The sequence below is a fragment of the Henckelia pumila genome, chromosome 1 (genome assembly GCF_033568475.1).
Source record: "Henckelia pumila isolate YLH828 chromosome 1, ASM3356847v2, whole genome shotgun sequence".
Taxonomy (NCBI): Eukaryota; Viridiplantae; Streptophyta; class Magnoliopsida; order Lamiales; family Gesneriaceae; genus Henckelia; species Henckelia pumila.
Window position 1 is genome coordinate 108,049,573 of NC_133120.1, and position 72,089 is coordinate 108,121,661.

The 72,089-nt window shown below is 35.5% G+C and overlaps 4 protein-coding genes and 2 long non-coding RNA genes across 6 annotated transcripts; 4 read left to right on the forward strand and 2 right to left on the reverse strand.

Moving 5' to 3' along the window:
* Positions 1 to 14,603: 14,603 nt before the first annotated feature.
* Positions 14,604 to 15,470, reverse strand: LOC140871919 (F-box protein At3g44326-like). The gene has a single exon (XM_073274664.1). The coding sequence runs from the start codon at positions 15,468 to 15,470 to the stop codon at positions 14,604 to 14,606; it is 867 nt and encodes a 288-aa protein (XP_073130765.1).
* A 9,847-nt stretch (positions 15,471 to 25,317) lies between these two features.
* LOC140880498 (uncharacterized) lies at positions 25,318 to 27,485 on the reverse strand. Its single transcript, XR_012149672.1, has 2 exons — positions 27,277 to 27,485; positions 25,318 to 25,582 (listed from the first exon to the last, which is right to left on the reverse strand). It is a non-coding gene; the product is annotated as an uncharacterized lncRNA (long non-coding RNA).
* Positions 27,486 to 36,162: 8,677 nt separating this feature from the next.
* Positions 36,163 to 42,905, forward strand: LOC140871927 (uncharacterized). The gene is made up of 5 exons (XM_073274673.1): positions 36,163 to 37,354; positions 38,218 to 38,979; positions 39,105 to 40,111; positions 42,365 to 42,472; positions 42,552 to 42,905. The coding sequence occupies exons 1-5, from the start codon at positions 36,163 to 36,165 to the stop codon at positions 42,903 to 42,905; spliced, it is 3,423 nt and encodes a 1,140-aa protein (XP_073130774.1).
* A 7,255-nt stretch (positions 42,906 to 50,160) lies between these two features.
* On the forward strand, positions 50,161 to 51,276 carry LOC140871937 (uncharacterized). Its single transcript, XM_073274681.1, has one exon. The coding sequence runs from the start codon at positions 50,161 to 50,163 to the stop codon at positions 51,274 to 51,276; it is 1,116 nt and encodes a 371-aa protein (XP_073130782.1).
* Positions 51,277 to 53,174: 1,898 nt separating this feature from the next.
* LOC140871944 (uncharacterized) lies at positions 53,175 to 57,216 on the forward strand. The gene is made up of 2 exons (XM_073274686.1): positions 53,175 to 53,525; positions 56,368 to 57,216. Exons 1-2 carry the CDS (start codon positions 53,175 to 53,177, stop codon positions 57,214 to 57,216), a joined length of 1,200 nt encoding a protein of 399 aa, XP_073130787.1.
* Positions 57,217 to 60,367: 3,151 nt separating this feature from the next.
* LOC140875061 (uncharacterized) lies at positions 60,368 to 64,098 on the forward strand. The gene is made up of 3 exons (XR_012148309.1): positions 60,368 to 61,632; positions 61,841 to 61,903; positions 62,442 to 64,098. It is a non-coding gene; the product is annotated as an uncharacterized lncRNA (long non-coding RNA).
* Positions 64,099 to 72,089: the final 7,991 nt, after the last annotated feature.

Sequence of the window (72,089 nt, forward strand, 5' to 3'; positions counted from 1 at the left end):
CGAGATTTATTTTATGTTTATCAGATTTTTAAAGTTTAATTAAGAGTTAAGTTGTATTTTAATTATTTTAAAACCTTTTTTATTTTAATTATTTAACCTATTTTCTAATTAACCAAAAATTAAACCTAATCTACCAAACCAACCTAGCCGACACTTTCTTCCTCCCATATCAGCCGTCTTTCACCCCCATCACCTTCTTCCTGATCGATCCAACCTTCAAGGAGACTCCATAGCCACTTTTTTCGAAGGTTCCAAGCAAGCCAAGGCACCCCGTCGTCGTCCCGTCGTCCCGAAGTCCGTCGTACACGTTTCTAGCTCTACAAATCGGTGAAAGGCATGTTTCTTCCCACTTTTTAAACCTATATCAGTGTATGTATGCGTGTGAGTGTGTATCATCAGAGTTTATATTTTTTTTGACAGCAAGTTTCGATTTTTCTTCCTCTCATGTTTTCGTTTTTGACATGTATGGTTCATGCTCACGTCTTTGGCTAACCATGGCTTGGACGGCTGCTGGCTAGGTCCTACGGGGTCCCTAGGAGGTCTAGGTGAGTCGGCCATGGTTGGGTTGGGGCTAGAAACCAAGGCCGAAAGGTTTTTCAGAAAAGGGACTGTGGTGCTGCGCAGACTAGGGTTATGGGAGAAGGGGTTCGGCTTGGGCTTTTCAGGGTGCATGGGGTCGGGGGCTGGGTATGGTTCGGATCGGCAGGACCCTGGGGAGGTCCTGCCGGCGGGGCTCCGGCCACGGTGGCCGGAGCTGGGCTGCAGCAGGCCGGGAAGGCCTGCTGCTCACGCAGCCGGGCGGCCGAGAAGAAGAGGTAAGGTAATGATCGGGTTCTAGGGTTTTGATTGGATCCGGGTCGGGTCTAAAATAATATGGGTTAAGTTAAGTGGGTCCGGGTCCGGGTTATTTTATTTTGGGCTCGGGTATTTTTATTTTTAAGTCTTTAAGTTAATTAGGAATTAAATGGACTAATTAAATTCCCAAAAATTTAATTAGTACCATTTAATTTATTTTGGTGTCCATTAAATTATTTTGGGTTAAATTAATTATTTTTGGGCTTTTTATAATTTTTATTTAAATTTTAAGTTGGCCAGAAATTTTTATGGGCTTGGGAGCCCATGAAAGTTATTGGGCCTGTTAATGGGCTGTTGGGCCCATTGGGCCAGGGACAGTGTTATTGGGCCTAAGCTAGTCTTAATGGGCTTTGATATGTTAATGGACCAAGTTTTAAGTTAATGGGCTTGAGTGTAGGGCCAGCAGTCCAGAACCAACCATGAGAACTTTGCATGTGTCCTGATTATATATTTAATTATTTTTATGCATTTAAGTTATTTTAATATTTATATGTAGTAAGAAAAATTAAATTAAATATATATGAAGGACACACAATTTATTTAAGTACATGCATTCATGAAATCAATTTTTATGCTATGGTTTAATTTTCTATGGTTGAGCAAATAAAATATTTTAGGTGGAAATTGAAGTAGTGTGGCCATTTATGTATGAGCAGTTTCTGCCATTTATGTATGGGCAGTTTTCTGCCATTTATGTATGGGTGGTTCGCCACCAGCCTCGTACGATGATTTCCTAGACTGATCAGTCGCACTATGGGTCACACTTACGGATAGGACCATTCGATGTTAAGAAAATTAAATGCTCAACAACTTATGTATGTATGCTATTATGTATGTTTATTCATGTAATTTATGTTATTAATTTTTAAGCATGATCATTCATGTATATGTATGTATTAGTAGTAAATTGATTTAAATTATTTTTAACCCTTGTTAGTATGCATGTTGGGCCTCTAGGCTCACTACACTGATATGGTGCAGGTGAGTACGTAGAGGAGCAGGTTACTCCTACCGGTGGTGAGGACGTATGAGCGGCGCTGCAGTAGCCCCGTGACCGTGACAGCTTCTGAGTCAATGTCATGTGATACATTTTTATTATTTTAATTGGGTTGAGGTGTTTGAAATATTTTATAAAATATTTTAGTGCATGCACGCTTTTTATTTATTTTATTTATGCAGTACATTTCCAATTCTAGAGTTGACTCAGATGTTTAATTATTTTTAAGAATGCATTTTATTTAAGTATTCAAATTGTTTATTTATTTAGTCATGAGTTTATTTTTAGTATTTTTATTTGGTGCATATATGTATGGGCATATATGTACTTATATTTATTTAGTAGTATAAAAAAAAAAAAAAAATTTCCGCATATTTATTTATTAGAGAGTTAGGGTCGTTTCAGTTGGTATCATAGCACGGTCCTTGGAGGGGTCACTACTGCTATGCGAGCTCAGAAATCCACGCTACCAGTCTGTAAGTTTTAATGTTTATAGTATGATTTAAATTTCTAGAATTTAAGTTAGCCTTAATTTAAAACACTTAGTTATGCAAGGCGATTTACGTAAATAAATATGTGGTGGTGCAGAATGCCTCCCAGACAGGTGAACCGACGTGGGAGACCTCCACATCCACCTCCACCTCCACCGCCACCTCAGCAGCACCCCATGACAGCACTGGAGCAGGCCAGTGCCACGATGATGGCGGGTATTACTGCCTTGCTGGAGCAGCAAGCAGCCCGTCCCAGACTGTCCCACGAGGAGGACGTCGCAGAGAGGTTCCAGAAGAAGGGGCCTAAGGAGTTCTTGGGGACCACCGATCCGTTGGTGGCGGAGGGATGGATTCGCTCTTTGGAGTCCATCTTCGACTATATGGGGATCACAGACGCCGACAGGGTGAGCTGTGCTACTTACATGATGCGAGGCGATGCAGCCCTATGGTGGGAGGGTGCAGTTCGAGGAGTCCATCTACCTACCCTGACGTGGGCTGAGTTCAGGCGTATCTTCTACGCCAAATATTTCACTGAGGATGTGCGCAGTCGCATGATCCGAGAGTTCATGAGTCTCCATCAGGGGGACAGATCTGTGGTTGAGTATGTGAGCCAGTATGAGAGGGGCTGTCTTTTTGTGCCCATGATTGCTGATAGTCCGCAGGAGAAGCTGCGACAGTTTGTTGAGGGCCTGAGGGCTGAGATTAGACATGACGTACGTATGGCAGACGTCTTTACCTATGAGTCTGCAGTCAGCAGGGCCTTGCGTTCCGAGGAGGGACGGAGGGAGATACAGAGAGAGCAGCAGGGTAAGAGGCAGTTTGTGCAGACGGGGTATCAGCGACCATCTTCGCAGCCACCTGCGAAGAAGCAGTCTACAGGGCCATCTAAGGGCCCGATTCAGCAGAGGCCTCAGGGAAAGCCACAGCAGCAGACTAGGGGCGGGGCCCCTACTCCAGGGAGATATCCAGTGTGTCCGAAGTGCCAGAAGATGCATTCCGGGCAGTGCCTATTGGGAGCAGGAGTCTGCTATCGTTGCAAGGAGCCAGGGCATCAGATTGCCAACTGCCCGCAGAGGCAGAATGTCAGTGGGCGAGTTTATGTGATGCAGGCTGAGGAGGCAGACCCAGATACCTCCTTGATCACCGGTATACCTAACCCCTAGAATTTTTTTTTCAATACTTTGCTTTTATTTAATTGCAATCATATCTGAATGCCTGTTTCATGAGTTTAATTATCAGCATGCTAGACTAGGAATTTTGTTTCTTTGTGATTAGAATTAAGGATTTTAGTGTTTTAACCTTGGGAGCATAGTGGTGAGAATTGTTGGGAATCTTCTGCGTGCAGGGAGAATTCTAGTTGGAAGCAACTCCACGTTTGCGTTGCTAGATTCAGGAGCCACGCATTCGTTTATCTCCCGGGATTTTATCAGACGGATAGGCATTACACCAGAGGTTGTAGACAGTGGTTACGATGTTACCATGCCATCCGGATAGATTATCACTACCACTAGTGTCATCAGAGATCTGGAATTGGAGTTGCAGGGACACACCATTCGAGCAGATCTAGTGGTTCTTCCATTGACTGGGTTTGACTTGATTTTGGGTATGGACTGGCTATCAGTTAATGGAGCATCGATTGATTTCCGGCGTAGGACAGTGACAGTGAAGCCAGCAGGAGGGGAGATGTTTACTTTCTTTGCATCTCAGTCTAGCAGTATTCCTCAGATGATATCATTTGTTCGTGCGAGGAAACTGTTGCGCAATGGATGTCAGGGTTTTCTTGCTAGTGTGGTCACTACCTCAGATGTTTCTATCAGATCTTTATCAGATATAGAGGTGGTACGTGACTATCCAGATGTTTTTCCTGACGATGTTGCAGGGGTTCCACCAGTGAGAGAGGTGGAGTTCAGTATTGAGTTGTTGCCGGATACTGTGCCTATCTCTAAGGCACCGTATCGACTTGCTCCTACAGAGATGAGAGAGTTGAAGGAGCAGATTCAGGAGCTGTTGGAGAAGGGCTTTGTTCGCCCTAGCTTTTCTCCATGGGGAGCTCCAGTGTTGTTTGTGAAGAAGAAGGACGGCAACATGAGATTGTGCATTGACTACCGAGAGCTCAACAGAGTCACAGTGAAGAATAAGTATCCACTACCGAGGATAGAGGATTTATTCGATCAGTTGCAGGGAGCTTCGGTATTCTCCAAGATCGATCTGCGATCTGGTTACCATCAGCTGAGGGTCAGAGATTCAGACGTGTCTAAGACTGCCTTTAGGACACGATATGGACACTATGAGTTCTTGGTGATGCCCTTTGGGTTAACCAATGCTCCAGCAGTGTTTATGGACCTTATGCATCGTGTCTTCTAGCCGTATCTAGATCAGTTTGTCATTGTATTTATTGATGACATATTGATCTACTCGAGGAGCATTGAGGAGCATACACAGCATTTGCATACAGCCTTGCAGACTTTGAGGGAGCATCGATTGTTTGCAAATTTCAGTAAGTGTGAGTTCTGGTTGGAGCAGGTGGCGTTTCTAGGCCACATTATTTCTAGAGACGGGATTGCAGTGGATCAGTCCAAGGTGCAGGCAGTGAGGGATTGGGGGATTCCAAAGAATGCTTCGGAGATTCGTAGCTTCTTGGGTTTAGCAGGATACTATAGGAAGTTCATCAAGAGTTTTTCCTCTATTGCAGTACCCTTGACTTCCTTGACCAAGAAGAACGCGAAGTATAGTTGGAGTCCAGATTGTCAGAGGAGTTTTGATCAGCTGAAGGATGCACTTACTTCAGCACCGGTGTTAGCTATGACAGTGCCACATGAGGAGTTAGTGGTGTACACCGACGCGTCCAAGCTTGGTTTGGGCGCAGTACTTATGCAGAGTGGCAGAGTTATCGCATACGCGTCGCGACAATTGAAGATTCATGAGCAGAACTATCCGACGCATGATTTGGAGCTTGCAGCAGTGGTTTTTGCGTTGAAAATCTGGAGGCACTATCTTTACGGCGAGAAGTGCAAGATTTTCACCGACCACAAGAGCCTCAAATACTTCTTCACCCAGAAGGAGTTGAACATGAGGCAGCGCAGATGGCTTGAGCTTGTGAAGGACTATGATTGCGACATTAGCTACCATCCGGGTAAGGCTAATGTAGTGGCAGACGCTTTGAGTCGAAAGTCGTCAGTGGTATCATGTTTGACTGTACAGTTACCACTACAGACCGAGATTCAGAGATTTGGGTTGGAGTGCTATCCGAGCGGCCATGCACCGAGCTTGTCAGTGTTGACGGTGCAGCCAGTTTTGAGAGATCGGATTAGAGAGGGACAGTCCACTGATGAGGAGCTACAGCGATGGAGACAGAGAGATGAGGCCAGAGGTAGTCTCTTGTATACAGTGGAGGATGGCATCGTTCAGTACCGTGGGAGGATGTGGGTACCGAACGTGGATCAGTTGAGAGCCGAGATTTTAGCAGAGGCTCATGCATCTCCGTACTCCATTCACCCCGGAAGTACGAAGATGTACCAAGACTTACAGTTATTGTATTGGTGGCCCGGGATGAAGAGTGACATCGGGAGAGTGGTGTCAGAGTGCTTGACTTGTCAGCAAGTCAAAGCAGAGCATCAGCGTCCAGCAGGACTTCTTAGACCTCTCCCCATTCCGGAATGGAAGTGGGAGAATATTACGATGGACTTTGTAGTTGGCTTATCGAGGAGTACCAGAGGGTGTACAGCGATTTGGGTGATTGTGGATAGACTCACCAAGTCAGCTCATTTCTTGCCGGTAAGGACTACTTACACTTTGACACAGTATGCAGAGCTTTACATCAGAGAGATTGTTAGACTGCATGGCATACCAGTGTCTATCGTGTCAGACAGAGATCCGAGGTTCACCTCAGCGTTTTGGAAGAGTCTGCACACAGCTTTGGGGACTAGACTTTTGTTCAGTACAGCTTTTCATCCCCAGACAGATGGTCAGTCCGAGAGAGTGATCCAGGTTCTTGAGGATCTTTTGAGAGCTTGTGTCATCGATTTTCGAGGATCTTGGGAGACTAGACTGCCATTAGTGGAGTTTACCTATAACAACAGCTTTCAGTCGTCTATAGGTATGGCTCCATATGCAGCACTTTATGGGAGGAGATGCAGATCTCCGGTGCATTGGGATGAGGTTGGAGAGAGGATTTTGTTGGGTCCGGAGATTGTGCAGCAGACAGCTGACATTGTGACGCAGATTCGAGACAGGATGAGGACAGCACAGAGTCGGCAGAAAAGTTATGCAGATGCCAGACGACGCGATTTGGAGTTCGCGGTAGGTGATCACGTATTCTTGAAGGTGTCACCTATGAAGGGAGTAGCGCGTTTTGGGCGGAGAGGCAAGCTTAATCCGAGATACATAGGGCCATTCGAGATCTTGGAGCGAGTTGGCACGTTGGCCTATCGTTTAGCTCTACCTCCAGGGCTAGCGACAGTGCACAACGTTTTCCATGTATCCATGCTTCGGAGATATGTCTCCAATCCGTCGCATGTATTGGATTTCGAGCCCTTACAGTTGCCACCAGATCTGGTGTATGAGGAGAGACCAGTGCGGATCTTGGCTAGAGAGGAGCGGAGGCTTAGGACGCGGGTCATACCGATGGTCAGAGTCCAGTGGCTGAATCACTCGGAGGAGGAAGCTACTTGGGAGACCGAGGAGGATATGAGGACTCGCTACCCGGAGATGTTCGGGTAAGTACTTTAATTTCGAGGACGAAATTTAATTTAAGGGGGGGAGAATTGTAACACCCGGTATTTTTAATTTCGTAAATCAGCCTGCATAATTAGGATTTTTAATTATTTAAATTTATGATTTATGGGTTAAATAATTATGTGAAGTATTTATGCATGATTTAAGTTATTTTTAAGCATTTAACCCATAATTAGTAATTTTTATGATTTTTAGTATTTTTATTATTTAATCGCGTAGACGGGACCGTGGACGGACGAGATGACAACTTTCTAGCCAAATTATCTTATGAGCCTTTTTGGAGCCTTAAAATATTATTTTGAGTTTTATTATCTCAAAATTTTAAGTATTTAATTTTATTTAATTTTAGGGGTCATTTTTATCCAAAATTAGTCAAAATATTGACTTTTTAGTATTTTTAAAATTCCCCTAAATTAGTATTTCGAGATTTATTTTATGGTTATCAGATTTTTAAAGTTTAATTAAGAGTTAAGTTGTATTTTAATTATTTTAAAACCTTTTTTATTTTAATTATTTAACCTATTTTCTAATTAACCAAAAATTAAACCTAATCTACCAAACCAACCTAGCCGACACTTTCTTCCTCCCATATCAGCCGTCTTTCACCCCCATCACCTTCTTCCTGATCGATCCAACCTTCAAGGAGACTCCATAGCCACTTTTTTCGAAGGTTCCAAGCAAGCCAAGGCACCCCGTCGTCGTCCCGAAGTCCGTCGTACACGTTTCTAGCTCTACAAATCGGTGAAAGGCATGTTTCTTTCCACTTTTTAAACCTATATCAGTGTATGTATGCGTGTGAGTGTTTAACATCGGAGTTTATATTTTTTTTGACAGCAAGTTTCGATTTTTCTTCCTCTCATGTTTTCGTTTTTGACATGTATGGTTCATGCTCACGTCTTTGGCTAACCATGGCTTGGACGGCTGCTGGCTAGGTCCTACGGGGTCCCTAGGAGGTCTAGGTGAGTCGGCCATGGTTGGGTTGGGGCTAGAAACCAAGGCCGAAAGGTTTTTCAGAAAAGGGACTGTGGGGCTGCGCAGACTAGGGTTATGGGAGAAGGGGTTCGGCTTGGGCTTTTCAGGGTGCATGGGGTCGGGGGCTGGGTATGGTTCGGACCGGAAGGACCCTGGGGAGGTCCTGCCGGCGGGGCTCCGGCCACGGTGGCCGGAGCTGGGCTGCAGCAGGCCGGGAAGGCCTGCTGCTCACGCAGCCGGGCGGCCGAGAAGAAGAGGTAAGGTAATGATCGGGTTCTAGGGTTTTGATTGGATCCGGGTCGGGTCTTGGGTCCGGGTCGGGTCTAAAATAATATGTGTTAAGTTAAGTGGGTCCGGGTCCGGGTTATTTTATTTTGGGCTCGGGTATTTTTATTTTTAAGTCTTTAAGTTAATTAGGAATTAAATGGACTAATTAAATTCCCAAAAATTTAATTAGTACCATTTAATTTATTTTGGTGTCCATTAAATTATTTTGGGTTAAATTAATTATTTTTGGGCTTTTTATAATTTTTATTTAAATTTTAAGTTGGCCAGAAATTTTTATGGGCTTGGGAGCCCATGAAAGTTATTGGGCCTGTTAATGGGCTGTTGGGCCCATTGGGCCAGGGACAGTGTTATTGGGCCTAAGCTAGTCTTAATGGGCTTTGATATGTTAATGGGCCAAGTTTTAAGTTAATGGGCTTGAGTGTAGGGCCAGCAGTCCAGAACCAACCATGAGAAATTTGCATGTGTCCTGATTATATATTTAATTATTTTTATGCATTTAAGTTATTTTAATATTTATATGTAGTAAGAAAAATTAAATTAAATATATATGAAGGACACACAATTTATTTAAGTACATGCATTCATGAAATCAATTTTTATGCTATGGTTTAATTTTCTATGGTTGAGCAAATAAAATATTTTAGGTGGAAATTGAAGTAGTGTGACCATTTATGTATGGGCAGTTTCTGCCATTTATGTATGGGCAGTTTTCTGCCATTTATGTATGGGTGGTTCGCCACCAGCCTCGTACGATGGTTTCCTAGACTGATCAGTCGCACTATGGGTCACACTTACGGATAGGACCATTCGATGTTAAGAAAATTAAATGCTCAACAACTTATGTATGTATGCTATTATGTATGTTTATTCATGTAATTTATGTTATTAATTTTTAAGCATGCTCATTCATGTATATGTATGTATTAGTAGTAAATTGATTTAAATTATTTTAAACCCTTGTTAGTATGCATGTTGGGCCTCTAGGCTCACTACACTGATATGGTGCAGGTGAGTACGTAGAGGAGCAGGTTACTCCTACCGGTGGTGAGGACGTATGAGCGGCGCTGCAGTAGCCCCGTGACCGTGGCAGCTTCTGAGTCAATGTCATGTGATACATTTTTATTATTTTAATTGGGTTGAGGTGTTTGAAATATTTTATAAAATATTTTAGTGCATGCACGCTTTTTATTTATTTTATTTATGCAGTACATTTTCAATTCTAGAGTTGACTCAGATGTTTAATTATTTTTAAGAATGTATTTTATTTAAGTATTCAAATTGTTTATTTATTTAGTCATGAGTTTATTTTTAGTATTTTTATTTGGTGCATATATGTATGGGCATATATGTACTTATATTTATTTAGTAGTATAAAAAAAAAAAAAAAAAATTTCCGCATATTTATTTATTAGAGAGTTAGGGTCGTTTCAGGATCCTCCGGGTCGGCGGTTTTCCAGAGGGAAAACCGGGACCGGACCACCTAGTGGCTGGTCCGGTCCCGGATCCGGGTTGGACCCGTTGACCCGGTTAACCGGCCCGTTGACCACGGGACGGTTCCGGTCCGGATCCGGGTCCAACCCGGCCCTTGGCCAGGTCTAAATCAACCGATATCTGCACCATCTGAACTTGAATAGATTCCTTATATCTTTTCTTATTTTTTGCTTTGAAATTTTTTAATTTTTCAAGAGTGAAAAAAAAAAGAAATAAAAACTTATTTTAAAAAAACACAAGAAAGATAAAATAATTAAAAAAAGGACAACTGAGACATATGTCAATTAATGGGCATGTGGAGCTCCTCATCAGGAGTAGCATAGAACTAGGGGTGGAATAGGATCGGGACTCGTCCCGTAAACCCCCTACCCAACTCCTGTCCCGAAAAGAATCGTAAAACTTTTTTTTCTCCAAATCCCGTAACCGAAATATTTCGGGACCCGACTATTCGGGATCCCGTCGGGTAGGGAGAGAAAATCCTGTATTTTTTTTCATGTTCAAGATTACGTTCAAAAAATTAAAAAAAATGTGATAATTTTATTAAATAAACTATTTAAAAACTTATATTTATAAATAAAAATAAATATTCAACTTAAAAAATATAATATTAAAATATTTCGAATAATGTTTTAAAGTTTTGTTAAGAGAAAAATTTATCGGATATTTATTAATAAAATGTTTGGATACAATTACTAAATAAATTTTGTTAAATAGATTGTGATATTAATCTCTTGAGTTTTGTTTTACATATTTGTTCTAATTAGATAATTATAAATATGAATTAATTAAATTATTAATTTAATTTTTTTAAATTACAAAAATAAAATGACATTTCCTGATTTTACAATTTGATCGTTCCAACAATAAAAATTATGCGAATTAAGTTCACAATTAAGTGTTATATGAGTTGAAACCTAATAATATTTAGCTTATTATATTAATAAATTTATTAATAAAATATATTATTATATTATTTCGGAACGGGTCGGGAATCCCGTCGGGATTAGGTTTTATTCCCTATCCCGCTCCCGATATTAAGGGATGGGAAAAATCCCGAAAGTTCGGGTCGGGATTTTTTCGGGACGGGAACGAGATAGGATTCGGGAAGGGTCGGGATTTCGGAAATTTTTGCAACCCCTACATAGAACCACCCTGAAATGAAAGAGGAAACAATAAAAATGTAAGATCATCTTTTTTTCTATTGTATGACAGGACGTGATTTGAATTGAGAGGGCTACCACTCTGACATATATATATATATATATATATATATATATATATTTATTTATATTTATATATATGCTTCCAAGTTCAAATCACACAAGGTGATTAAAATTTTTTTAAAATGAAAGTCATGCCTTCTCTATTTTAAATTTATTTTTGTAAGTCTTAAAATAAATTTTATAATTTTTTATTCACAATATTTTATCATCATTACATTATACACATAAAAATATATATTTTAAAATTTTTATATAATTTAGAAACGATTTAAAGTTGACAAATTTATATACGTGGCACACACAAATAGTAATTGATGACAATAGTACCACAAATATAAATTTGCCAATTTGAAACTATTGATTTAGAAATTTGTTTGAAGTGGCACAAAACTTAACTAATCATAATCAACAATAACAAATTTATAATAACAACAACAAAAAAATTAATAATAATAAAATAATAATAATAAAATAATAATAATAATAATAATAATAATAATAATAATAATAATAATAATAATAATAATAATAATAATAATAATAATAATAATAATAATAATAATAATAATAATAATAATAATAATAATAATAATAATAATAATAATAATAATAGTAGTAGTAGTAGTAGTAGTAGTAGTAGTAGTAGAGACAACCATAATAATAATACAATTACGACGATTAATTACATAAAAAATAACACCAAATTGAATAATAAGTAAAATAATTATAACAATAAATTATAATTATTATAATTACACTAAAAATAAAATATATTATACATATCTCGATTGAATATTTGAAATTAATTTTCTTTTCATTAAAAACATCGGTAAAACGAACATTGATATTATAGATTTAATTTAACATCCCAAAAATTTATTCATAACTCAATTTGAAATTTAAACTAATTTTATATTTGTTAAAATTAATTATAATAAAAAAATAAACTATGAATTGAAATTTTTTCATGATCATAAAAAAAATAACCACAAAAAATTAAAGATTTAATATGTATCTCATTAATTATTTATTCTTTTAATATAATACTAATAATCTCATTAATTAAATTATTTGTTCTATATAATATGAATGATGAAGATGCAAGAAATATTAAGAATAAGAATATTCTTACTACTATCTGGTAAAAAATTAAAAATAATATATTTAATTTTAATCTTGTTATACATGATTTGTTCTATGTGTGTATAATGTAATTTTGGTAAAATATTAAGAATAAAAAACAATAAATTTTATATTAAATATTAAAAAAAATTAAAATAAAAATCAAATTCACCCGTCAGAGAACACGTGATTTTGATTTTATGAATTTTTTAATCATCTTGTATTATTTTAAGCATATATACATTATTTGTCAGATTCAACGCCCTCTTGGAAAGCGTGATTTAATTCATATAACGTCTTGCAAGAGGGAATGATCTTTCATTCTGTTTTATTCACGGAAATATTTTGATTTTGTACTGTAAGATATTGTTTGATTTATGAATTGGATGATAATTAATAAATAATTTAAGAATTTTAAATCAATATATTTGGATTAGATAATCATACACATCAATTTTTGGGAAAATTTGAGTCAAGTATTGAACATATAAAAAATGATTAATCAATCAATGTGTTGTTTTTCACATTAAACGGTGCTTAAACAGTAAAAAAAACACATTTTTTGTTATCATAAATTTCACACAAATTTTAAAATATTTGGAAAAAAATCTGCTTAACATTAGAGTGAAATATGATAATAATGGCATGGACGCCTGGTTGCATTTCATGAAATTAATCTTAAAAGATCCTCTATTTTTCGATATAAATCATCCTCTTAATTTTTCAGTTTATTATTGTTATTTTATTGAAGACTATGTGTTTCACGTATAATTCATTTCAAAACAATCTCAAAAGTTTGCATAGGCATTTGTATTATATTTGTTTGTTTGTTTGCTTTTTTTTTTTTTTTCAAATGAAAAATATAAACAAATTAAAGCTTGGCCAAAAAGAAAAAAAGCGAAGTCATTGTGAATACTTGAAAGACCAGAACTGCCCATGAAAATTATATATATATATATATATATATATATATATATATATATATATATATATACTACGTAAGATGTTTTGAACACATAATATTTTTTTATACGGAAATCCGCTAGACACTCTTAAAAAAAACTATTTCCTATACGGCAGTTCTTGTACTGTTTGTAAACTACGTACTTTTTTAATAAATCACAACATTAAAGAACATTATAAATTAAAAAAATGAATCATATAATTAAAATTTGGATTGTATGCTCATAATTTTCCAATATCTAAGTAATTAAAAAAATTCCAGACTAGTATATAATAATAATAAATTATAAAATACTAATCATAATTAATTTATGGATCGTATCCTAGTAATCTTGTGTTTATTTTATTAAATTAATATAAAATAAATAAATATTAATTAATTAAATTGATTTTGCACAACTACAAATATTAGTTTAGAATTGTTTAAAATAAATATGGATTTAAAATTAAAATGAAAACCACAATATTAAAAAAATTAATACTAATTTTTTTTAAGAACTAAAATGATATCTCACTTGATGTCCACACACATGCATGATATTTGGAGAAATAATAGAGAACTAATAAAAATAAAACATAATTAATTCCATTAGAATTAACAATATGAACTTCATTTAAAACAAGAGTAACAATAGTTGCTTGATTTGATATAAACATGATGGATCAACTTGTCAGCTAGAACCTCGATCGAGTTATTTTTAATTATGTGTAATTGTTGAAAGATTTAATTTATCTTTTAGGTTGCGATTGGATTGAAGTATTTCAAATTAATGAATTTCGATTATAATTTTAGTGTTAACAATGAAACATGGAGAAATCTCAAATTCATGATAGCTTAATTATTTACACATTATTTAAATGGATTTAAAAAAAATTCTAAATCACCACTTTATTGGATGAACTTAAAATTCATCATAACTACCATGAATTACCACATAAACATAAAAGAACTGGATTCGATGTTTGTGGTGCTACTTCTCTAAACAAGAAAAAAGAAATGCATTTGAAATCCATTGATTTGAAATACTTTCATCCAAGCGGAGTCTTAATGTTGAGAATTTAGTAACTTTGTATTTGAATAAGCACTTTTGTGTCAAGATTTAAGTTGATAATATTTTTTTCTTGAAATATACAAATACTGTTTAAAAGTTATTTTTTCTAAGTCTTATACATTAATTCGATAAAATAGTTCATGGTGCTCTCGAACGATTTTTAACACATGCTAGCTTGTTAAGAAGCGTTCAATTAACAATGGTAACTAAAGCAAGAAGAAAAGACGTATAAAACTCAAAATGCGGGTCGGGTTTTAATTGCATCTTACAATAACTAATTTTAATGTATGTTGTTGGGAGAAAAGCATGCATTTAGTTGATGGTAAATTATTATTATTATTATAGAAAGAAACATGGAGAGCGTTGTTTATAATTCCTCCGGAACTTTTGATAATTATATTTGTCCATTTTACTGTCAATTCTCAAGCTTCTGCTTCCTTCCATTGCTGTCTGTAGAATCTCCATGCTCTCCCTTCCGTTGAGAATTCCCCGGCTCAATGCCCAAAATATTGACGGTCACCTCTTTGACGTGTAATTCCCGTCTCGTCCAGCCACAGTTGACCTTGACAGCGAATTGAACCTGTTTCCCGGTGGCTAAAGTTGCCACGGTGGAGTGATAGAGTTTTAGTTTCGAATCTACAGTAAAAGTTGTCATACTAGTCGTGAGATGTATTCTGTATGCTTCCGTATATCGAGAGCGAACCGGCTTGTGACTGGCGATGTTGATTGCCCGTTTGTTGTAGGGATCGATCACAATCCAGCTGACTCTCAAGTTTTGTTCTGCAAGGGACTGGCATGCCCCGTGATCTATGTTGTATTTCACTGGCGTCGGTACCGTAGTCTCGCCTGAGCCCAAAAGGTTCACTTTAAATTTGTTTCTGAAAAACGTCTCCGATATGGTTTCCGTTTCCAAGACTTTGGAATATATCACCTCATCTTTGTAGTAGATATCGACCGCGGAGATTAAACTCGACGTTTCTGCAGATAAGAAAGTTTGCCTTGGGAGTCGGTGGCTGAAGGCGGAGCCGGGGAACGAGTCAGAGTAGAACGAGCGGAAGGAGGATATGGCGCCGAGGACGCGAGGGTCGTCAGTTGTGGATGGCCACATGGAGTTGCATATTTTCTGCCACACCTCATCATCATCATCATCGTATTTGCATGAACAAACCAATTGCCGGAAACCGTCCAGAAGGGGAATATGCTTACCGCCGCCGCTTTCATCCGCGGTGGTGGTGTTTGATTTTGAATGTTGGAAAAGCTTTTTGATAATAATTCCAAACATTGCTTGCTGGCTCTGTCTGTTAATTTAATTTAATTTAATTTCAACTGGGTGGGTTATCCATATATTTATAGAGGAATTAAAAACAGCTAGCTAGATTATTGCATGTAATTGTATTCCATCTAGACTACTTCTTTTTGATCTTTTTTAAAAGCCGAGTAGGACTCAAACTACTTATAATATTGTAACAGATTTAATTTGAGTATATATATCGGACCAAGATTTTGTGGGATCATCTTTAATTAATTGGATCTTATATAATAGGTAGGTGTCTTGCATGTGTGTGAATGTACTTTTATACCAATTTTTTTTTTTCTACTTTTTTATATTATTTATTTGTATATATCATAATTGAGTCTTGAATTCCTCATTTTTCTATCTAAAATATGCAATCTTATATAATAGGTAGGTGTCTTGTGTGTGACTGTTTTATACCTATTAACATGGCTGTTAATTTGGGGGTGTGGGAGGCAACGGGTTATCCTATAATATATATATCTACATACTTGAAAGACTACTAATTTTAAAAAGGGCCAGTTTCCTCCGGTTGCCTGTTATCTCTTTATACACGTGTTTACCTCTCTTTTACTAAAAAATACATGTGTATGTGATCTACCTTATCCACTGCTTCACAAAAAAAAATGGCTAATTCTTATTGCTTGGGATATAGAGCGACAACCGACTGTAGGCATTAAATCTCTTCTTCTCCTTTAGCTTCTCCTTTGCTCATACACGTCTAAATTTTCAATCTCCCCACTGCTCAGATCTCTGCCTTGACCGGGCTTCACAACACTTTGTTGTCGTCATTGACCGTCTTCTCCGCTTCTCCTTGTGTTCTTGACGATCTGCTTATTACTGGGTTTTGACACTCCAAACCGTTAGGTTGTTGTTTTCCTTTTTTTTTTAAAGTCATTCTACGTTTATGCTCGAATTTATTTGTGTTCTCCTTTGTGCACTGATATCTACCTCTTTCTTGTTTAGGTTACGACGCCGATCTGCTCGCTCGTGGACTTTTACCACTTCAAATCTCTCGGTTTACGTCATCGTATGTTTACATGTACCTTGTCTTTCCCAGATCTGAATTTTAACTATCCAAAATAGCTGTTAATTTGGGGGTGTGGGAGGCAACGGGTTATATATATATATATATATAGACAGTAATGATCACGGATTTTAGTGGTCGCACACGAAAAATCATGCACCTTAGGGTGCAGGTGATCAAAATTATATATATATATATATATATGAGCGATATTTTTTTTAATTTTTTTTAAGTCATTTGTCACCAAATCAAGGGCTATTGGTAAGACACGGTTACTTTCCTTTAAGATAATTGGAGGCAATTTAAGAAGAAACAACTATTTAAAAAACAAACAAACAAAAAGAAAATTGCTGGCGATCATCTTTAATTGGATCAGATAGACTAGATAGGTGTCTTGTGTGTGAATGTTTTACGCCAATTAACATGACCGTTAATTTGGGGGTGTGTGAGGCAACGGGTTATATATATATAGATGAGCGAGATTTTTTTTAATCTTTATCTATCCTCGTCTTATTTTCAAAAATAAAAATAAAAAATAAAATAACAATAATCTATCCTCATCTTTATATTTGTAATTTTATTTTGGAGATCCCATGTGAATATGGAGGTTAAATTATAAAAAAAAACGATAATGCATGGTCACTACAAAAAAAAATTGGTATTTGTGACGGTTCAAGCGTCGCAAATACCGTTGCAAACTTGAATTTACAACAGTTTGGAGATGGTTTTCGTCTAACGTTGCAAAAGTCACCGTCGCATTTATTTGCAACGGTTTAAAACCAGTCATCTCAAAATTTTGTCACGGTTTAAATTATACTGTTGCAAACAGTGTGATGAATTAACCGTGACAAATTTTTCCACAGTTGTTTATAAACCGTTGCAAATATAAATAAATGTATAAAAAATAATTTATATTTTTTATTAATCAATATTAATATATTAATATTAGTCAAATACACTAATTAATAAAGAAACAAATTTATACATAAAATTTAACTAATCCAAATATTAAACCAGAACACACACAAATTATCCAAATGTCAATACAAACAGTAATCTACTGATACATAAACAGTAAATTTTTTTTGCAACCATGCAATATTTTTTAGTTTAAATTTACAAATTAATTTAATTATTTTTTATTTCATCATTAATTATTTTGTGCATTTTTTATTTGTTTTTTTTCATAACACTTTATCTTTAGAAAGTCCATTGATTATTTTTAAAATACGGCTATAATTAATATGTTTTGTTTCATATTCTCGTGAATGTAAATGACCCATTTTGTTGCGCAGCGCAATAGCGTTATTTCCTCTTCATTCTAGCGCAATATCCGATTGATTCCTCGGATACCCTACAAAATAACATAAGGTGGATCGACTATCCAACTTGTCTCCCACTGTCTGCTTCACGTAATCATGACATCCCCAAATTCTCAAGTACGAATACTTAGGAGTTTTGTCAGTACATAATTTGTATGAAATTTTATTCACTGCTTTAGTGTGGATATTGTTTAACAACAACACCACCGTTTTAAGTGCATAGCCCCAAAACGAAAGTGGGAGCTCAGTGAAGCTCATCATAGATCGAACCATGTCCAACAGAGTTCGATTACGACGCTCTGCTACACCATTAAGCTGAGGTGTGGCTGGAGGAGTCCACTGAGAAAAAATTCCATTTTCTTTCAGATAGTCCAAAAACTCGGTACTCAAGTATTCACCACCTCGGTCAGATCGAAGTACTTTAATACTTTTACCTAGTTGATTTTCTACTTCAGTCTTGAATTCTTTGAACTTTTCAAATGATTCAGACTTATATTTCATTAAATATAAATACCCATACGTAGAATAATCATCATTAAAGGTAATCATCAAATGATTTTCTACTACCTCTCTCGAGTGTCAAGCAGAAATTCGTATTCAATAACAAACTCAATATCTCTATCAAAGTTCAATTATTAGATCCGGTAAATAGCACAAGAATTCTTCTTTGACTTTTATGGAGTTATATGCCTCTCGAACAATATAAACACCAAAGATGTATTTTCCTATTTCGTATTCAAAATCTCCTCTCTCGAGTGATAGATTCTAAATAAAATATCATTCAATATATGTCCAATAAATTAAAAGAATTAAAATCAGGAAAACACAAATAAAATGTGCGAAGAATTCAAATATATAAATCAAAATATTTCAATCATGATTTCCAGTCAAGATCCGTCTACCTCTAGACTAAGAAATTAGTTCATAATGCAATTCAAAATCAAATAAGACATGTTTTTCCAACAATTCATAAAACTAGAAAAATAAAGTTCAAAGAAAAACTAAAACGAAGTAGAATTAAGCTTTTCCGTCGCGGAATGCCGCCGTCTTCCGTCTTCGTACCAAATTCTCGAGCTCTTGTGCAATCCAAAACTCTCAATAGCCGTCTCTATGCTCTGAATACTCTCTAAACCCTCGTATCCCCCAAAATAAGCCATAAAATCCTTTTTAAAACTCGATCAAGACTTTCCAAAATTCTGGACACTGCGTAGCACTAAAGCGCTATCTTTTGGCGTTGAAGTGCCCGACTTTATTCCTCAACAGCGATGGAGCGCTGGTATGATAGTGCTGGAGCGCTATTTCCTCGACTTTTCAAATTTCGGAAGACTCCGTATAGCGCTGGAGCGCTTGTAAAATGGCACTGGAGCGCTAACCTATTCAACTTAAATTCATTTTTTTCTCTTCTCTTTTCTTCACTCTTTTTTCAGCTTTTTGACTCTTTTGATCAACTAAAATAAATATCACTTGAATTCCTGCAAACAAAATTAACAACAAAAGAAATGCATAATATCGCTCAAAACATAACAAAAGCCAAGCTAATTCATATAAAATATAAGTGCAAAAATTGCACTTATCAAATCCCCCAAAATTGAACTTTTGCTAGTCCCGAGTAAAACAAAACAAACAAAACACTAAGACACACAAAGAATTAAAAACACACAAAAATGCGGCAAAACTAGAATAACCCAACTGGCCTCAGATGTTCAAAAATTAATCCATGTGTAGATAATTTTCTCAAGAGTCCTCGTGTGTGTGTGATTAGCCAATCTCATCTACCCACCTAAATTTCGATCAAATCATGCAACCAGTAAACCTCAAAGGGTCATTAACCCCGCCCTCTAGTTTCAAAATACTCTCAACCAAGTTCAACTTCGACTCGCACAAATCAAAAGGACTTTTTTTCAGTGATTACATTTTTTATAAAATTACCGGATTTTGCACCCGATTTATTATATATATATATATTTATTTATTTATTTTAGCCTCATAAATTACCCGCAAACTTAGCTATAACTAAAGATAGGATTCGAATTTCAATCCCCTCGTCTATAGCCCGGATGGAGCATCACCTCATTTTATCCGCAAACTTAGCCATGGATTGGTGATTAGGATTTCAATCCCTTTCCAGGCCCGGATGGAGTTATAAGATATTTTTTTTTTCTTGTTGCTTTGGCAACTTTTTATCATTCAATGAAAAGTTTTCAATTGCCTAAATCATTTTTATGCTTGTATCAGTCTACCTCAGTTTTGAGCATAAATCCCCAAAGTTAAGAGTCAAATTATCCAATCTTCTTATAAAATCCACATAATTTTTTTCTACTTATCAGGTGTATCGACAGTCAAGGTTATAGTGCATAAAAGATGAGAACTCAAGATACAATGTCTAAAACACTAGATTATAAACTCTTTTTTTTCCAACTTCATCATCATAGGCCATTTTTCTTTTGTTTTTCAAATTTTCCTATTTTTTTTCAAAAACACAAACACACAAATGACATAAAAAAAAACACCAAAACGAACAAATGAACTATAAAACTGACAGAAAACAACACAAGCAGAAACAGAATACGAACGAGAAAACTAAAAACACAGATGTAGGAACTAGTGACTAATTCAGCATGCAACAACCCATCAGACTCTCAACTCAACTTCACTTTAATTTCAACAACAATGAATTCATCCAAAAAAATAACACCCCCAAACTTAGATATGTGCATTGTCCTCAATGGACGATATATCGAGAAGAATAAGACACATACACATACCTACGACAATGACCGTCAGTGGTCATCATCCATGTCATCACCCTGAGGGGGCCAAGCAGGAGGTTGGGGAAACGGCCGATACTCACTGGATCCAGGAAAACGTTGGGCAAGGCTCGTCGTGAAATCCACCATATAATCCATAAAAATATCGGTCCGACGGCAATGACTGTCTAGCCTTTGCTCCAAACGTGTCAACCGCTCCTCATAAAACGGATCAGATCTTGGAGGTGGTAGTGGTGGTGGATGGCTGCTACTGGTAGGATAAGCCTGAGGTGCGGCTGGTTGCGGAGGTGGCGGTACATTATCTCGTGTAGTCCTAGTAATAGGTCATTGGACCTTGAAAAACTCTTCATCTGCACCCCAGCATGTACACATAACTCTGTAATCAAAGAAGGGTGCGGCAATCCTCCTGTCGTGGTGCCCTTAACTGCTGCAATGATGGAATCCTGAATGATATTCCCCAAGTTCACCGTCTTTCTGGTGACGATGTTGTAAGTTACGATAGCCGGTTTTTTAGTCACCTCAAAAGTGTGTCCGGTGGGCAGCACACAAACATCTATCAGAAAAAACCAAGACTTCGCGTCTTGATTCATTTTCCCCTCCGGGAAAATGCACCACTGATACATTTTTCATCTTCTATTGTGCCTCTTCTTCACAAAGAGTGGCAATAATCTCATCATAGTCCACATCACTTGCCTTGAATGCCGAATATTCATCCTCATCTATAGATGGCATACCATAGACGGTGTTAATGGTATGCCCATCAAAAGACACCCGCTGACCTCGCACTAATACATGGTATTGTTCATGCTTGCACTTCAGATTGGCATAAAATTCTATAAACAAAGAAACAACAGTGTCACAAAGCTGTTTCACAAAACCCATCCACCGTCGCTCATGCGCCTCCTTCCGAACGTCAAACAATGCCAGAAAAGCACTAGGATCAAAGCCTCGTTCTCTAACCATGCTATTTCTCACCATGAGAGGATAATTCTTTGCCGCCTCTTCATCCCAAAACCGATGGGCATCAAAACTACCAAACGAAAAGGCACCCTACTTTTGCTTCTTCTTTGGCGCCATTACAATAGTGCGATCTCAACTTCAACAACACAATAATAAACAACAATGCACCACTTATAACAATATCGTTCAAGCCTTAACCAATCGACACAATTCTGCCAATACGATATAAACGCACAAATCACAACTCTTCAACAACCCAACAATTCCACTGCAAATAGGCACCTCCAACTCAATAAACCAACAATTCAACGTCTATCAATCGGAGAGACACACACGAGTTATCCTTTTTTTTGCCACAACAATTTTTGATAATCACCAATTACTTAACAATGGAACATGAATCAAACCCCATTCATTAATCGATCAAATAAATCTCGAACAACCAGGGAAAAGAAAAGTTCCAAAATAACTTGGTTTGAAAGCATAGATGCCAGAAATTATAGAACATAAACACCCTAACTTTCCTTGAATTCGAACCAATGTTGCGACAAAGATGGATCGAAATCCTCCCAAACTCGAAGAACCCTAGCTGCACTTTATGGGAATTTGATTATCGAAGTAGGAGGCTTGCGCTAAGACAGCATCAAGAGGCGGGGTTCACGGTGGTGTAAAATTTTCAAAGGGCCTTTTCTCGATTTGTGGTAGCGGATCGTGTGGAGGCGGAGAGACAAGGCTGGGGAAAAACTGGGTTCGAACGAATGGAATCAGAAATCCAATTTTATTTTTCAGATTTTCCGCGATAGCGCTGGAGCGCTATAAACTGACGCTGGGGCGCCCGATAATATTCAAAGAGATCGCTGGAGTGCTGAATTGTAGCGCTGGAGCGCTAAACCTTCGACTTTGGAATTCACAGACTAGCGCTAGAGCGCTGAACCTTCGACTTTTCTTGTCTTGTCTCTATAGCATGCTCATATTTCTGACATGGCACGGTCCAGGGGCTAGGTCTCGGCCAAGGGGTGTTCGGAGGTTTGTTAGGGTCTAGCAAGGTCAGGGGTTAGGGTGGCTCACGGCTGGTTCCAAGCTAGTGTAAGGTTTTGGTCTTGGAGGGGGCACGGCTAGGGTTGTAGGGAAGAGGTCACGGCTGGTTCATGCTAGGCCATGAACCAGCCTAACCATGGCATGGCTCGAACCGGCAGGACCCTGGGAAGGTCCTGCCGGCGGCGCTCCGGCCAGGGGCGGCCGGAGCGAGGCGGCAGCAGCCCCTAAAGGGCTGCTGCTCGCGCAGCCGAGGGCTAGGGAAGGGGGGCGTCGGGTAAGGGGGGGGTGCTGGGTGGTTCCGGGTTGGGTCAGGGTAGTGGGTCGGGTCAGTAGGGTCTAGGGTTGGGTCAGGTAGGTCCGGGTCCGGGCTAGGTGGGCCGGGCTCGAGTATTTTAATTTTAAAATGTTTAATGCTTTAATTGGATTTTTCGGTCATTTAATTAGAAATAAAATTATTTGGGCTTCCAAATAATTTTATTTAGGCTTTTTAAATTATTTTTAAGTTAATCCAATGATTTTATGGGCCCGTGGGCCCATCGGAATTTTTGGGCTAGTCAGTGATTTTATTGGGTCAGTCTAGGGATTTTTATGAATTAATTAGTTATTGGGCCTAAATATTTTTATTTAAGCCCAATAACATTTAAGTATTTTATTTTAGTAAAAATTATAATTTTTAAAATTAGTTATTTAATTATGGGCTTTAAGTTAGTTAACAGGCTTTAAGTCAGTTAAGGGGTTTAGTAGAGAGACCAGCAGTCTGGACCAACCCATGAAAATAAACTAAGTCCGGAATATATATTTAATTATTTTTATGCATGAAGTCTATTTTAAGTAAAAGTATATTTATTATTAAAATTAATTAAATATATATTACGGACATATTTTAAGTGCATGCATACATGAAATATTTTATGATGTGTTTATGATTAAGAATTGAGCATGAAAAATATTTTTTATGGAAATTGAAGTGATGTGACAGCATAGAAGTGGGTTCTACCACTGACACAGAGGTAGTTCTACTACCAGCATAGAAGTGGGTTTTACCACTGACACAGAGGTAGTTTACTACCAGCATAGAGGTGGATTTATCCACCGCCACGTACGATTGTTCTTTAGACTGATCAGTCGGCACAGTTATTAGTCACATTCATGGATATGACCATACACAGTTTTTATGTTTATGACATGCTCAATTATGTTATGTATGATGAAGGAAGTTATGCTAGGTATAAGATTTATGATTAAGCATTTATGTTATGAAAAATGTTTCCACGCATGCTCATGTACATGTATATGTATTAGTATTTATGTGATGCATTATTTTTAACCTTGTTATAAAGGATTAGACATGCTGAGCCTCTAGGCTCACTACGCTTATATGGTGCAGGTGAGTATGATGTAGCTCCCACCGGTGGCGAGGACGTATGAGCGAGCATGGCAGTGGCCCCGTGACCGTCTCGCTAGGAATTTATTTATGCATGAGTTATATTTAGGATATTTTTATGTTTTTATTGGTTATAATTAATTATTGAATTTTCATGATTTTAGTAGACATTATTCTATTTATTGCATGGCTCAAGATTTTATCAAATAAATGTTTATTATTTTTATTAAACGAGTTTTTATTTGTGATATATTTTTAAAGTTTATACATATATGTATGGGCGTATATGTATATAGTATAGTATAAAAAAAAAAAAAAAGTTTTTCCGCATTTAGTAATTCTAGGGCGTTTCAGTGGGAGGCAACGGGTTATCCTATAATATATATATCTACATATTTGAAAGGCTACTAATTTTAAAAAGGGCCAGTTTTCTCCGGTTGCCTGTTATCCCTTTATACACGTGTTTACATCTCTTTTACTAAAAAATACATGTGTATGTGATCTACCTTATCCACCGCTTCACAGAAAAAAATGGCTAATTCTTATTTCTTGGGATATAGAGCGACAACCGACTGTAGGCATTAAATCTCTTCTTCTCCTTTAGCTTCTCCTTTGCTCATACACGTCTAAATTTTCGATCTCCCCACTGCTCAGATCTCTGCCTTGACCGGGCTTCACAACACTTTGTTGTCGTCATTGACCGTCTTCTCCGCTTCTCCTTGTGTTCTTGACGATCTGCTTATTACTGGGTTTTGACACTCCAAACCGTTAGGTTGTTGTTTTCCTTTTTTTTTTTAAAGTCATTCTACGTTTATGCTCGAATTTATTTGTGTTCTCTTTTGTGCACTGATATCTAGACTACTTCTTTTTGATCTTTTTTAAAAGCCGAGTAGGACTCAAACTACTTATAATATTGTAACAAATTTAATTTGAGTATATATATCGGACCAAGATTTTGTGGGATCATCTTTAATTAATTGGATCTTATATAATAGGTAGGTGTCTTGCATGTGTGTGAATGTACTTTTATACCAATTTTTTTTTTCTACTTTTTTATATTATTTATTTGTATATATCATAATTGAGTCTTGAATTCCTCATTTTTCTATCTAAAATATGCAATCTTATATTGTAACGACCCTCACTATTAGGCTAATATTAAAATGAAGGAAAATTACGGATTTTTAAAAATTTTGCCATGACCTATTTGTAAAACAAACAAGCCATCAAGACTCAAACAACAATTTAAATAAGGAAAGAAAATTGACTTCAAAACTTAAGTGCGTTAAACATAAACATGCAATCCTAGTAACCACCTCCCGGTTACAGCATAAAGTAAACTAAAGCATTTAAAATTAATTCCAACGATAATCATAAACTTGCAAAAGCGGAAAACGTACTTCAAAACATAAGCTGTAGCACAGGGAATGCACATCCTGGCTATAAATACTACAAGATCTCAAATAATACTTCATTATTACAAATTTGATAACTGTGCGGAAAACATAAACTGAAAGGAAGCAACGGTCACTGGGCCTCGCACTACCGATGGCCTCATCCCAGTAGATCACGACCCTCCGTCTCCTCCACAAAATCCTCACCTGCAAACATTCAAGCATAGTGAGTCTAAAGACTCAACAAGCATAACTAGGATAATAACAAGGGTTTAAAATACGTGATGCAAAAACTCAACTTAAACTGTAATATGCATGAAACTAGAAAGATATAGAAATCATGCATTAATGAACTCACACTAAGATAAACTTTAACTTTCATAACATTCAACTTAGACTCATGCATAACTGAAAGACTGACATCAATGCAAAACGAGTCAACTAAAATTGTGAAACTTTAACTTTTAAACTTTTCTTTACTTTTTCCTCTTAGAAATCCGATCCCTGATTTGTGACCCTCTGTTTCGATCATGATCATGGCTGCAGTGCACTATGCCGGCAAGACGACGAGATTTCTCCCGACGAACTTAACCCCTCTATGGCAAGGAGACCGAGATGCCTCCCGATCCCACATTGCCCCTCTGTGGCAAGGGTAAACAAGATGTCTCTTGCTCCTTGCCTAACCTCTATAACCTCTTGGTGAGTAGACCGAGACATCCCCCAGCCTAGCAACACCCCTCTTGTCACAAACAGATCACTTCATTCAAAAATATTTGCTTTCTTTTCCCTTTTCATTTATAAAGACTCAACTCATACATTAAATGGCATGCAAACAAGTAAGCTTTCTTTTTCTTTATTAAACTCAAGAACACGTCAAATGCACACAAATAAGCAATCTTTAAGACATGAGACTCGACTCGAAAATGTGAGTTTAAGGTGGATGAGTGGCTGCCCCTAAGTCCAAAGAAGACAACTTACCCAACAAAATCCTCAAACTTGACTTAACTCGAGCAAGTAAACCGAAAAACCCTTAACTTTGTCATATCTTAACCAAAACCCGTCCCGCTTGAACCGACACCTCATAAACACTCCAAATTACCCCTAGGACCAGAAAGTAACCTCCAAGGATCACCCGAACATTACAAACCAAAAACATTCCCGGACAGCCCCTTATACTCTAAAAATTCTGCACTTACACCACAAACTTAAAAGACTCATAACTTACTCAATACTTATCCGATTCGGGCCCATTTTATATCGACGCGACCACAACATCATGAACTTTACCATGAAATAGCCTAACCCTGCACAGACCTCAGCCACGATGCTGCCCTGCCCCGTGAACAGTGCTGCCCTGCACACTCACAACATCCAACTTACCTCTAACTCAAGAATTCAACCCCATAACTCTCCTTCCTCAACTTTTCTCCATACCAAACAACCATACACTTCAAATAACCTCTCTTAGGACTTTTTCCAAACACTTGGGCTACACTCAATCCACACTTTCACAACACATATCAAGAACATCAAGAATTAACCATCAAAACTCCAAAATGTTGAACAATCAATCAAGACCAATGCAAGACCATTAAATACTTCAACATCAATTAAATTTCAGCCCCTACACATACAAAATTTCGAAATTTAGGTCCTTATACATTCTGAAAATTCGAATTTTGGCAAGAACAACCATATAATTCCATGTCAATGCACATATACTCAACATTAAATCACATAAACTCAACCCCATAACCCATTTAGCAAAAATCAGCCCCTTAAATGCCCAAATTCGAAACCCTAACATCACAACATCATGCATTTTCGAAATTATTGCAAGAAGTCATAAGGGTGGGGGTAGATATTGCTTGAATGAGTGCCCAAGAAAAAGTTACACTTGCCTTCAACTTTTACCAACAAAAATTCGAAAATAAGGGGAGATGGAGGGAAGGACTCTTGGTCAAACTCCAAGCTAGGCTCCTTGTGGAGCTCCTCCGGCAGTGGGGACGGCGGCGGTCGGTGGCGGTCGGCGGCGGTCGGCGGCTGGAGGCCAAGGAGGAGGGCGGCGTGAGGGAGATTCTCCAAAGGGGGAAGGGGGCGGCTCCTAGGGTTTGGGAGTTAGGGTTATGTCTTGATTTTTAATTGAAATGTTTTAATGAGTGTAAATTAAAAGTGTAGTGTATTGTGTGTAGTGTTTTAAAATTTCACTTGTACTAGCAAAAGTACTACTTGTACTATTAAAACTTTTTACCTCAACTTTTTGCTATTTTCAAACTTCTAAATTTAAAATTTCAACTCTCAACATTTTAATTGAAATTCCACTAACCCGGATTTAATAAAATCCTATTTTATGAAAAATTTAGGAAATAACCCAAGAAAATGATAAAATTGCTTTTTGACCCCTAAAAATTCAAAAGTTGCATTTTTTTTTGGCCAAAACCCCTCTTTTACCTCTAACTTAAAATCTTAAAATTAAAAATCTTGAAAATAAACCACCGAAACCCACCGTCGTCGCCTGCCTGGATAAAAATTACTAACTAAACAGTTCTAGGCATTTAATTCAAATAAGTCAAGCAAGGCTAACTTTAACTTAAACTTAAACAATTAAATTCAAGAAATTTAAAAATATAAATACTGAAAATAATTTTAGGCATGATTTTAGAATTTTAGAAGTTCTTGGCGTTACATATATAATAGGTAGGTGTCTTGTGTGTGACTGTTTTATACCTATTAACATGGCTGTTAATTTGGGGGTGTGGGAGGCAACGGGTTATCCTATAATATATATATCTACATACTTGAAAGACTACTAATTTTAAAAAGGGCCAGTTTCCTCCGGTTGCCTGTTATCCCTTTATAGACGTGTTTACCTCTCTTTTACTAAAAAATACATGTGTATGTGATCTACCTTATCCACTGCTTCACAAAAAAAAATGGCTAATTCTTATTGCTTGGGATATAGAGCGACAACCGACTGTAGGCATTAAATCTCTTCTTCTCCTTTAGCTTCTCCTTTGCTCATGCACGTCTAAATTTTCGATCTCCCCACTGCTCAGATCTCTGCCTTGACCGGGCTTCACAACACTTTGTTGTCGTCATTGACCGTCTTCTCCGCTTCTCCTTGTGTTCTTGACGATCTGCTTATTACTGGGTTTTGACACTCCAAACCGTTAGGTTGTTGTTTTCCTTTTTTTTTTTTTAAAGTCATTCTACGTTTATGCTCGAATTTATTTGTGTTCTCTTTTGTGCACTGATATCTACCTCTTTCTTGTTTAGGTTACGACGCCGATCTGCTCGCTCGTGGACTTTTACCACTTCAAATCTCTCGGTTTACGTCATCGTATGTTTACATGTACCTTGTCTTTCCCAGATCTGAATTTTAACTATCCAAAATAGCTGTTAATTTGGGGGTGTGGGAGGCAACGGGTTATATATATATATATATATATATAGACAGTAATGATCACGGATTTTAGTGGTCGCACACGAAAAATCATGCACCTTAGGGTGCAGGTGATCAAAATTATATATATATATATATGAGCGATATTTTTTTTTAATTTTTTTTAAGTCATTTGTCACCAAATCAAGGGCTATTGGTAAGACACGGTTACTTTCCTTTAAGATAATTGGAGGCAATTTAAGAAGAAACAACTATTTAAAAAACAAACAAACAAAAAGAAAATTGCTGGCGATCATCTTTAATTGGATCAGATAGACTAGATAGGTGTCTTGTGTGTGAATGTTTTACGCCAATTAACATGACCGTTAATTTGGGGGTGTGTGAGGCAACGGGTTATATATATATATATAGATGAGCGAGATTTTTTTTAATCTTTATCTATCCTCGTCTTGTTTTCAAAAATAAAAATAAAAAATAAAATAACAATAATCTATCCTCATCTTTATATTTGTAATTTTATTTTGGAGATCCCATGTGAATATGGAGGTTAAATTATAAAAAAAACGATAATGCATGGTCACTACAAAAAAAAATTGGTATTTGTGACGGTTCAAGCGTCGCAAATACCGTTGCAAACTTGAATTTACAACAGTTTGGAGATGGTTCTCGTCTAACGTTGCAAAAGTCACCGTCGCATTTATTTGCAACGGTTTAAAACCAGTCATCTCAAAATTTTGTCACGGTTTAAATTATACTGTTGCAAACAGTGTGATGAATTAACCGTGACAAATTTTTCCACAGTTGTTTATAAACCGTTGCAAATATAAATAAATGTATAAAAAATAATTTATATTTTTTATTAATCAATATTAATATATTAATATTAGTCAAATACACTAATTAATAAAGAAACAAATTTATACATAAAATTTAACTAATCCAAATATTAAACCAGAACACACACAAATTATCCAAATGTCAATACAAATAGTAATCTACTGATACATAAACTTTAACCAATCTGACGCCTACTGTGTCTCGTCGTCGTCACTCCCATCATCGCCGTCGTCGTCATCTCCGCCATCGCCGTAAGGCTGAGTAGGCTCCTGAATACGCAATGAATAAGATGGATTGGACGACTGAGCAACAACACGTGTGTCCTATGCGGGTTGTTTTTTCTTCTTATTGACCGCAGAAAAGATCCTACCCAAGAGATGCTCCATCTTGCCCCAAGCGTGCCTGAGTCTGCTGGTACTCCTAGCAAAGCTGCTACGTCTCCTGTCTCGAAGCTTTTGCCTCAGCTCTGGAAATCGTCTGATCATTTTGTGTCGCCAGCATCGACTTCATCTAGCTAGAACCGCGACGACGAGGTGTCATCTCATCCGGATATATGGTATGTGCGGTGGAACCGATACCATATACCCGTCGATGACTTACACCATCAACGACGTCGAAATAAATCACATTCACATCCTCAGGCGTCGGATAGTATTGGGCATCTACAGTATGCCTCAGTGGGAACTGCTCATCGATACGACGCTCCATCACCTCCTATTTTCCCAAATGACAGATATATATATGTATGAATATCAATCAAAATTTAACATTTCATAAAACATAAAAAATAATTTAATTTCGATGTACGCTTATTTACTGTGACTTTCCATCGGCAAAGTCCCGTTCGACCGACTGTGCGTCTTTAGATGTAGATCATAACTGTTTGGGTCTATGTTCAGCACATACATACATAGATAACAAGTAACGAACAATAATTTAATTTCTACGTATTGAAGATGTTATCAAACATTCTTCTCGATGTGCATCACGTTCAAATTATACCTGAACGTGTTCGAGCTCCAGTAAGGCAACCCCCAAAAAATACTTATCTTGTCGGTAAATTAAGCAAACATGAGCCTACATCATTAATGAGGCGGTATGTGGCAATTCATTTGAAGACATGTGTACGATAAATATTGAAGGAAAATTCAATTGAGAATTTTCCTTCTGATGTTTGTGCGCGGAGGGGGCTCTATAAATAGAGCTCCCTACTTTCAGAAGAATGCATCCCATCTTCAGTTCATTTCTCAATTTAAAGTATTCAAATACTTTTGAGTGTACTTCTATATATATTTGTGAGATAGGTTTTCTCCTGTATAAGAGAGTGAGTGTCTCTTTGGAAATACATAGAGAGGTTGTAATTCTCCAAATATTATAGTGGAATCTTTTGGTCTTGCCCGTGGTTTTTACCCTAATAATTTTTAGGGATTTTCCACGTAAATCTTGGTGTCTATTTATTCTTCAATTTCCATAGTTTCTATCTCGTAATGCCGCACCTGGGACCAACAAGTGGTATCAGAGCCTTGGCATAAAATTTCTTAAAATTCTGAGTATGCTCTGTGGTTGCAGCTGTGACTGATCTTTCACATCAGAAAAGATTTTTTGATGATTTTATAAGGCAGGATTTTTGTAGTCAAGATGACGGCAAAATACAAGATAGAAAAGTTCAATGGGAGAAATTTTTTGCTGTGGAAATTGAAGGTGCAAGCAATTCTAACAAAGGAGCGTTGCTTGGCAGCTATTGGAGATAGACCGGCGGATGTCATGGACGATCAAAAGTGGAATGAAATGAATCACAATGCTGTTGCCAATTTGCACTTGGCGATAGCGGATGAAGTTTTGTCAAGTATCTCGGAAATAAAAAGCGCAAAAGTTATTTGGGATACTTTGACAAAATTGTACGAGGTCAAGTCACTACACAACAAGATTTTCCTAAAGAGAAAGCTTTATACTCTTCGGATGGCGGAATCCTCATCGATGACCGACCATATCAACACATTGAATACTCTATTTTTTCGGCTCACGTCTATGAGGCATAAAATAGAGGAAAAAGAACGTGCGGAGCTTCTACTTCAAAGTCTACCAGATTCATACGATCAGCTCATCATCAATGTTACCAAGAATGTTCTTTCGGATAATTTAAATTTTGACGATGTCTTAACTGCGGTTCTTGGAGAAGAGAGTCGTCGAAGGAACAAGGAAGATAGGTTGGCAACGTCAAAGCAAGCAGAGGCTTTAGCGATGACGAGAGGAAGATTGACGGAGCGTGACTCCAGTGGGAGCCACATATATGGTAGATCAAAGTCAAGAAGTAAGAAGAAGAATATTTACTGCTTTAAATGTGGCAGTAAAGGGCACTTCAAGAGAGAGTATACAAAGAGCATCGAAAAGGGATCTCAAAGAAATGTGGTCAGTACTTCAGGCAGTGGTGAAATATTATTCAGCGAAGCAACAACAGTTGCGGAAAGCAGACGCAAATTTTGTGATGCATGGATTATGGATTCAGGAGCGACGTGGCACATGACGTCAAGGAGAGAATGGTTCGATCAATATGAACCAGTCTCGGGAGAATCTGTATTAATGGGAAATGATCATGCCTTGGAAATCGCTGGAGTCGGTACCATAAAAATAAAAATGTTTGATGGTACTATTCGCACCATACAGGAGGTACGACATGTGAAGGGCCTAACAAAAAATCTTTTGTCTTTGGGGAAACTGGATGATATTGACAGCGAATTGAACCTGTTTCCCGGTGGCTAAAGTTGCCACGGTGGAGTGATAGAGTTTTAGTTTCGAATCTACAGTAAAAGTTGTCATACTAGTCGTGAGATGTATTCTGTATGCTTCCGTATATCGAGAGCGAACCGGCTTGTGACTGGCGATGTTGATTGCCCTTTTGTTGTAGGGATCGATCACAATCCAGCTGACTCTCAAGTTTTGTTCTGCAAGGGACTGGCATGCCCCGTGATCTATGTTGTATTTCACTGGCGTCGGTACCGTAGTCTCGCCTGAGCCCAAAAGGTTCAGTTTAAATTTGTTTCTGAAAAACATGGTGTTGCATATTTTCTGCCACACCTCATCATCATCATCATCGTATTTGCATGAACAAACCAATTGCCGGAAACCGTCCAGAAGGGGAATATGCTTACCGCCGCCGCTTTCATCCGCGGTGGTGGTGTTTGATTTTGAATGTTGGAAAAGCTTTTTGATAATAATTCCAAACATTGCTGCAGGCTCTGTCTGTTAATTTAATTTAATTTAATTTCAACTGGGTGGGTTATCCATATATTTATAGAGGAATTAAAAACAGCTAGCTAGATTATTGCATGTAATTGTATTCCATCTAGACTACTTCTTTTTGATCTTTTTTAAAAGCCGAGTAGGACTCAAACTACTTATAATATTGTAACAGATTTAATTTGAGAATATATATCGGACCAAGATTTTGTGGGATCATCTTTAATTAATTGGATCTTATATAATAGGTAGGTGTCTTGCATGTGTGTGAATGTACTTTTATACCAATTTTTTTTTCTACTTTTTTATATTATTTATTTGTATATATCATAATTGAGTCTTGAATTCCTCATTTTTCTATCTAAAATATGCAATCTTATATAATAGGTAGGTGTCTTGTGTGTGACTGTTTTATACCTATTAACATGGCTGTTAATTTGGGGGTGTGGGAGGCAACGGGTTATCCTATAATATATATATATATATATATATATATATATATATATATACTTGAAAGGCTACTAATTTTAAAAAGGGCCAGTTTCCTCCGGTTGCCTGTTATCCCTTTATACACGTGTTTACCTCTCTTCTACTAAAAAATACATGTGTATGTGATCTACCTTATCCACCGCTTCACAGAAAAAATGGCTAATTCTTATTGCTTGGGATATAGAGCAACAACCAACTGTAGGCATTAAATCTCTTCTTCTCCTTTAGCTTCTCTCCTTTGCTCATACACGTCTAAATTTCCGATCTCCCCACTGCTCAGATCTCTGCCTTGACCGGGCTTCACAACACTTTGTTGTCGTCATTGACCGTCTTCTCCGCTTCTCCTTGTGTTCTTGACGATCTGCTTATTACTGGGTTTTGACACTCCAAACCGTTAGGTTGTTGTTTTCCTTTTTTTTTTTTTAAAGTCATTCTCCGTTTATGCTCGAATTTATTTGTGTTCTCTTTTGTGCACTGATATCTACCTCTTTCTTGTTTAGGTTACGACGCCGATCTGCTCGCTCGTGGACTTTTACCACTTCAAATCTCTCGGTTTACGTCATCGTATGTTTACATGTACCTTGTCTTTCCCAGATCTGAATTTTAAATATCCAAAATAGCTGAAACATTGCGAACATAGTGTTTTACGGACATGTTTCACATGTTTTGTGTTAACTGCTGTACCATCTGGCTTCAAACTGATTGGTTTTCATCCTTTTGCTTTTTCTCCCTTTCTCCTTGTGTTAACGTATTTCTTTGTGTCTTCATTTTTCCTGTTTCTCTCTTATTTCTTGGTTGTCAGAATTTCTTATGTGTTTTCCTTCTCTCTATTTCTACTCCTATGTTGTTTAGACGTTCTTTGTCTTTACAAATCGGGTGTCTGTAGTTTCTTATTGTGTTTTTATGAAAAAATGTGTTTAGTTTTGTATTCTTGGACTCGAAATTTGATTGCTAACTGTGTAGAATTCTCATTTAAATAGTTGATTTCTTTTTTCCCTGTTTTTTTTACTGACGTTTTTATGTGAACAAGACAATACTTCAATTTACTTTCTTCACTTTCGTTCTGTGCATGTAGATATACCAACACATGCGAATATGTTATTAGTTCTTACTTTTAAATAACTTATATCAAATATCAAGTGTATAAAATACACTGTACATATCATTTATAAATGACTTGGTTTACCCATTACATACCATCAGTCATGTCCGTTTGATTCTCGAAATGACAATTGTTTTTTGTGTTTTTTCACTTTGCTTCCACCTATTTTTTCAGTGTGTTGCACCTTTTCTGTTTACAGATCTTGAAAACTCTGCCGACTGTCATCTTGTTGTGGATAACTAAGCTTTGTAAGGTTAGATTTTTCTCTATTTTCCTTTGTCTATCAATATTGCAGATTTGAGATCGAAAATAATGACAACTGAATTTTTACAATGGTTTCTTCTCTTGTTATACATTCCTTCTCTTATTACTTTTTTACACATGCACATAAGCTTGCTTTCTTTCTTTCTTTCTCGACCAGAGTTGCTGCTTCTGTTAAAAATATCCTTACACTGCATATTTTTGTATTTTTAAGTCTAAATCTGATTATTAACTGTATTACATTCTGATTTCTTATTTATTTTAATATATTATGCTTACAGTTGTTTATTTCCCATATTTTAAATTTTAACCACCCAAGAAAGATGCAAATTTTTGCAGACCATTTTTTCTAGATACTTCTACATTTTTATATATCACAGTTTTGCTTCTACGCTGAATAAATTGTGGATTTATTAACCCCATAATTACAGATCTTTTTTAACCGTTTACTCTAATGATTTTTCATGTTTTTTTTTGTACTAGCAACACTTGGTTTTCAAATTCTACGGAGAAAATCTACCAGAAATTGAATAACACAAGAAATGGCAAGTTGTTCAACTCGACCAACATACAGGTTCAGTCCTTCGCTTAACTTTAACTCCTACTAAATGCTTTGTATATATATTTGGATCTTCTATTAGCTTCCTATTTACCTAGACTATCCAACTTACCAACTTTAATAGGTGTTAGAGAGTCCTTTTACCAATCTTTTAAACAACGTAAATTTCAAATATAAATAGACTGATATTTCCTTGCTCTATCTTTACCTACAATTTTTTTTAAAAAAACTAAACCACAAAACAGATTCACCACACTATACTATACTCTGAATTTCCTATCACATTTAGAAATAAAGATATTTAGATTTTTGTTTTTGAAGAATATATTGGCTTCAAAAAACTTAATAACGACTTTTTGGGGCAAAAACTTTAAAAAGATTTTGTTTACTTACACTTTAGTCATTACCTTCAATTATGGTTATATGTAGGGTTATATAGTTGAAGCAACTCTTTATCTTGTAAAATTCTGAAATTTCTGTCTTTGTTTATTTTACTTAGCTATAGAAAAATTAGTTAGTTTTAGCAAGACACATTGCTCAAATTTCTACTCCTATAAAAGATAAGTTTCAAAATATTTACCTTATATTGTCATATTTTTTTTAATCTAATACTTAAAAAGTTTGCGATAATGTCAACGAAAACTCAGAAACGAAAATACAGTAGCTTAGAAGATCGTAGAGTAGCAAAAAACAATCGACGACGAGAACACAAACAACTTTTAATCTCAAATACAATTCGCACAGAAAATGTTCATGTAGAACTACTAACATGAAAAGTGAGTAGTCCAGATTTACTGCCAAATGTTCCAAACTGTCAATTTTGTGGTGCACACCGTATTTACTTGGAACCACCTACATTTTGTTGCTCGCAAGGATATGTCAATCTTCTTAACACTGAAATGCCTACTGACTTAGTTCAGATGTACCTTGGTAATGATGTAGATGGTAAAGAATTCATTACCTATATTCGAAGCTACAATAATATGTTTGCATTCACATCAATTGGTATACATTGTGACAAATCTTTAGCTACAAGAAATAATGGGATTTACACATGCCGTGTGCAAGGCCAAGTTTATCACTTCATGGATCAGCTCATACCATCAAATAATCAAAATCCTAAAAATTTGCAATTGTATTTTTACGATACTGAACACGAGATCTTGAATCGCATGTATATAAGTTCTAAATTTAAAGAAACTGTTGTAAAAAAACTTACTCATATTTTAAGCACAAATCCATACGTAAATTTCTTCCGAAGTTTAAGTACAATCCAGAACTTAAATGCATATAAAATTGCTTTAGAAGCTGACCCTTCTATTGATCAACGTGTTTTTAACAAACCTACCGTATCCCAAGTTGCTGGAATTTGGTTAGAAAATGATGAAAGCCACGAATACTCAAGTCAACACATACAAATATATCCAAAAAACAGCGAAACTCAAATAATTAAACATTACTTTGCTTGTTATGATCCTCTCATTTTTCCTAATGGAGAATCAGGGTGGCATCGAAATATTAAAAGACTGAATGAAAGACAAAAAAGAATTTCTCCTAGGGCAACATGTGATGGTGAAAATATTTACGATATTCAAAATTTCACAACTACGAACTCCTCCAAAAAAACAGAAAACAAAAGGTCAACCGTCTCTTGTCGTGAATATTATTGCTACAAATTACAGATACGTAAAAACGATAAATCTTTCTTACTACATACTGGTAGGCTTTTACAACAATATGTAATTGATATGTACATTAAAATTGAAACATCAAGATTGGAGTTTTTCAGAACTAAAGACATGCAACAACGTTTACGTAATGAAATATACTGTGGATTATTAGACAGTATGGCACAAGGGCTTGAAATGGGTTCTGACATTGGAAAACGTACGATATTACCTGCGTCATTCATAGGAGGACCTAGAGATATGCGTAAAAGATATATGGATGCTATAACTTTAGTACAACGCTATGGAAAACCTGATATTTTTCTCACAATGACTTCAAACCCAAATTGGCCAGAAATAAAAGCTTTATGTCTACCTTCTGACGAAGTACAAAACAGACCTGATTTGATTGCTAGAATATTCCGTGCAAAACTTCAAATTTTGAAAAATGAATTACTTACAAATTCTATTTTTGGACACGTAATAGCTTACACTTATGTCATAGAATTTCAAAAGAGAGGATTACCACATGCTCACTTCCTGCTTATTTTAAGCCAATCATCAAAAATGTTTTGCCCTGAAGCATTTGATAGAATCGTTTGTGCAGAATTACCTGATCAAGTAACTAATCCATATTTATTTTCATTGGTGGTTAAGCATATGATACATGGACCTTGTGGTTTCCTGAATCCCTCATGTCCTTGTATGAAAAAAGGTTCGTGCAAATTTAATTATCCTAAAGATTTCTCAGAGAATACTAAGTATGACATAAATTCATATCCAATATATCGACGTCGAAATGATAAACATGTGTTGATTATCAGAGGTTCAAAACTTGATAATCGCTCGGTTGTACCTTATAATCCTTATCTTCTTGCTAAGTTTAATTGTCACATCAACGTTGAAATTTGTTCAACTATTCAAGCCATAAAATATATATACAAATATATATACAAAGGACACTAGGATTTTCTATACATTAGCCAATGATGAAAAAGACTCAACGGTTGACGAAATAAAAAAATTTCCAAAGTGCAAGATGGATTTCGCCCCCTGAAGCAATTTGGCGAATTTTTGGTTTTGATCTTCATCATATTCATCCATCAGTAATATGTTTACCAATTCATTTAGAGGACCAACACATGGTAACTTTTATTGCCAACCAATCATTATCTACGATTACTAATAATCCGACAATTAGAAAAACAATGTTAACACAATTTTTCCATATGAATAAACATAACGACTATGCTAAAAAACTTGCTTGCTTATATGTTGAGTTTCCAGAATACTTTACTTGGCATCGTGATATAAAAGAATGGGAACCACGTAAAAGAGATGAAGTTATATCCAGAATCTTTAGTTGTCATCCAACAGACGGCAAAAAGTTTTATCTAAAATTATTACTTATGCACATCCGAAAACCTACTTCATTCAAAGATTTACAAACAATCAACGGAGTAACCTATGCTACATTTAGAGAAGCAGCGCAAATATTGGGATTAATGGAAGACAATAATACAATTGACAACTGTATCCAAGAGGCAACTGCTTATCTAATGCCTACTGCTTTACGACAACTATTTGCTACTGTCCTCGTGTATTGTAACCCAAAAAATCCTGAACAATTATGGTTGAAGTATGAAAATTTTTTATCACAAGATTTTGTACAAGATAAATCTCTTAATCCTTGTGTAATTCGACATAAAGTACTAAACAACATTGCCTACTATCTTTACTCAATGGGAAAAAGGCTGGAAGATTTCTTTTCAACAACCAATGTTCTTTCAAGTTTTGATGACAATTTGACAAAAGAATTGCAAACTGAAAAAGACATAATTATACCCAACGAAGATCTCCTAGCTATTAAACAATTAAATGCAGAACAAAAATATGCTTACGACCGAATTTTATACTATGTTAACAATAATTTATCACAAATATTCTTTGTGGACGGAGCTGGTGGTACTGAAAAAACCTTTTTATACAAGGAAATTCTTGCCACTATTCGTTCAGCTGGTCACATCGCTCTTGCTACAGCAACTTCAGGTGTTGCAACATCTTTTCTTCCAGGAGGACGCACTTCTCACTCACGATTTAAAATTCCTTTGGACGAAAATAATTCGAATCCTTGTAACATAAGTAAACAAAGCACAATTGCTCATTTAATAAAGATATCAAGATTAATAATATTGATGAGGCTACAATGGCTAAACGTAGTATTATTGAAAATTTTGACGAAATGTTAAGAGACATAATGAATACAAAAACAATCTTTGGTGGTAAAATTATTGTCTTTGGTGGAGATTTTCGTCAAACATTACCAGTCATTCTTAAAAGTAACAAAGATGATATAATTGATTCATCAATTGTTATGTCACCATTATGGAAACATTTTGAGAAAATAAAGCTAAAGCAAAATATGCGAGCCTTACTTGATCCTAAATTCTCTTCTTATTTATTAAGAGTTGGTGATGGAGTTGAGGAAACTAACGAAAGAGATGAAATCTTAATTCCACCTCAAGCAAACATCCCATTTATAGATGAAGCAACATCTTTAAATATATTAATAGACAATGTATTCCCAAATATTGACGATGAAAATTTGGATTTTTCTTTATTTGTTAAACGAGCAATACTGACCACACGAAACGAGTTTGTCAATGAAATTAATGATGTATTAATTACAAAATTCCCTGGTGAAGAAACCACATATTATAGCTGCGATGAAAACATAAGTGCTTGTATTGTACCGGATCAAGAAGAATTATTCCATTTTTTAACTCCTCAAGGACTTCCTCCACATAAGCTAACTTTGAAACTAAATGCACCAATCATACTTCTTCTAAATATCAATCCAACTGAAGGACTTTGCAACGGAACACGACTTCTTTGTAAAGGTTTCAACACAAATGTCATCTATGCTGAAATATCAGTTGGTATACATGCTGGAAAAGCTGTATTTATTCCCCGTATCACATTAGAAACTCCTCACGATAATTTATCGTCCATTCCATTCAAACGAAAACAATTTCCAATACGACTATGCTTCGTAATGACTATTAATAAAGCACAAGGTCAAACTCTAGATTTTGTTGGTGTCTATTTAAAGGAACCTGTTTTCTCACATGGACAACTTTATGTTGCGTTGTCAAGAGCAAAGACCATAGATCAGCTAAAGGTGCTTATTAGACCAACAACACAGTTGCTCCAGACTACTAATTACACAAAAAACGTTGTGTACCATGATGTCTTACATGCATCAAGTTCTCTTTAACATAGATACTTTTAACCTATGATATGATTTTTTCATTCGATGGATTCTCAATTCTTATATTCATTTAATTGTCATTTCCCACTAATGCTGAAAAATATATAAGACATTACAATTTTTACATTTCAAAATTCCACATGACATTCCTTCCCAGTCAACATTCATTTTAATCAATAATTCTACCTTATTATTTATTCCCAACAGTTTGTTCACAAATATCTCTTAAGTAACGAACTATTTCTTTCTTCTCTGCCTGATAAGATCGCTAGAAGATAAATGCACAGTTCTTGGAAACCTCAATCCGAATTCGCACAACTGGTTCGTTAAAGTATTAGTTATTGAGAAAACTCCAATACGAAATACAAGATGGGGTAGACTTCAAAAGCTTGTCCTTATCGATAAAGAGGTAATATTTATCTACTATCTGTTCAATTGCTTATACAAGTTATTACACCAACTGATCTTACATCTGTTTTCTTCTAAAACAGAACGGAAGGATGCAGAGCATTATTTATGATCAAGACCTTGAACAATTGGAAAAGTTACGTGACTTGTACAAAACATAATTCATAGGAAATGCAAAAATTAGACAAATCTCTGGGAACACACCAATTCTGGCTTTTTCACAGTACCAAATGGTGCTTAATAGAAGTACATACATCAAGATTTCAGGCCAGCAAGAGCAGATCCCAATTAATGACATATACCAGGTTACACCTTTTGGACAGCTTTCTGAATTTGCAGATGTCACAAGCAAACAGATCAGCTAAGTTTTCCTTTATATTTTATTTTTTTTCTGTTTACTTTTATTACGACAAATCTTGATAATTTAATTTTTATAAATTTGATGTTTCAGACTTACTTTGTGCTGTAATACATGTATTCCCACCACGCTTCGTGCAGAAGACCAGAAGAAATTTGCAGGACTTCGTTGTTGTGAATGAAGAGTAAAACATTTTACCTTAAGAAAAATAATCAGTTAATGTTGCTACAAGTTTCTTACAGTTTTATTTATTTAAACTTTCATATTTAACATACATGCAGGCGCCGACCTATATTGTTTACATTATGGGAAGAATTTCTGCAAAACAAAGGACCTTACTTGTCTGAAAATGTACACAAAATACCTGTCATTCTGGGCATGCGACTTTCGGTCAACAGTTTTTATGGTAAAACAATTTCTCACTGTTTTCACATATGACAGAAAATAATATTTACCTCAATATATTATACCTACTATAATAGATTTTACTCATTAAATTGTATCAAAATAGGATTATCCGTTGGAACAACACCAAACAATACAGTCCTTTTTGATTTACCAATTACACAGGCTGAACACTTGAAACTATGGTAATTCAAAACCTTTATCTAATGTTATTTCAAAGTTATTTGACGAATCTTTGTTCTCTACCAAATATTATCTTATATGCATGGCTTAAAATTCAGTACCTTCATTAACATTGTTATCAATAACTCTTTTTGCACACTTGCTGTCCAATTACACTTGCTTGTACAAAAATTATTCTTCATATCCTCTTAGATTTATTGCATCTACATTTTCTGAAAACGCTTTTGTGTGACGCATGTATTCCCGTTCTTGTTTGTCATTCTTGTTTGTCTACATCCCAATATGATAGAACTTGAATTAACTAATATGTAAACATATATCTAGGATAAAGGGCAACAAAGATTATATAGAAACCGTTGTGTCCGAAAAGCTGTATGAAAAATCACACCAAAACATAGATCAGCCATCAAAGTCCCAAATTCGAAAGATCAGTCAAATCCTCAGTTTGACTGAAACGGTAATACTCATTGACAAGTTTGTTTATGTTTATCTAAATCTCGATAACACATATTAAATTAACATAACTATATTTGTACTTGGAGGTCAAATCTTTTTGGGTAAAAGCCACACTTAAAATCTCAGAGCCACAAGATCATCTATACTTTTTAGCCTGTCCAGATTGTTCAAGAGCTTGTGGAGCTATATATGGATGTGAATTTACATGTCTTTATTGTGGTAATGACTTCCCAAGCCCAAAACCACTGTAAGTTATGTTAATAACTTAGAATTAATACAATATTCAAATATCTTCATAAATCCTTGTGAGGTTAAACTACTATTTAACATATGTACACATGTTACGTTTCCAGGTGGATTTACTTGATGGAACAGGAAATATATCTGCCTATGTAGAAAATGAAGAAGCAGAGATGTTATTAGGTGCATCAGCTGAAAAAGTAATGGAAACAAAACATGAGGTATATTAGCTGAAAAGTAATTATTGGTAGCACAAAAATTTCCATAACTTCTAAATTTCATTTCCCTCATCTTTCATAGGAACAAGATTTGAACCCTCGTACTATCAACGAGAAAATTAAAGATTTACAGTTCCTTTTTCAAATTAGAACAATTAAGAATGAAACCAGAGGAAAAACTTTTGTAAGAAATACAATTGTAAAATGTCTGCAACAACATGATTCGTCATCATCAACGCATAGCTCTAAAGAACTAACTTCTCCTATACAAGTTGGTAAAGATTTGGTGATAGACATGCCGATGATTGAATCCCAGGAAAGCACGTCAAAGCTAGAAGAAGAACACGCCGCCACAAATCCAACAACCGGAAAAAGAAGCTTGGACTCTAAAGAAATGACAGCACACAAAAGCGTCAAACATCATAAAGAAGACTGAGATATATTATACTTACATTTCAACTACTTTGTTAGTAAGTAAGTTTGTTCGTTTAGTAAGTTCGTTTATATTTGCACATTGTTTAGTTTATTCTTGCTAAAATTTCACCACTTTCATTTTCTCAGCTACAATTTTCTCTGAGTCCAAAGGTATGACAACAACAACTATATCATCCAAGAGTAAGCATTATCTCTCCCAATTTGAAAGAACTCCATAAGTATAGTAACTAAATAATAGCAAGATTTAACCAACTCTTCTAAACTTAGTTCCAACATATGATATTTTGATTTACATTATTTGTTTTGTTTTGTTTAGTTTAATGTTTTGTTTTTCTTTACTATGAAGCTCTTATATAAATGTTGAATAGCCAAAAGAAGAATCTCCAATGCAATGTACGACTAACTTCTTTAACCATTTCTCTCTTGCTTACTTTTACATTTTGCATGAAAGTTCAGTTTCCTATTTTCCCATCCAATTTTGATAAATTCTCTACTTACTGTTTTCCCTTTTTTTTTCCTTTATGCTTCTTCTGTCATATATGATAGTGTACATTTTTTTCCTAACATATTTGAAAGTACACACATATATCTTCTGTCATGGATATTTTTAGGCCTCTATGTCTTTGCTTCGTGTTAATGCCCAAGTCAAAATATTAGACTTTTATATGAACAAATACCTTTGACAATGGGCAAATTGAATAAGAGCAGAAACCTGAGTTTTGTACAAATGTTTAACGAATTGCTGTTTTCACTTTGTTCTTTTCATTCGCTACAGAATACAAGAAGAGTTTAGATGCTGAATGACTGCCTTAATTTTATTTCAAAAAATGCTTATCAAATAAAAATTTGCTTAACATTTAAAACCACACTTGCTATTCTCATATACACCCCCTTGACTTTTGGTTAACTTTGGCAGTGACCAGTAATAATATGAACTACTAGGAAAAAAACAAAACGAAACAAGAACATCAAAGAAAAGGTTAGACAAATAATAATTTCTCCTAATCATAAAAGGCCCATTTTCTTACTGGTGATTCTATGATACCATCAATAATGTTTGTTTCTGTGTTTTCCTACTGACTGAAGCAGATAATTCCAGTTCAACTCCATCCTAAAAAAAACTTGTATAAAAAAAGCACAAAACAACAAGGTATAAAAAGTACACACTATAAATCATTTTTACCTTTGACCTTTCATTATCCATCAATACAATTGAGATTACCTCAGCTATCCTTTAATTTTTATATACCAAATTCTTTTAAATACGCAAGCTCTCATTACAACTATTATTAGACCTAAAGGCTGAGTTTAACTTCTATTATAAATATTTCATCTCAACTACTTTCTTGCTGTTGTAGCAAATGATACATGGCCTAAATTCGTTGTTTGGCTTTTTCCTACCAAATAAAAGTATTTTATCTATCCTAGCAAACAATGGTGAAGCCAGGATTTTAAATCTATCCGGCTAATTTTTTTTTAACAAAAAACAAAATCATCCATATCAATTTGATACTTATTCGTTGTTTCCCATTTTTTTCCCTTCCGTTCATTTTTTAAAAAAATAATACAAATTTCGATTTTCTTGATCTTTTACATATCCAATTTCTCATTGTTTGGCTATCAAATTTTTAATTTTTTAGACTTTTAATTATATTTAGAAAAAAATTGATGTGTAAAAATTTTATTATCATCCATATAAAGTAAATTTTTTTTATTATAATATGTATTTTTTATTTAATGCAGACATCACTTGATATTATAATATTATCTTGAAGTCATGAACTTCAAGAGAGATGCATCTATTACATATTTTTGATTAATTATCTTTCTATTTTAAATTTTAATGATGTTAGTTAAAATAAAAGAAAGAACATTGTATAAAAGAATTTTAAAAATATAACATTTTTTTATATAAAAAAAAAATTGGGATATGGGAGTAAAACAATACCGATTACCGTCCCACATCATGATGAGTGATGGATCCATTTTATGGACCGAGTGGCTGTATAATTTTTTAAAAACTTTACAATAGCTAATATGGTATACTGAAATTTTAATTTTTTTAAACTTATGATGTGTTTTTTCGATAATTCTTCTTTTCTAATTCGCTGAGCTACAATGATTTGAAATATGATTAACTCTTTTTCCAACCTGAAATTTTAAAAATTACTTTGTATGAAGGATAATATCGTTCACCATAAAAGCATTAAAATTTTTGCAGTATTTAAATTAGTTGATATATGATAAACCCAAATTAACGATATTTTATTTTTTTAGTCCTAATATTATTAACGCTTTGCAAATACAAACAATATGATAAACAAAATCTTTATTTCAAAATTTTAAATAAAATAATAAACCAACACTCATAATATTGATGATGACTCACCTATTAATTTGGAAACAGAGAAGATAAATAAGACATTTGTCACAACCTGTTATGGATTATATACCGAAGCGATCATGACGATGATAAAATTGCGGAATTAAAACAATCATTAAGAACACCAAGATTTACGTGGTTCACCCAAAAATTAGCCACGTCCAATGAATGATACACAATCATTCATCTAAGTTGTCACCACCATTTTCCATGTGCACCTTCACATGATAACACACAATTCATCCACATGCCATCCAACATATGTCATCCAACTAATACTTTCACATGTTTTCAATAATGCACCCAACATTTCTCCCACTTGAAGACTTGATTCCAATCATGGCTTCACACCATCAGTGAAGCAACTCATACCTCCTCTGTTAGTTCAGGAGACCAACTGAAGTCAAACACAGCTTCAGTTTTTCAATGATAACACCAGTGATCAGCATCACATAACACCAGTGATCAGCATGATACCTCGGGAAACCATCATTATTCATTACACCATCAAACTTCTTGTACCACTGTCTTGGAGCTTGTTTGAGACCGTACAAGCTATTCTGAAGTTTGCACATCATTTTCTCTTTCTCTCTACTTCAAATCCCAATGATTGATTCATTTCTTCATCAAGCTCACCATGAAGAAACACAGTCTTTACATCTAACTTCTCCAGATGCAAATCTTCTTTTACCATCAATCCAAGTACAGTCCTGATAGTAGTTAACTTTACCACCAGATAGAAAATATCAGTGTAATCAATGACTTCCTTTTCACCTTTTACAACAAGGATTTCTTTGTACCGCTTGCTACCATCGTGTTCTAACCGGTACTCCCACTTGCTATGTAAAACCTTTTTACCTTCAGGAAGTTCTGACAACTCCCACATGTGATTGGATGACAGTGAATCCATCACATCTTTCATGGCAAACTCCCACTGTTTAAAGGTCTCATAAACATCTGATTTATTTTCCGAAAAATAAACACAGACCTTTCCTGCTCGAATCGTCAACAGTAGTGCCATAATATCTTGAGTGATCTCCAAGGGATGTCACAGGAGATGGTCCACATACATCATTATGTACGAGCTCCAAATCGCCGATTTTGGTTCTCTACCGCCTTTCGAAAAGCTCAACCTTTTCTGCTTTCCAAGAAATACAGCTTCACACAGCTTGTGTTCAACGATCTTTAATTCCGGTAGCTTTCCATTTGAAACAAGCATCTTCATTCCCTTCTCACTCGTATCTCCAAGCCTACTATGCCATAGACTTAATTAGCTCCAGCATCCACAACTGCTAACATGTCTATGCAACTGGAAGTCATATAAAGAGTTCCAGTTTTCGTTCCTCGAGCAACAATCATGGCTCCCTTGCTCACTTTCCAGGAACCATCACCAAAGGTCACTTTATGGCCTTTGTCATCGAGCTGTCCCACTGAGATCAGATTCCGCGTCAGTCTTGGTACATGTCTGACTTTATTGATTTTCCAGACAGATCCATTTGACATTTTCAACCGGACATCTCCCATACCAACAATCTCCAAAGGTTTTCCATCTGCCAGAAAAACTTTTCCGTAATCGCCAGCAATGTAATTATCAAATACATCGCGATTACCCGTGGTATGAGCACTTCACATTATTTTCAAATGTATTATTGTCTTTTTCATTTCTTGATTTGGATCCACCATGCCATCGGTTAGAGTTCTTTTCGCTAATTCTGCCTCTGCCCCTGTTATCGAGATTTAGGGCAGATGATGATGTCCCTTCTCCCGAATCCCTCCTTTGAACTTCTTCGCCAAGAATTCGATCTCTGACATCGTTGAATTGTAACTTTCCCTTTCCATCAGAATTACTAACCGCTGCCCGCATTGGCTCCCAAGCATTTGGTAAAGACGCCAAAAGAATAAGTGCTCGAATTTCATCATCAAATTTAATTTCAACCGATGTTAGCTGGGAAACAATCGTGTTGAATTCATTGATGTGTGCCGCCACCGAAGCACCTTCCTCCATCTTCAAGTTGAATAACTTTTTCATGAGGAACACTTTATTATTTGCTGATGGCTTTTCGTACATGTCCGACAAAATGGACATCATCTCCTCCGTGGTTTTGGCCTCCGCCACGTTGTGTGCCACGTTTTTTGTTAGGGTCAATCGAATAACCCCTAACACCTGTCGGTCAAGAAGCTCCCAATCATCGGCCTCCATTTTTTCCGGATTTTTTTCTCAATAGAGGTTGATGTAGTTTCTTGCTATACAGATAATCTTTAATCTGTAACCGCCAGAACGTGAAATCTGTACCGTCGAACTTATTGATTCCAGGTCCGTCATTTCCGGCCATCGCTTCTTTTGCCTTAAAAATTATAAAATCTTTTCTGATGTGGAAGATCAGTCAAAGCTGCAACCACAGAGCATACTCAGAATTTTTTAATCTTAACAAAATTTCAAAAAATCTTTTCTGATGTGGAAGATCAGACAAGGCTGCAACCACAGAGCATACTCATAATTTTAAGAAATTTTTCACCAAGGCTCCCGTACACAACCTTGCTTTGATACCAGTTGTTATGGATTATATACCGAAGCGATCATGACGATGATAAAATTGCGGAATTAAAACAATCATTAAGAACACCAAGATTTGCGTGGTTCACCCAAAACTAGGCTACGTCCACGGAGCTGCTGCAAATATTTTATAACCAGAGAAATATTACAAGTGTGTACAAAACACTATATCTCTCACACGATCCCAACCCCCCGAGTATTACCGAGAAAATATTTCTCTAACTCACACAAGAGAACACTCAAGAAAAAATACCAAGAAACTCTTTGTTTCTTTTCTCTCTTTTGCTCTCTCTAATCTAGGAAGCTTTGTATTTCTTCTTGTTTGGGATACTTGAATGAGGCAATGAGGAGCTTTATTTATAGGCAAGCTTGGCTCATGAATTGAGGAAGAAAATTAGCCACGTCCAATGAATGATACACAATCATTCATCTAAGTTGTCACCACCATTTTCCATGTGCACCTTCACATGATAACACACAATTCATCCACATGCCATCCAACATATGTCATCCAACTAATACTTTCACATGTTTTCAATAATGCACACAACACAACCTTCGTTGACTAAGCCCATCTTCAATACTATATAACTACATATATCAAATATAATATCAAATCCAACAAACTCAATTTGCAAAACATATCAAATGGAAAATAATACTTACTGTACTTGTATTGATTGTATACAATGTTATTATAATCAAATATTGCAGAAAGAAGTGGACGAAATGTTTGGATGGACTATTATCTTACAAAGAGTATTGCAGATAGAACCAAGTCTTTTTGTTCTGTTAGAGTTTGATGATATGTAAGGAGTTTGATGCTATCCAAGCAGCAAAGGCTTTCTGTTCTGTTGGAGTTTGATGTTATGCAAAGAGCTAAGGGAGAAGACATGTGAGAATATTGTAAACAATATATGAATAATTTTCTTACAAAATAAGAAAGTCTATATTGTACTAATATATATATATATATGTTTGTATGTATATATCTGCTCATCTTACACGTGATGTATAAAATTTGTAAGTTCTATTATTGTTGTACAATTTGACTAGCATTTGTTATTATTATTTTTTTTTACAGTCCAAAAAACTGTACAAAAGTACATAAATACAATAGGATCCAAATAAAACCAATGAAGAACGATGTATGTTAAAGTACAATAAATTATTTTTAAAAACACAATATATTCTCCTTATCTTTCCTATCAACCTGGGTGAAACTTGGGTAAACACCTCAATATTTGAGGTTCTTTTACCTAGTATATGGAAAAAACGAGCGAGATTTTTATTATTTTAATCTATCCTCGTCTTGTTTTCAAAAAATAAAATAAAATCTGATGCCCCCATAAATAATTGGGTCTGATCCGACCCGAACCCGACAACCCATAAGCAGGGAACGTGGGTCAAAAATCACCTACTATTGTTATGAGAACATGATTTTAGACATTACGAAGCTCATTCGATCATGTCTCATGTACCCATTCAAGTTAGATGGACCTATTCAAGACAAAGGGAAGAGCCATTGACTCAAGCCCTAGCTGCTGAGCTCACTGGGCCGAGCCCTATCTAGGCATTGTAAAAGCCCGACCCGAGCCCAATAATCCATATTTTTGGAAATATACTTTGAGGCCAATCTAGTCTTATTTTATGAGAAGCCTAGTCTGAGATGGCCCTGTTAGGAAATGAGCTCATGATTATAAATTCATGGGCTTGAGCCCGAACTGGTATGGTTGGAGCCCGACCCAAGCCCAAGAAGGGCCCAATATCTAGAACCTTCCAGTACTCTCGGACACATGAAGATCTGCAATAGATAAGGACAATATCTTATGAATCCAAGATTTGATATGATTTTAGACTCATCAATTAGAGTCCTACTCTAACACATGTTCTACCTTGACAAGGTAACCTACCCCTCCAAGCCACTATAAATACAGGTATGGTTCATGGTTTATCGATCATCTATTCTATTCACCTCTTGTTCACACGCTCACACACGCATATTCTCTTGTTCTTACTTTTAGTCAAACTCTTTCATTTTTGAGCACTGACTTAGGCATCGGAGGGGTCACGCCGAAACACCTTCGGCGCCCCCTAATTTAGCTTTTGTCTGTGCAGAGCTCCGTCGTGCCCGACCCGACCCGACCCGGTTTATTGAAGATTTGGAGATCCGCTCTACCAGACCGGACCCGGTGGAAAAAATCGACATCATCAATTGGCGCCATCTGTGGGAATTTGAAGGAAAAGAGTTGAGATGGCTGGCACGAATGGAGTAAATGCACAGGTGGAACAGCTAGTACTGCCGCCGCTGAAAGGGCTATGGCTGCAAGGGCACAAGCCAATCCCCCTCCCCCACCACCAGATCAAAGCGCGCAAGTGGAGGAGATCAAGAAATTGAAAGAAGAGATGGAGCTCTTGAAGAAGAAGCAGTTCGGGTACCTAGCCACACCAGTCCGGAATATTCCCTTCTCTGCTGAAATATTGGAGTCCGAACTCCCTAAAAACTTTAAGTTTCCACATGTGGGGGAATATGATGGAAAAGGAGATCCAGAAGAGCACCTGTCTCTTTTTGAGAATGCCGCACTGCTACACAAATATTCTGACCCGATCAAGTGCCGAGTCTTTCTCAATACCCTGATTGGGCCAGCACAACAATGGTTCAACCTCCTGCGTCCGGGGGATATTAAGGAATTTAAGGATTTCAGCAAGGCCTTTCTACACCATTTTTCTAGTAGCAAAAAACACCCTACGACCCCTCTCAGCCTTTTCGCTATCAAACAGCAAGGTCAAGAAGATTTGCGAGTATATATTCGTCGATTTAGTGCTTTGGCTCTTGAAGTACCTACTGCTACTACTGATCTGCTCATCAGTGCTTTCACCCAAGGACTTACTACAGGTGATTTTCTTAAATCCTTGATCAAAAAACCGCCGTCTACATATGACGAGTTGCTGGCCCGGGCCGAGAAATACGTAAATTTAGAGGAGATACAAGTTTCTCGATTGAATATGGGGATAGACAAGCCTCCAAGCCCAAAGAACACCATGATCCCTAACATGCCTTGGAAGAAGGGACCAGCTCCTCGACCCGAGCTGCTTGGACAATTCACATCCTTCATCCCTCTAAGGATGAGTAAGACGCAGACCCTGCGAATATGCGAAGAAAAAAGACTTCTACAAAGACCCCCATGGAGTGAGCAAGGGCCTCGCAGGCCAAAATCTGATAAGTATTGTGATTTTCATAATGAATATGGGCACATCACCAATGACTGTCGACAATTGGAACAAGAGATTGAGAGGATAATTCAACAAGATGAGGTGGTGAAAGATATATTGGTAGCGCGACAAGGAGGAAGGTATCGGCCCGAAAAAAGGGACCGGGATGGTCCAGACCATTCTGAGCAAAATAGAAGAGGTCATGGAACGCCCAACACTTGAAAAAATATTATGCATAGGTGCCTGGACAATCCTACTCCACTACCGAGCCTCATAACACAATGCGTTGTGAGTTATTTAATTACTTTTGTTTTTAATTTTGTTAAAAATATTAGCCAATTTATTTTGTTATTTTTCAAATTTTGGAAATATATTTTTTGAGTTATTAATGAAAAAGACATGTTTCTCAAAAGCCCGACCAGATCGGCAATAAGTAAACCCACGCCACTCGTGGTTATCTCAAAAGCCCGACCAGCTCGGGAATATGTAAACCCACGCCACTCGTGGTTATCTCAAAAGCCCGACCAGCTCGACAATATGTAAACCCACGCCACTCGTGGTTATCTCAAAAGCCCGACCAGCTCGGCAATATGTAAACCCACGCCACTCGTGGTTATCTCAAAAGCCCGACCAGCTCAGAAATATGTAAACCCGCGCCACTCGTGGTTATCACAAAAGCCCGACCAGCTCGGCAATATGTAAACCCGCGCCACTCGTGGTTATCTCAAAAGCCCGACCAGCTCGGCAATATGTAAACCCACGCCACTCGTGGTTATCTCAAAAGCCCGACCAGCTCGGCAATATGTAAACCCACGCCACTCGTGGTTATCTCAAAAGCCCGACCAGCTCGGCAATATGTAAACCCACGCCACTCATGGTTATCTCAAAAGCCCGACCAGCTCGGCAATATGTAAACCCGCGCCACTCGTGGTTATCTCAAAAGCCCGACCAGCTCGGCAATATGTTAAGCCATGCCATTCGTGATTCTCAAAATCTCGACCAAGCTCGGCACCTGCCATGCAAATCAAAGCCCGACCAGTTCGGCAATGTGTAAGCCCATGTCACTCGTGTCCTCCATCAAAAGCCCATCCGGTTCGGGAATGTTACTTGTACTTGGTTAATATAAGAGTTCTTACATGGGCTCGGATCTGACCAGACCACATGGTCTAAACTTCATACTTCTTTTAGACCAGTAGAGGGAGGTATTATTGATGCCCCCATAAATAATTGGGTCTGGTCCGACCCGAACCCGACAACCCATAAGCATGGAACGTGGGTCAAAAATCACCTACTATTGTTATGAGAACATGATTTTAGACATTACGAAGCTCATTCGATCATGTCCCATGTACCCATTCAAGTTAGATGGACCTATTCAAGACAAAGGGAAAAACCATTGACTCAAGCCCTAGCTGCTGAGCTCACTGGGCCGAGCCCTATCTAGGCATTGTAAAAGCCCGACCCGAGCCCAATAATCCATTTTTTTGGAAATATAATTTGAGGCCCATCTAGTCTTATTTTATGAGAAGCCTATTCTGAGATGGCCCTGTTAGGGAATGAGCTCATGATTATAAATTCATGGGCTTGAGCCCGAACTGGTATGGTTGGAGCCCGACCCAAGACCAGGAAGGGCCCAATATCTAGAACCTTCCAGTACTCTCGGACACATGAAGATCTGCAATAGATAAGGACAATATCTTATGAATCCAAGATTTGATATGATTTTAGACTCATCAATTAGAGTCCTACTCTAACACATGTTCTACCTTGACAAGGTAACCTACCCCTCCAAGCCACTATAAATACAGGTATGGTTCATGGTTTATCGATCATCTATTCTATTCACCTCTTGTTCACACACTGACACACGCATATTCTCTTGTTCTTACTTTTAGTCAAACTCTTTCATTTTTGAGCACTGACTTAGGCATCGGAGGGGTCACGCCGAAACACCTTCGGCGCCCCCTAATTTAGCTTTTGTCTGTGTAGAGCTCCGTCATGCCCGACCCGACCCGGTTTATTGAAGATTTGGAGATCCGCTCTACCAGACCGGACCCGGTGGAAAAAATCGACATCATCAATTGGCGCCATCTGTGGGAATTTGAAGGAAAAGAGTTGAGATGGCTGGCACGAATGGAGTAAATGCACAGGTGGAACAGCTAGTTACTGCCGCCGTTGAAAGGGCTATGGCTGCAAGGGCACAAACCAATCCCCCTCCCCCACCACCAGATCAGAGCGCACAAGTGGAGGAGATCAAGAAATTGAAAGAAGAGATGGAGCTCTTGAAGAAGAAGCAGTCCGGGTACCTAGCCACACCAGTTCGGAATATTCCCTTCTCTGCTGAAATATTGGAGTCCGAACTCCCTAAAAACTTTAAGTTTCCACATGTGGGGGAATATGATGGAAAAGGAGATCCAGAAGAGCACCTGTCTCGTTTTGAGAATGCCGCACTGCTACTGTGGGGACCTCGGGTTGCTAATCTCATCTTAGGGCAATCAAATATTAATAAACAATTAATCATAGCATAAAAGAATATTCAAACCAAGAGCTAAAAAAAAATTTTTTTTAATTTTTTTTTTTAAAATGAGCCCCTCGCTCGATCGGTAAAACTTGCCCGATCGAGCAAGCAACAATAACCTGCTCTCGGTCTGAACATTTTTTGGCCTCGCTCGATCGGTGAAATGTTACCGATCGAGCGAGCAACAAAGCTTGATTCTCTGTTTTTGGAAAATAAAGGCCTCGCTCGATCCGCGGGTTTTAACCGATCGAGCGGGCTCCAAATTCTGGAAATCTGCTGCAACAAATAGCTGTCAAATAATACACATGTATTAACAAATAAATCCTAACTCATAAATACATCAATTCATGAATATAAACTAGGATTTACCACATAACAACATGTACAAGATTCCTTGTTTTCTAACATGTTTGCATACAATACATTTCATCTGCTTAAAACCCGAGTCCTCACTTTCTAAAACTCTTCTTGATGCTATCCAAGCCAACTCTAGCTTGATCATGCCCCCAACCTGATGCAATGCACACATACAAACAAAGCAACAGCCGGATAGCTCCGGTGAGAATAAATCTCAGTATGAATAGCATGCATATACATCATTTAAACATATAAACTAATTCACATCTTGAATAAACATAACATGCTAGCATTTATAAACGCATAATCTAAACCATAGAAGTCTCTAGATTAATGCATAAATGCAATGCATGTGCCAAGGAATAGGCTAGCAAAGCTGATATCAATAAAGCTTGGTTCTTTGGGATCCCGAGGAATAAAATAGCTCTCAAACTACCAACACTCCCATTCGAGGCAGCATCAAGTATTTTACTCCTCTGACTTTGGTGCAACTATAGTGAGTCTTCTGGCTCTGAACATAAATCCATATTCCGTGCCATGAGTCAATCTGACTCTAGAAATAAATCTACATTCCATACCACTCACTACAGCTCTCCAAACGTCATCTGCACTCTAGGCAATGACTGCCCTCTGTGCTATTAAGGCTGGAGTTCAAGATGAATGCAACATAAGCTGTATGCATTAAAAGCTATAAAACACCTTGAACACTAGCTCAAATAAACCAACTAAGCAAAGCAAAGCATCTAATCACATAAGTATATCAATAAATCTGTAAACATCTCATAAAACATGTAAAACATGTTCAATACAGAAAATACTACAAATCAGCTTAAACAGGTAAACATTTACATAAATGTTCTGGGAAATTCAAGAAAATATCTATCTTGAATAATCTATCTCATTTATGTAAACTTAAACCATGACATATATACAAATAGACAAGTATGTGATTTTAGGCAACTCGATGAACAAAACTATTTCGAGTTATTCTGCCCAACTTATTAATGTCTATTCATACCTGCATTTCTGATTCAAATAACTGACACTCTGTCACTTCTTGATCAAATACAAGCTGTCCAAATCTGACATCAAATTCTGCTTATTTCAATCAGTGCTACTTGAAGGTATTCTTGATTCAACTTCAAACACTTCAAGTCATTCGAACTCGAACTCGTTGATTCAACTTTGATAATCTTCAATTCAAATCTGAAATAGATTATATCATATCTAAACATCAATTTCCAATCTGAATCGATGTTTCTTTAAAGCTGATACAGTTCAAATCTTGCTAATACAATCGGAATTCAAACCGACGTCGCAACTATTCGAGTTCGATAAATCTTTCGATTCAAATATCATTCTATCTTCATTCTAAACTCAATCTCATATTCAATTCATCCACTAAAAACTTGAGGATGAGCTTTAAGCATATATAATGAATACCAATTCAAAATCTTGAACCGGCGGCGTAACGATATGATTTCAATTGTTCCAAAAGCTTAAACACCAATATAATTACCACCTTAGCAAAATAATATCAACAATTTCAGCAGCCAATACACGTGACTATCATCCATAAAAATCAGATTTTTGAAAAATCTTTCAATAATCCAAAACATGTCCAAACGACGATCTTTTCTCTATCCGTCTTAGATATACTATCGTCGTATATGCTAGAACATGTTTATACAATCAAATCTTAATTCTAACAACAACTTAGAATTAAAACATGGTAGAACTTCATAAAACTTACGTCAAAACGTAGCACTCGAAGCTGTGATCGCAAATATACGATCAATCGGAAATTCTATCGGGCGAATTGAATTTAAGCGGGACTTAAAAAGGCAAAAATGGTTGAAACCCCTTTCTTTCATCCTTTCTCGGCCACTTTCTGGAAATCTGATGAATTTCCTTCTGATTACACGTTTTATTCAGCCACGTTTCAAGGAATTTGCAGTTTGGTCCCTGAACTTTGGCCTAATTGCAATTCAGTCCCCGGACAAGCGATTTAATTCAATTTCAATCCTAAATAATTTAAAAATATTAGAATTCAAGTCTAAACTCTAAATATTCTCAAATTAATATTCTTGGATTAAAATTAAATCATTTTGGACATTATCGCATTTTAGTCCCTGAATTTCTCAATATTTGCAAATTGGCCCTTTCTCGGATTCCATCCTCAGAATTCATTCTTGATATTTATCATCTTGGAATTCACATCTTAAATTCCATAAATATCAATTGCAAATATTTTTAATCTTTTAATTTAAGAATTCCGGATAATAAAATCTTAAAATCCGAAAATTCTCAAATTAAATATTTCTGACCCGAAATTGAAATTTCACATTTTGTAACTTTTTCAAATAATTACTTTCTCATATCCGGAATTTAAATCTTAAATATCGTCATTAAGAACTTAATATTTTCGGGCCTTACAGCTACACAAATATTCTGACCCGATCAAGTGCCGAGTCTTTCTCAATACCCTGATTGGGCCAGCACAACAATGGTTCAACCTCCTGCGTCCAGGGGATATTAAGGAATTTGAGGATTTCAGCAAGGCCTTTCTACACCATTTTTCTAGTAGCAAAAAACACCCTACGACCCCTCTCAGCCTTTTCGCTATCAAACAGCAAGGTCAAGAAGATTTGCGAGTATATATTCGTCGATTTAGTGCTTTGGATCTTGAAGTACCTACTGCTACTACTGATCTTCTCATCAGTGCTTTCACCCAAGGACTTACTACAGGTGATTTTCTTAAATCCTTGATCAAAAAACCGCCGTCTACATATGACGAGTTGCTGGCTCGGGCCGAGAAATACGTAAATTTAGAGGAGATACAAGTTTCTCGATTGAATAGGGGGATAGACAAGCCTCCAAGCCCAAAGAACACCATGATCCCTAACATGCCTTGGAAGATGGGATTAGCTCCTCGACCCGAGCTTCTTGGACAATTCACATCCTTCATCCCTCTAAGGATAAGTAAGACGCAGACCCTGCGAATATGCGAAAAAAAAAGACTTCTACAAAGACCCCCATGGAGTGAGCAAGGGCCTCGCAGGCCAAAATCTGATAAGTATTGTGATTTTCATAATGAATATGGGCACATCACCAATGACTGTCGACAATTGGAACAAGAGATTGAGAGGATAATTCAACAAGATGAGGTGGTGAAAGATATATTGGTAGCGCGACAAGGAGGAAGGTATCGGCCCGGAAAAAGGGACCGGGATGGTCCAGACCATTCTGAGCAAAATAGAAGAGGTCATGGAACGCCCAACACTTGAAGAAATATTATGCATAGGTGCCTGGACAATCCTACTCCACTACCGAGCCTCATAACACAATGCGTTGTGAGTTATTTAATTACTTTTGTTTTTAATTTTGTTAAAAATATTAGCCAATTTATTTTGTTATTTTTCAAATTTTGGAAATATATTTTTTGAGTTATTAATGAAAAAGACATGTTTCTCAAAAGCCCGACCAGATCGGCAATAAGTAAACCCACGCCACTCGTGGTTATCTCAAAAGCCCGACCAGCTTGGCAATATGTAAACCCACGCCACTTGTGGTTATCTCAAAAGCCCGACCAGCTCGACAATATGTAAACCCACGCCACTCGTGGTTATCTCAAAAGCCCGACCAGCTCGGCAATATGTAAACCCACGCCACTCGTGGTTATCTCAAAAGCCCGACCAGCTCAGCAATATGTAAACCCGCGCCACTCGTGGTTATCTCAAAAGCCCGACCAGCTCGGCAATATGTAAACCCGCGCCACTCGTGGTTATCTCAAAAGCCCGACCAGCTCGGCAATATGTAAACCCGTGCTACTCGTGGTTATCTCAAAAGCCCGACCAGCTCGGCAATATGTAAACCCACGCCACTCGTGGTTATCTCAAAAGCCCGACCAGCTCGGCAATATGTAAACTCACGCCACTCGTGGTTATCTCAAAAGCCCGACCAGCTCGGCAATATGTAAACCCACGCCACTCGTGGTTATCTCAAAAGCCCGACCAGCTCGGCAATATGTAAACCCGTGCCACTCGTGGTTATCTCAAAAGCCCGACCATCTCGGCAATATGTTAACCCATGCCATTCGTGATTCTCAAAATCTCGACCAAGCTCGGCACCTGCCATGCAAATCAAAGCCCGACCAGTTCGGCAATGTGTAAGTCCATGTCACTCGTGTCCTCCATCAAAAGCCCATCCGGTTCGGGAATGTTACTTGTACTTGGTTAATATAAGAGTTCTTACATGGGCTCGGATCCGACCAGACCACATGGTCTAAACTTCATACTTCTTTTAGACCAGTAGAGGGAGGTAATATTGATGCCCCCATAAATAATTGGGTCTGGTTCGACCCGAACCCGACAACCCATAAGCAGGGAACGTGGGTCAAAAATCACCTACTATTGTTATGAGAACATGATTTTAGACATTACGAAGCTCATTCGATCATGTCCCATGTACCCATTCAAGTTAGATGGACCTATTCAAGACAAAGGGAAAAGCCATTGACTCAAGCCCTAGCTGCTGAGCTCACTGGGCCGAGCCCTATCTAGGCATTGTAAAAGCCCGACCCGAGCCCAATAATCCATATTTTTGGAAATATACTTTGAGGCCCATCTAGTCTTATTTTATGAAAAGCCTAGTCTGAGATGGCCCTGTTAGGGAATGAGCTCATGATTATAAATTCATGGGCTTGAGCCCGAACTGGTATGGTTGGAGCCCGACCCAAGCCCAGGAAGGGCCCAATATCTAGAACCTTCCAGTACTCTCGGACACATGAAGATCTGCAATAGATAAGGACAATATCTTATGAATCCAAGATTTGATATGATTTTAGACTCATCAATTAGAGTCCTACTCTAACACATGTTCTACCTTGACAAGGTAACCTACCCCTCCAAGCCACTATAAATACAGGTATGGTTCATGGTTTATCGATCATCTATTCTATTCACCTCTTGTTCACACGCTCACACACGCATATTCTCTTGTTCTTACTTTTAGTCAAACTCTTTCATTTTTGAGCACTGATTTAGGCATCGGAGGGGTCACGCCGAAACACCTTCGGCGCCCCCTAATTTAGCTTTTGTCTGTGCAGAGCTCCGTCGTGCCCGACCCGACCCGACCCGGTTTATTGAAGATTTGGAGATCCGCTCTACCAGACCGGACCCGGTGGAAAAAATCGACATCATCAAAATCTATCCTCATCTTTATATTTGTAATTGTATTCCATCCATCTATAAAGATTCTGACAATCCTAATATAATATATGGAGGTCCTATTTGAATATGGAGGTTAAATTAAAAATCGATAATGCATGGTATTTATTGTGATTGTATTCGATCTAGACATTTTTTTTAAAGGAAGGTTGAGAATATCCAAGATTGAGATCTTATACACTAGGTAGGTGTCTTGTGTGACTGTTTTATACTAATTTTTCTTCATTTATAACTTTATATTATTTATTTTATTTTATTTTTTATAATTGAGTCTCGAATTCGACGATTTGTATATTAAAAAAATATTAGCATTGTATATTAAAACAATATTAGCATTTCGTCCGTGTGATGCACGCGATTTATTTTTATGTAATTTTCCCAATTTACACATGCTAGACCAAAATTGCAATTTTTCCCAACTTACACAAATAAAAAAAATTCAAATTTATATAATTGAGCTAATCACAATATATTTTAAAGTCTTAGAATTTTGGAATCAGTTTAAATTCATTTTGTTTAATAAAAATTAGTAGAAGATTGGCATCCAACCAACAAAATTAGATACAAAATTAGTTAGGTTTGGTATGTGGCTGCATAAAATTGAAGTATGTTGAGTTGCTAATTTCTTGAACCATCAAATTAAAATAGCTATTTTACTCATCCACCGAACTTGACTCATTTTGACGTGTCTTCGAGCCTCTTTGGTTTAAGAAGCTGAGAGGTACGTAAAAACAATTTTTTTTATTAAAAAAACGGTATTATTCTTAAAATAATTTTATATGGTTATAAAAATCATTTAAAAAACATCTAAAAAGTTATATTATAAAAGCTATAATTTCTAGTTTTCGACTATCTAAAATTTCAAGAATCGATTCAATACCCTCTACAAAATCTCAATCACAATTAATATCTCAAAAAATATGGAAAGCAAAAATTACACACCAATAAGTAAATTAAAAAAAAATCAAATCAATGTTAACATACAAGTTATCATACTTCGTCAAGGAAATCCTATTGCCACAAAAAAAATTCATAATTGATTCGAAGGCAAACACTTGTATGCAACCGTTGCATGGGTAGTATTCGTGTGACGGATCTTTGACCCGGATCCATTTACATAATCGGACCCCCATATTCTAATCCAATTTCTCAAGTTGATCGATCGCTCTGCTTACAAAAGTGAATGGCCCAATTCCAGCCCTGCGTTCGATTTCACTCGCACACAAAATTGAACAGTGAAACTCAATTGTCTGCGTTCGATTTCAACAAATAATTCCAAGCTCATCTCGAAGAAGCACAACTCAGGTAATTGGTAATTATTTTTCAAGATTTGTAAAATTTTTAGGCTTAGTCGATTGTTACTCCATGGAAAATCCTTCAGCTTCATCTTAAGATTACGCCGCCTGTTCTTTTTCTTTCTTTCCCTCATCTCCGGCGAGACATCGGATAGGCGAGCTAATTTGTTTCTCTCGATTTCTTTGATCGTAGCCTAGGCAAGAATATGGATTCGTTTTCTGCACCTTATAGACTATTTTGTTGTGTGTATGATTGTGTATTGCATTTCATGTTTAATGTTTGAATCCTTAGTGCCCTGTTCGGTTTCTTGCAAAATGGTTCTCTTTTTTTTTTAATGCTTGAGGAACGTTTGTTAGGTTATAGCTGTAGTTTGAAAAGGATTCAAATTCTAGAATGGTGATGGTATTGATGATGTTGGTTTCGAAAATTCCAGGTTCCTGCCTAGCATGTGAATTCGAAAATTTCAATTCTAATATTGGCTATGCTTATCTATATATTGATCAAATGTGATTTTGTAATGGTGAAAATGATTTGAGTTGGGAAATTTTTTATGCCTCCATTTATGCCCTTGACTTCGAATGTTTCAGAACTTATTTTGAGCATCTCTTGGTTCGATTCTTATTGTGTGGCAGGATTCTATATTCCACGTTCTTGCTGCACTTTATGTAAGATTATATATATAGAAATAACTCCACGTTTTTTGAATTTTCCTGTAACTCAATTCATGTTATTATTATTTTTCTTTGATTTTGGTTGTGTTTTGGTGATTCTTTGAATTTTTCTTTGAACTCCAGCAACAATTTGATCATTGGATACTGGATTAACTTTCCAACTGAGATCACCATGCTTGCGCAACCTTCTTAGCTTCTTAACTGTTTCAGATTTTTCTACAGATTCTTCAAGCTAGTGTTTGCTGCTGCTTGAGTTTGAGGACTTATCATAAGGCAGTTTTGCTTTAGCACACAGAATAGGTGACTTGCATGCACTAGTATTTAGATTTATTGCTTGTTAAAAAGTTAACAAGAAAACGATCAAATATTTAGTATTTGAACTGATTGATTGTTTCTTTGCCATTAGAAAGGGCTAGATCTTCTCATTGGCTGTCATACTTTTTCTTGTTTGTTGTTGGATAATTAAAATCAGATATGGATAATGAAGCTGAAACTCATATTCAGAAAGGTAAATTTTTTTCATTTTAAAGAACTCTTTAACCTTTTTAAGTACAAATGTTTTTGTTTATATCGAGAATGTATTACTTTCATTTGTTACATACAAAATGATTAATTTTTCCAGAAGTTCATTTCATATTAGTTTCCACACATTGCACAAAAAGTTTTACCTTTTATATTATATTTTAATTTTTTTTATTATTATTTTATCATTGTAGGTAAAAATTTAAATTCTATTGTCGTTGTTCTTAGCAATGAAGATGATACAGACATAAAACAAGGTAAGGTTGACATAACTTATGAAGTGTATATATATAGATGCTTAAAAAATGTATATATATGAATGCTCAATATGTTTGAATAGTCGAGAGAACTCCAAGATAATATGTTTTGGAACCCAAATAATGATTAATGTATATGTTAGTAATTTGTACAAGTGGTAATCAAGCTGTGAATTTTTAGGCAACATAGATGCCCTTATTTTTTCTAACTAATACAAATATATATTTTGAATTATCATCTTTGAATTTCTTGTAACACTGCTCTGATTTTAATTCTGAAAAAAAACCCTCCCGCAGTTTCAAAAATCCGAGCTTTTGCATCCAAAAATCTGAGTTTTTTGTACAAAGTACTAAGAGTTGGATAATATGCGGTGAGGGGAACTAGTTAACTTAGTCTTTATGTTGATTTCCACAAATATATAGATAGTAGGTAGTTGGTTTCATCAACATAAAAAGCTGAAACAGTAAACGATACAAAAGATTTTCATTTTAGTTGTTTCTTGTAATAATATTTGACATTTGTTTGAATTTATTTTAGATGAAGAAGTTGATCTGGCAGCTAATAGTGAACAAAATATGGTACCAACTAGTAAAGGTAACATTTATAAAACTAATGAGAAATATTTGGTTTTGTTGAAAACGTATTCTTTTTTATTTATGCTAGATATATGTTTTGAAATTATTACAAGTGACAAAATATGTTCTGTTGACATAACCGGATCTCTGATTGGTTTGACGAGAAAAAACAATTGATGATATGTATTAATTGTACTCTAACCATGCAAGGGCTATTGGTTTTAGTGTTCGCAAGTCAACTAGCAGGTACTCTAGCTATCCAGATGTTGTGGTAGAGAAATATTTTGTCTGTTCTTGTTCTGGATCGAAGAAAATAGAAACTTCAAATCCAGACTCAAGTGGTGGATCAGTGGTAAAGAGAGGACAAAGATCTTGTTTGACATGAACAGGATGTAAAGCTTCATTGAGGGTTAAATTGAATGACGTAGGTCTTTATGAAGTTGTGTCGCATGTGAATATACATAATCATGCATTCACTAGGATAGAGTGGAGTCATCATCATCGTTCAGAGAGGAAAATTTCAAATGCGGAGGGTAAAGCTATTGAAGATATGCTGTCTTCTGGGATGAGAGCTACTGATTCTTATCGTTATATGGTACATGAAGCTGGGGGAGAGGAAAATGTTGGTCATACTTTGACGGATCACTTGAAATTTGTTAACCATTTGGAAAATGAATGCAATAGAAGGAGGGGATGCACAGAAATTAATTGAAATGTTACAGCAAGAAGATGCTGAACAGAAGGACTTTTTTTTCAGAGTCAGATTAGATGATGATGGGAGATTGTGTAATGTATTTTGGAGGGACTCAATGATGAAGGAGGATTATGACATATTTGGTGATATCATGGTTTTTGACACAACTTATCGCACTAATAAGTACAATTTGATTTGTGCTCCATTTGTGGGTGTCAATCATCATTGGAAAAATGTGATGTTTGGTTGTGCATTTTTAGCTGACGAGAAAGGTGAATCATTCCAATGGCTCTTTGAAGTTTTTAAGAAATTTATGGCAGGGAAATGTCCTGTCAGTTTGTTCACCGATCAAGATCAAGCAATTGCTAATGCAATAGAAAATGTATACAAATTTTGAAATATATTTGTTGAAGTGTATTTTTTTTTTCAATTTTCTTGTTTTACACGTATTCACTTTATAGATAACGACTTATGTGAATTTAATAAGTATTTCTTATTTTGATGTAGCTTTTTCCGGAAACAAGACATAGGCTATGCCTTTGTCACCTTTATCAAAATGTTGTCAGTAGGTTTGCAAAGTTGAAAAGTGAAAATTCTTTTAAAGATGCATTTAAATGCTTGTCTGGTTGTGTTGATGAAACTGAATTTGAAAGCTGTTGGAGATCTATGATTTCAGAGTATAAACTAGAGAATCATCCTTGGTTTAATCGTTTGTATGGATTAAAATAGTGCACTGGATTGAGCAAGGATTTTTTCTCTGCTGGAATTCTATATTCCCAAAGAAGTGAAAGCACTAACCATGCCATTGGGTTCAGTGCAAAGAAAAACACAAGCTTGACTGAATTTTATGGTATTTTCAAGGAAACGTTAAAGCGTTGAGAAGCAAAGAACAAAAAGATGAATTCCAATGTTCAAGATCAATACTTGAATCAGCCCTACCGTTGACTGAGATTTTGAAGCATGCTAATGAGGTATACATATTGACACTTTTTAGATATTTTGAGGCTGAATTTTTTAAATCAATCTCTAGTTCTTCTATTATTGTTCTACTTGAAGACAAAATGATGGTTTATGATGTTTCATCACAAGATAATGACGGGTTGTCTCATCGTGTCATATTTGATTGTTTTAGTAATCTAATCACTTGCTCTTGCAAGAAGTTCGAAGAGTGTGGCTTATTGTGCTATCATTGCTTAAGGGTCCTTCATATAAATTCGATATTTACCATAACAGAGTATTATATTAAGAAAAGATGGACAAAGTTTGCTAAATCAGAAATTTGGGACAAGTTCAGTAGTACAGCTGGGAGGTTAGAGAAGGTTGATGATTGCTTCCTTTGGCGTCATGAAATGACACGCAAGTTTTATAATTTGGTGTTGCAATTTCAAGAAAATGAGGAGGCACGGATGATTGTTGAAGAAGGATATAACAGAGATTCACAAGCTGTTAATACATTGATTACTTCATTGACTTCTACAGAGCAATCAGATACGTCCAATTATTTAAATTCTTCTCATATTGTTCAAGATCCTACTCGTTCTCTTACAAAAGGAAGAAGTCAAAGGATAAAAGGACACTTTCAGAAAAACAAGAAGAAGAAAACTGTTGCATCAAATTCAATTAAAGCAAAGGAATTTGGTTCCAAGACTCCAAATATTCGTTTATTATAGTGAGATTTTTATTTGTTATTTACTTTCATATATATTATGAATTTTATTTTATTTTTGGATTGTGAATGTTAATTTTTCTTTATCAATATTGCAGGGAGTGTGAGAAGTTCTTGAGATCTGTCAACTAAGAGGTGATTATTCCATTGATTTTTGCATGTGGACTCTTTATATATTCTGCTTTATTTTGTCTAATGTTACAGCACCTTTGGATGTTCTTGTAGTTGGATGTTCTGTAGTTGAAATGTCCAAAAGTATGCAGTCCAAACAAGAGCCCCATCAAGAGTCATAGCAGTACAAGATAATATAATTGGTTCCAAAAGTGCAGCTAAATTGATACAGTGTATTCATTGGAGAACTACATAGATAGATTATTATGTCAACTGATATATCATGTGGCAAATTGGAGTCTTCTTTCGAGTTTTTGCTAATGAGATCGTTTGAGCATTTAGTTAGATTGGATGAAGAAAGAAAATATATTTTTTTATGAATATGCATATTTTTTTGGTTTCAAGACTCCAAATATTCGTTTATTATAGTGAGATTTTTATTTGTTATTTACTTTCATAGATATTATGAATTTTATTTTATTTTTGGATTGTGAATGTTAATTTTTCTTTATCAATATTGCAGGGAGTGTGAGAAGTTCTTGAGATTTGTCAACTAAGAGGTGATTATTCCATTGATTTTTGCATGTGGACTCTTTATATATTCTGCTTTCTTAGGTCTAATGTTACAGCACCTTTGGATGTTTTTGTAGTTGGATGTTCCTGTAGTTGAAATGTCCAAAAGTATGCAGTCCAAACAAGAGCCCCATCAAGAGTCATATCAGTACAAGCTAATATAATTGGTTCCAAAAGTGCAGCTAAATTGATACAGTGTATTCATTGGAGAACTACATAAATAGATTATTATGTCAACTCATATATCATGTGGCGAATTGGAGTCATCTTTCGAGTTTTTGCTGATGAGATCGTTTGAGCATTTAGTTAGATTGGATGAAGAAAGAAAATATATTTTTTTTTATGAATATGCATATTTTTTTAATAGTGCATATGAAAATTTATTAATTCTTTTAACTTTAAAACTAATACTTATCACATAAAAAAAATTATTCATAAAAAAATTAATACTATCAACAGAGATAAATTTAATAGTACAACTAAAACAAACTAATACTTTCTATGAGAAACTTAATACCTTTGTAAAGAAAAGTAATACTTTTTTTTGTCAAATTAGGTATGATTGTCAAATTCTCACTTTAAAAAGACAAACTAATACTCTTTATGAGAAACATAATACATTTGACAAGAAAAATAATACTTCAACTAACGATTTTAAAGTACTAAGATCAATCAAACGATTTGAAATTGGAGTTTAAAATGATGACAAAATATAAATAACAAATAGTATTTTGAAATCATTTCATCCATCTATCAACTTTGTGAGAAAAAGGTCCTTCAAAGAACTCAATGTTGACTTGGAGTCAATATCATAGTCATTTTTTAGTTTTTCCAACAAACAAAGAGTAGTTTCATCACATACCAACTTTAACTCATTCCGATCATTTCTTGGCAGTAGAAACACATCCCTGACATCGTCTGAAGTTATGACAAAGCTTTTGTTGTTGTTAACTGTAAACATTTGACTTGCTCCATTGAAGTTTTTCACCAACCATCTCAACATCATATTTGGTAAATATGTAACTCGCAGATGGAGAAAGCCACCAAAACCAATGCTTCTAACTGCCTGCTTTTGTTGTTCATTCAATTGTTCCACAAGTCTACACAGACCTTGTGGTCTACATTGGTAACGAACCCTCTAACTTCAATACAAAAAATAAAATATATATGTATATATGAAATAACGCCAAAATTAAATTTAATTTCATGATACATTAACATCAAAAAAAATTAAGACATGATTATTTGATCTAGACAGTCATTTGCAGCAGCATGGACATAATCTTGCAAAGTTCAAGGATCAGTGATGAAGTAAAGTTGGTGCATGCAATACAGTTGGATGGGAAATTAATTGCTCCCTCATATTCTAAAACATGGGGATCAGTGCTTCTGCATTGGATTCAATTAACAAAGCTTAACAGAATAACAATCAAAGGTCAATGTATTATAGATGAACAAAATAACATATACTTTTTTTGTCGAATTAGCACACTTTAGAAAAAATAATTTTTAACAGAAAAAACTAATACTTTTGATCACAAAAGTAACACTTTTCACAGAAAAAATAATACGAAATTATAAGCACGTAATACATTTTGTCACATTACCATACATTAGAACTAATACCTTTCGCAACATAACTAATACTTTTCATTGCAAATGTAATACTTTTCATGGGAAAAGTAATACCTTTGACAAGAAAAGTACTACTTTTTTTTGTCGAATCAGCACACTTTAGAAAAAGAATTTTTAACAGAAAAAACTAATACTCTTGATCACAAAAGTAACACTTTTCACAGAAATTAAAAATAATTCAAAATTATATAAGAAAATACTAAGCACACAATACATTTTGTCACATTTTGTCACATTAGCATATATTAGAACTAATACTTTCCACAACACAACTAATACTTTTCATTGAAAATGTAATTCTTTTCATGGGAAAAGTAATACCTTTAATAAGAAAAGTAATACTTTTTTTTTTTGTCGAATTAGCACACTTTAGAAAAAAGAATTTTTAACAGAAAAAACTAATACTTTTGATCACAAAAGTAACATTTTTCACAGAAAAAATAATACGAAATTATATAAGAAAAGACTAAGCACGTAATACATTTTGTCACATTAGCATACATTAGAACTAATACTTTCCACAACACGACTAATACCTTTCATTGAAAATGTAATACATTTCATGGGAAAAGTAATACCTTTGACAAGAAAAGTAATACTTTTTGTTTTGTCGAATTAGCACACTTTAGAAAAAAAAAATTTAACAGAAAAAACTAATACTTTTGATCACAAAAGTAACACTTTTCAAAGAAAAAATAATAAGAAATTATATAAGAAAATACTAAGCACGTAATATATTTTGTAAAAATAACTAATACTTTCCACAACACAACATATACTTTTCATTGAAAATGTAATACTTTTCATGGGAAAAGTAATACCTTTGATAAGAAAAGTAATACTTTTTTTGTCGAATTAACACACTTTAGAAAAAAATAATTTTTAACAGAAAAGACTAATACTTTTGATCACAAAAGTAACACTTTTTACAGAAAAAATAATACAAAATTATATAAGAAAAGACTAAGCACGTAATACATTCACATTAGCAAACATTAGAACTAATACTTTCCACAACATAACTAATTCTTTTCATTGAAAATATAATACTTTTCATGGGAAAAGTAATACCTTTGACAAGAAAAGTAAAACTTTTTTTTTGTCGAATTAGCACATTTTAGAAAAATGAATTTTTAACAGAAAAAACTAATGCTTTTGATCACAAAAGTAACACTTTTCACAGAAAAAATAATACGAAATTATATAAGAAAAGACTAAGCACGTAATACATTGTCACATTAGCATACATTAGAACTAATATTTTTCACAACACAACTAATACTTTTTGTTTTGAAAATGTAATACATTTCATGTGAAAAGTAATACCTTTGACAAGAAAAGTAATGCTTTTTTTTTGTCGAATTAGCACACTTTAGAAAAAAGAATTTTTAACAGAAAAAACTAATACTTTTGATCACAAAAGTAACACTTTTCACAGAAAAAATAATACGAAATTATATAAGAAAAGACTAAGCACGTAATACATTTTGTCACATTTTGTCAAAATAACTAATACTTTCCACAACACAACTTATACTTTTCATTGAAAATGTAATACTTTTCATGGGAAAAGTAATACCTTTGATAGGAAAATAATACTTTTGTTTTGTCGAATTAGCACACTTTAGAAAAAATAATTTTTAACATAAAAGACTAATACTTTTGATCACAAAAGTAACACTTTTCACAGAAAAAATAATACGAAATTATAAGCACGTAATACATTTTCACATTTTGTCACATTAGCATACATTAGAACTAATACTTACCACAATATAACTAATACTTTTCATTGAAAATGTAATACTTTTCATGGGAAAAGTAATACCTTTGACAAGAAAAGTAATATTTTTTTTTGTCGAATCAGCACACTTTAGAAAAAAGAATTTTTAACAGAAAAAACTAATACTTTTGATCACAAAAGTAACACTTTTCACAAAAAAAATAATACGAAATTATATAAGAAAAGACTAAGCACGTAATTTATTTTGTCACATTTTGTCACATTAGCATACATTAGAATTAATACTTTCCACAACACAACTAATACTTTTCATGGGAAAAGTAATACATTTGACAAGAAAAGTTATACTTTTTTTTTGTCGAATTAGCACACTTTAGAAAATATAATTTTTAACAAAAAAGACTAATAATTTTGATCACTTTCAGCAACAATTTTCACAGAAAAAATAATACGAAATTATATAAGAAAAGACTAAGCACGTATTATCATCAAAACATAATTCTTATGATTTGAATCAAAGTTCAACAAACTAACCACATTTCCTTGTTCGTATCTTTTTCTGCTTCAAATACTTTTTATGTCAAATTAGCACGCTTAAAAATAAAAAATTTTAAACAGAAAACACTAATAATTTTTATCACAAAAGTAACACATTTCAGAGAAAAACTAATACAAAATTATTTAATAAAAGACTAACCATATTTCCCTTTTCGTCTCTTTTTCTGCTTCAACATTGTAAATCTGTTTCTCTATATGTTTTTTCCTTTCCCTTCATAAATTTTTCAGCAGGCTTCCCAGAAATTCCCTCAATAATCTGTGGGGAAATAGCCCTTTTCTTTCGAGCAGAAAAACTACACCTGACAAAGAATGCATTTTTCAAATTGTTTCCAAGATAACAGCAAACAATTTTTTTATCCAATTATTCAATTAACTGAAAAAGATACAAATTATTTATTCCAAATATCATCACAAAACATTTATCCATCCCAAAGAACTTGTTATTTATTTTCACCATGCATAGGGATCATGGCAATAGAAACATATCGCCATTCAAAAAATGAATTATGAGGATCCAATCTGCAGTAACTAATACTTTTCAAAAAAATTATAATACTTTTGAAAGGAAAACAAATATTTTTTTTGTCAAAGAATGCTTAGCGACCTATAACAAATCAATGCAAGTGTCACACTCCAGAACTCTTTCATCCCAATATTCCCAAACAAAAATATGGACTCTCTTGAGATAAATTACGCACCATTGGATTTTGCACCCGATTTTTTTAAGCCCCAATAATTGCCCGCAAACTTAGATATAACTAAGATAGGATTTGAATTTTAATCCCCTCGTCTATAGCTCGGATGGTGCTACAATCCCATTTAACCCGCAAACTTAGCTATGGAAAAATTAATTAGGATTTCAATCATTTTCTAAGCCCGGATGAAATTGTTATTTTAAAATTTTTAATTTTTTTAATCCCATGGAATCCGCATACTTAGTCAAGAACATAGGATTAAGATTTCAATCCCTTGCTTGTAACCCGGATGGAGTTAACATAATAATTTTTTTTTCAAAGAATTTTGGTAAAAATTTCTAGGTGCGTCCAAGATCATACATGCAATATGAATCAGATGCTCTTGTACTGAGCTTGTTATGCTCACGTCCCGTACTTTGTGTATCTGGACATCCTATTTCACGGGGCAAGTTTGCAGTTGGATGAGACGAGTGGTTCCAGGAGGGCATAGGCGATGGAGGATCATCATAGTTATAGTCTGAGCTTATTTTGATGTATTTGGGTTAATAAATTTTGGATATTCGATTTGGTTGTATAATATTTTATTTGAGAGTTTATTTATGCTTTTCCGCTGTTATATCTGATGGTTTAGTTTAATTAATTTAAATACATGCTTAAGCTTCTTATTAGTAGATGATTACGGTACGAATCACTACATGATGTAATATTTACGGTTGCTGTATAGGACAAAATTTTGCCACACTCTTCTTTGCATTGGCAAATGTGTGTGTTTGGTCCTATCATTTTCACGTATTTTGCTTAATTATTGTCAAGTGATAAAATCAGTCAAAGTGCATAAGTTGTTTGAATTAAGTAGATAAATGTGACGAATATTGAAGTACTTTTAAGCAGATAAATTCATCGTTTGAATTAATTTCACGGACAACTTTTAACAATTTTTAGATCATATATTGATTTTTTCCCCTTCTTCAAAGTTGTGATCAAAATTAAAACGAGTATTAAGAAATGCCATCTACGTGGTTTCATATTAATGGTTTTGGTAATTAATGCGATATTTTTCTTAAAAATAAAGTCAGAGTCAGCGTCCTCCCAATGCATCGCTGCCGTTGATGATGCTAGCTTGATCGTACGGGCGTAAATCTAGAGCCTTTAGTAGGATTTACGAAAATTCAAAAGTGGGTCAACCATATCATATATGAGGTTGGTTTACGCTATATAGTAAGAAGTATACCTTATTTTTTTTAGTTATTTGCGCGAACATCATGTTAAAAAACCAAAAAAATTATTGATAAGACCACATATTTTTTTTCACAGTGAAATGTTCCCGCGAACATCTAAAAAATATTAAGGGGTATATATCTCCCAATATAGCATGAAATATCTCTTCCACATGATGTCTCCCATTTTAGTCAGCCTTTTTTTAAATTATATTTTATTTAATTAAAAAGTATTTTTTCATGTGAAATTTGAGAAAGCCCTTATAGTATTAGAAATAATATAGTATATATATAATTTTTTTTTGAAACGATATGTATATATATAAATTCAATTTATAATTTATAGTATATAATTGTATATTAATATTTTTATTTAATTAAATTTATAGTCTATAATTATATATTAATATTTTTAATTAATTAGAAAAAAAATTTAATTTCATATCTATTTAAATCACATGAATTTGGCCGATAAGTTATAATGGAAGTCAAACTACGGCCTCGAAGGAGACGTCTGAGGTAATGGGAATGGAGGGATTTAGCTTATCGACGGAGGGGACGACATCAGGACACTCGTCTTCGACCTTCTTGTGATAAAAATTAAAAATGTGATCTCAAGAGACATTTGCTTGGAATGCTTGAAAAATTGATATCAGTCAAAAGTTCATTTTCCAATTATTAATTAGTATGTATTTAATATTTGTAGTTGTAACTTTT

Bases quoted from the DNA above. Each gene is read 5' to 3' on its own strand.
- LOC140871919 (XM_073274664.1), bottom strand. From the start codon at position 15,470: ATGTTTGGAATTATTATCAAAAAGCTTTTCCAACATTCAAAATCAAAC.
- LOC140871937 (XM_073274681.1), top strand. From the start codon at position 50,161: ATGGCTGCAAGGGCACAAGCCAATCCCCCTCCCCCACCACCAGATCAA.
- LOC140871944 (XM_073274686.1), top strand. From the start codon at position 53,175: ATGGCTGGCACGAATGGAGTAAATGCACAGGTGGAACAGCTAGTTACT. The intron at 53,526-56,367 runs GTTGCTAATCTC...CGGGCCTTACAG, and splicing joins TGCTACTGTGGGGACCTCGG to CTACACAAATATTCTGACCC.
- LOC140871927 (XM_073274673.1), top strand. From the start codon at position 36,163: ATGCCTACTGACTTAGTTCAGATGTACCTTGGTAATGATGTAGATGGT. The intron at 40,112-42,364 runs GTGCTTATTAGA...TTACGTTTCCAG, and splicing joins AGACCATAGATCAGCTAAAG to GTGGATTTACTTGATGGAAC. The intron at 42,473-42,551 runs GTATATTAGCTG...CATCTTTCATAG, and splicing joins TAATGGAAACAAAACATGAG to GAACAAGATTTGAACCCTCG.